At 38.2% G+C, this 72,089-nt stretch overlaps 1 long non-coding RNA gene across 1 annotated transcript; it reads right to left on the bottom strand.

Annotated features, from left to right (window-relative positions):
• Positions 1-6,255: 6,255 nt before the first annotated feature.
• Positions 6,256-42,464, bottom strand: LOC141747655 (uncharacterized). Its single transcript, XR_012588789.1, has 3 exons — positions 42,343-42,464; positions 24,499-24,576; positions 6,256-6,354 (listed from the first exon to the last, which is right to left on the bottom strand). It is a non-coding gene; the product is annotated as an uncharacterized LOC141747655 (long non-coding RNA).
• Between the last annotated feature and the right edge of the window lie 29,625 nt (positions 42,465-72,089).

A 72,089-nucleotide genomic window follows, 5' to 3' on the forward strand; every position in this document is an offset into this window, starting at 1 on the left:
CGCTCCTGTTTAAATTTTAAAACTATTTTCTCTTCCTCTCTCCCAAGCAAACGTGCTAATAGGGATGAGCTGTGACATTATAGGATCTCAGATGCTGAACTTTGCCGGTATATGCATATTTAAAGCAAAGTCCTAGTACCTAAAAGAAATGAATTGCTAATTCTGTACATGGCAGACCTTCCTTTAAACAACCGTCCTGGAGGTTGGAGGAAGGACTTGGTGTAACCTCTCTGAGCTTACAAGCTCCGTGTTGCTTAAATCCTGCACTGCTTATCATCTTCAGAAATACAGAGAATTTTATGGAAGAAATTTTTTTTTCTGACATTTAGGTTGACGATTCCCATTCTGGGTTTTCTGGGCAGGGACTTGAGTGCGAATATTTTAACAGAAGACGTGTTAGTGAGGAGGGGCGCAGCAGTCAGTGGTGCACAACCATACCATACACCACACGGTAAGGGTTAAGGTACCGGTGCAGTGCCCGTGCTTGGCAGTCGCACACGCAGCCTCATTCACGTGAGCCATCAGGGAAAAGAGTTGAGGGGCAAATGGTCTGGAGGGCAGCCGCAATACGCTGCAGCCAAGCTGGAGGCACGATGGAGCCAGCATTGGTTTGGGATGTCTTTGGTTTCTAACAAGATCCCCAAAAGTTGGTGGTCCTTTATCAGACAGTGTCATCCCTATGTCTCATCTCTCTAATGAGTAATTTTTCTTTCCACCTTTCCTCCCTGTTCTGTCTACTAGGGTGGCAAAGTCCAAGACACCAGACTGGGAGCTGTGACGAGGCTTTGTTTCTGCTGCAGCTTTCTTAGCACTGCTGTAATACAAATATAACAGTATTTCTAATGCTGCAACTTAATTTTACATATGCTGCCATTCAGTTCTTGCAAACTTAAAAATATATGAAGACCATTAAAAAACTTGAAAAATATGTATCCAATTGTAGCGTACCTATATCCAGTTTTAGGAAGGTTTTTGGAAGATATTTATTAGGCCGTTAGTTATGTTTTAGTTTTTGCTATGCCAAAGCTATCAGTTCAGTTCTTTTCAAATCAAACCTGTGTAAATATACAAGTTACTACTGGTAATCCAGCGAAACACCTTAGTGAGTATCTTCAGAAAAGAAAGTGCGTCAGCGTTCAGACAGTCATTAATCTAATGAAGCATTTGATAATTGCAGACAGTCAAAGTGTGAGTCTATAGCTATTCCCTTTAATACTAAAAATCCCCAGATACTGAACCATCATATATATAATTATATAACTGAATGCTTATGTAAATTCAATAGACTGTTTTGTAAATCTTCTGGTCTCAGAAGGTTACAGATTGATGATATTTGGTACTAAGTTCTCAGATCAGCACTTACAAGGCATTTCTTAAATCTTTCTTGCCACTTTCTGTCTAGTCAATTGGAAAAATCTGTCCTGAGAGTAATTGAAAATTGCCCCAGATTGTCATTGAGTGATTTGCAGAAATATCCTTTGATTATAGTCCCAGTCAGTTTTATATTATATTGGCCCTCATGCTGCACTGAGGAAAAATAAATAACTCGTCAGCTGTGGGCAACCAGATAATTGGTGTAGTTTATTCAAAAAAATTACATCTATTTCTGTAGGCGATCTTCTGCAAGGTTAAAAAAAATCAATACCACAAATCATGTTTCAATGGAAGTATGACAGCCTTACAAAGTCTGCGAAACTGTATCCAAATGTTTATTTTCTTCAGCAGTATAACTTTTCTGCAGGAGGTAAAAACAGCACTTTGTACATTCTTATGCTCTCCCCCTCCCATCTTATAAAAAATAAAATAAATAAATAAAATATGAACACTGTTTTAAGATAACTAACCTTGCAAATGTTGGATACGTATGTCCTGCCCTTTGTATACGTAGTTCATACGTCCTACTCGTCCTCAACAGCCCAACAAGACTTTTGTTCTGGATTTGCTGGGTAGTAACAAGGCACATCATCACTGAGATAGACCCGTTTTGGGATGCTGTAGAAGGCATTGGACAATCAGACTGACATAGTTCTCTCCGCTATTGACAAACTTCAACGCCGAGAATAATCTAATTGGTCTGAGGTTCTTAAAGGCACATACACGCCAAAGGAACTTGTTGATTTGGGGACCTATTAAAATCAGTGCCTCCTGAATCCTCTAAGTCTCCTGAGTATCAACACATTTGAAGTGCCAGCATCAAGAAAACAGTTTTTACTCCTAATTTAAGTATTAGATTTGCCCAATGGCTGATAGTTGTGAAATAATTTTCTAGATGTTCTATAACCATTCGATGTGAGGAGATATACTGAAAAATATTATTGTGGGGAAAAAACAACAACAAAAAGGATAATGAAACCCTGACAGAAAAAAAAAATAATTGTAATATCAGGTTCTCAGGCAGACAAAAGCATTAGTGAGAACAGAAGCCTAAAGTTGCCCATTATTCAGATCTGTGTTGCATGTGTAGCAGGAAATATCTTCAGAAAAAAAAAATATCTCACAGCTACAGCTCAAAACATCCTTCAGATGAAGGAGCAGCGAACCAAGGAAGCGGAGGTCTTGCAGGTCCAGTCTCAGGCAAGCCAGCTGCTTCAAAGTGACAAATGCAGCTAGATGCTAATGGCATTGTTTAGAATTAAATGGGAAAACATTAATATTTCTCTTGGGACAACTTTCAGTATTCCAGCAGGAAACTTTAAGGCAAGATCTGGCATATAAAATGCTGGTAGAAAGACAGATAGTTTACTCTTAAAAGAAATAAATCCTGCGCCACTTCAGTCTCTTTTTTTAGCATCCGGCATTCACCAGATGCTAGTACTGAAAATCTGCCCTAGCATTTCGTAGGCTCGCTTTGGCTTTCTTTTGAAATTGTCACAGGAATGTATGCAAAAAGCCCATTTTAGCCTGCACAAATTGCTGTAGCTTCTATTTTTGATATATTCTGAAAGCTGGTTTGTCCTGCCACATATAAGTACACAAATCACCAGATAAAGATGTACACCTTCGGAAAAAAATCCAGTCTAAAAATAAATTTATTATAACAGAAGAGTTACTTATAATCAAATTTAATTGTTAGTATTAATATGTTAATGTGAATTGGTATCTTGCTTTATTTAGTATCATAAGGCACTGATGGGACTGGATGACAATAAGGGGAATGTCCTGAAGATTTTCCCTTTTCAGTTTGGTGGTAAAAATCTCTTGAAATAAATTTAAATAACAATGACAAAACAAACATACTTTTGTTATTTGATACAGCCCATGGTGTCTTGGGAAGTAATAATAAACAAATTAAACTCTGAGGCAATAATTATAAATAAGCCCAGCACTTGGATATTATAAAAGAAAGCAAACGTCTGAGGTTTTTTTAAGGAAAAATTGCATATATCTGAAGGAATTACAAGTGATTGAATAAATTAGCATAAATGTGCTAAATATATTTGGGGGAAAGGGGGTGTTAAAATCCTTAGGGAACTACAAACTGGAGAAGACATTTAAGACTAGAAGAACCACCAAATCCTGAACTTCCAGCCTAGAAGAACAAACTGGTTGTTGATTATGACCAAGCAATTGCAGGTGTTGCTGCCCAATTCTCAAACTTCAAATATCTACTTCGTAAATGTGAAACTGTTTATTACTTACATTCACTTTCCACAAAGATAGACATGGTAATTACAAAACTGGAAGAACTGCTCAAACTTCTGGATATGAGGGCTTTTACCTGCAGAACGTTTTTTATATAACCCTGACAAATGCATGTCAGAATGCTGACAAGTATATTGTGAAATAATTAACTTCTTAATGTCTTCAGTCTGTTTTTCCATTCTTCTTCCCAATAGTTTAACTGTCCCAGGTCATGGAAAACCTGTGGGTGCCTTCAGGAGAAATGCCTTGCACTTCTGTCCTCAGCGGAAAAGCACTGGGGAGCTAGATAGGTGCAGTCCCATTCCTAACTTTCCCTTATATAATGCATATATTAGGACTTTCAGTGTCCCTGAGGTAATACCAGAAATGTGACCAACCATTGCACGTAACCTTCCATGGAGGGAAGAAGGAGGTAAGTCATAAGGTCTTCTATTAAATCAAATAATGCCTTTTAATAAGCTGTTTTCTGTGGCTTGCGATGGTGCAGTTAGCAAAGTTCTCTGCAGTAGCTGTCCTCTACAGACACGTCTTGTCTCACCTGTGTGAAATTTAATTAGTAGGGTGTCATCAGTAATCACAGAGTGAAGTGGCTCTTGATTCTATGTAGCTTGTGTACTCCAGAAGCAGGAAATGTATTCTGTCTGCAACCTCGGCCTTTACAAAGACATCCTCCAGTGCCTATTTCCTGACAATGATGAAACACTATCAGTTCTTTATGGGATTTTTGCTGCTGCTTTTTTTTTTTTTTCACATCTGAGAAGATGCCTTTAGAGAGAAACAAAAGCTCAATATGAGAAAAATTATGAGGATTCTCACAAGAATGGTGGATACTATAGAGAATGAATGTTGGTTTAGGCTTTGGGGCAGGGAAGTCAGACTTCCACATGGATATGGAACACTTAAGGCTGTTTTGGAAAAAGCTGTCATTCTAACTAGAGTATTGGAAGAAGCAGGAGAAAAAGAATTAGGCCTTGCTCACTAAAGATGGGGTTTTGCTGACAGTCTCTTTGAGCATAAGAAGCTCCCTCTGAGACTATGCAGAAATCCACATTTCTGGGAAACTGGCAGGAACGGAACTCGCAGACTAGACACTGCTGCAGCAGCTGAGAAGAAAGCCTGGACTAACATGAAAAAAAAGCCCCAAACTTGTGGAAGTTTTGCTTAACCTCGATGAAATCCTGGTGTTTAGGGAAGCACAGAATTATGCCTTATTGAGCAGACTAATTCAGGTATGTCTATGGGTGCACAGAATACAAAATTACCTTAAAAACTTCTAAAAATACATGAATTTACTTCTTGCCATATCAGTGAAGAAATAGCCAGAGATTTACCTGTCATCTTCTGGTTTTGAAGTATGATGTCCTTCTAAATAGGACGTGTTTCCATTCATTATTTAATTAAAGTAAAAATTGAATAAGAGATCGAGAAATTAATAAAACCAGAAAAAAAAATTGTAATAAGGATTGCACAGGAAAGAGTTCAGAAGCATGTATTTCTCCTTCTCTAATTGCATTTGTTTTGTCTGACCTATTTCTCAGCAAATGCTCTACTCTTGAACAGTTCTGCTGGAGAAGATGGCTAAACTGCGAGAGGTATTTCTTAAACAAAACCCCATTAAATACTTATTATATGACCCAGCAACCTGGATCTGAAAGAGGAGGTTCATTTCTCTTTTTGTTATGATGTGGCAGACATACCTCAATAATTTTGAATCACATTCTAAGCTGATGGGTAAGTAAACAATAGGAGAATTAGTCCTATAAAGCCTAAACAAAAGCTCAACATTTCCAGCAGCTGGAGTACAACAGCTTCTGCTGCTTTTTCCTTTGCTATCACAGTCACTGTTATAATTTGCTGGCAAGGACCGGGGTAAGTACATTGCAGCCAACATCCTCCCCGTAGGCATTAAGCAGTTTACCTGAATGATGTACATCGCTTCTGCCAGCTTAAGGCCTTGAGCCTTGAAATATTTTTCCTTAACGTTTGGTCCCTTGCACAAAAGCGCGATATGCTCGCAGCTGCACCAGAAAGCCATCTCCCCCACAGCTGGGGCCAAGAAGTAACAGCTGTGCCAAGTGGCACGTATCGTGAACAATTAGGCAAAGGGATCACGTTATTTAAAGCCTTCATCCCCTCGGATGCGCAGCCATCAGAAAATAATGAAATGCCTTCCCACCAAAGGAGAGTGTATCTTGCAGTCTGATTAAGCAGATGAGTTGGTTTAGGAACAGGTTGCGGTGGCATTCACCTCCCCAGCACTGATACCTGTTGTAAAGCTGGATGTGTGCTCCAGCTGCCTCTGAGAAGAAATCCACTCCTAAAACCTTCACTGGGACAGAGAAGAAACAAAAAGGAGAGGTTAAGCTGTTCTCATGACCTTTCCAACCCAAAGTTTAAGACAAATGGAGATAGCGTGGGAGAGTAAATATCTCTGTAGCTCCCAATCTCTACATGCACAGAAGATATTTTTTTTTAAAAAATTATTGACAACTTTTGAAACACTCTTCACCTAGGCTACCAGTTCAGCAGCATCATCAACAACTGATTTAACAGAAGGATGAACATTATCGAATGGATATTCACTGCAAATAGTCCTTACCAGAATCTCACCAAATCATCAGATGTCGACCTAGAAAGTCCTGTGCTGGAGGTCAGGGGCAGGTCTGGAGGAAGGGATCCTGATCCTCAGGTCACTTTGCTGAGGTACCCTGGCTGTGAAGGCAGAAGTAAGCCATGGGTGGGGAGCACGAGCAAGGTGACTGCAGACAAATAGGCAGGACAGTGGCAGACAGCTAAAAGATACTTGAAAATACAAGCTACCGTGTAAGCACTGACGGCTATTTTCTAGGCATAGGTATTCTGTTCAGTTTGAGGATTTGATTTGTACAACTGTATTTCAACAAATGAATAGCTGAAAGGAAACATCAGTTCAGAACAGTAAAGTTTTCATATTAATAGTTATCTTAATAATAATAATAAATAATAATAATGATGATAATGTGCCAGATACACTTGTCATGGCTAATATTGTATTCCAGCCCAACCAACCATTAAAACTGGCAACTGTTAATAATGGAAAAATAAAAAAAGGTAAAACTGTGGAGAAGTAGGAAGCTGAAAGGAATACACAGGTGCTTACTGGGAGAGCTGTTATGCATGTACATTGTCCTCTAAATCTATAGTTACGAACAACATTTGGCTGTATCTTGGATTGTATAGTACTTGACACCAATCCCACATAGTATTAAGTACATGCTTCATGTAAAGTGCAGGAGTAGAATCATAGAATCATAGAATCATTGAGGTTGGAAAAGACCCTTGGGATCATTGAGTCCAACCATCAACTCCACTCTACAGAGTTCTCCCTTACACCATATCCCTTAACACCACATCTAAAGGAGTCTTAAACACATTCAGGGATGGTGACTCCAACACCTCCCTGGGCAGCCTATTCCAGTGTCTAACCACTCTTTCTGTGAAGAATTTTTTCCTAATGTCCAGCCTAAACCTACCCGGCTGCAGCTTGAACCCATTCCCTCTTGTTCTATCGCTAATTACCTGTGAGAAGAGACAGCACCAGCCTCTCTCCAATGTCCTTTCAAGTAGTTGTAGAGAGTGATGAGGTCTCCCCTCAGCCTCCTCTTCCTCAAAGTAAACAGTCCCAGCTCCTTCAGTCGCTCCTCATAAGATTTATTCTCCAGGCCCTTCCCCAGCTTCGTTGCCCTCCTCTGCACTCGCTCCAGCATCTCGATATCTCTCTCATATTGAGGTAGTCAATCCAACTGAAAGCTACACATACCTGAAAACATTTTTTCTAACTATAGAAATGTCTAAGTGTTTTCAGGCACAAGTTGTTTTTTTAAATTAAATTAAGTGTTGGCATTTCCACTTAGTGGTATACAACTATCATAAATTATTAGGAGAAGGATGCAAGTGATTATGAATTTTGAAAACTCAAATGTACAAGGTGCCCTTCCCTAGACCCAGGGAAGTGAATGCAAGGTTCTTCACCTGGTGGAACCAAATCGCTAGCACCTTGTGTTATCTTTATGAAGAAATGCAATCCCGTAGCTGATAGAAATAGCTTTGTGTACCAGAGATTGATTATGATATTTCTTGTAAAGCAAACTTTTTTAGTTATTATTGAGTCGCAGTGTATGTTTATAAAAACCAATTTTAAATATTTTTATATGCAGCCTTCCTTATAATATAGAGTATGCTTAAGAACTGAAATCCAAAATTGATCTTTTTGCAGCTATGTTCTATCTTTTCCTTGTGAATTTTTCACATTATAAACTGTATAGCACCTGATGGTCTTACCGACAACGCACGCTGTCCTGCCTCTGGCAGTACAAAATCGAAGAACAACAGATTTTTTCCTGTTAATTTTAGTAACAATACCATTTTGCACTATGAGCTCTACATTTTTTACTCTTGAAGGTGATGTATGAAGCAGGAAAAACAGTTCGGCTTTCAGATACTCAACAGAGGTTATGCTGGCAGTAAACAAAATCCTCTTTTGAACCTCTACAGGAAGGCAGTTTGATGCAGAGTTCACTACGTCTCACCTGAGACATAGGTTGCTATCAAGAAAACTGTAGTTCCCAAATATCTTAAGGAATGTGAATGAAAGATGATATGGAAATATTTGGAACTGCAAGTCGTTGTTTCTGCGTGTTTTCATACTCCATTGTTTGCAGTATACTTGTTACAGTTCTTTAAACGTTTACTGACCTGTTAAAAATGCAGTAATTAAAATGTTTTGAGCTTCAAAGAAGCATATGGCAGATGTGTAGTCTTGTTTCTGCAGACTAAACATATATTATAATTATATATATTATTTGCCTGTATTGGTTTTTAAAACATGTCAGCTTTATCTAGTATACTATTCAACAGGTGTGTATTTCTGAATTAAGAGGAAAAACATTGAAAGAAAAAAAGCACAGTGAGTGGCTGCTAAAAATACTCATAAAAATGCTGCATAACTAAAAAAAAATAAACATTAAAGGCATAATAACAATAGTTGTAATAGGCAATAGGCATAGTAGTGTTTCCCTCGGTTTGTGAATTGATTGAATAATTATCAGATAAATGCTCAAAGTAGTACATAATGAAAATTGTATTTGTTTTTGTAAAAAGATTTGCTGTTGGAAAGATTTCTAAGAGGAAGAAACAACTGCCTCAAACTACCACGATGTAGTACAAGGTCACCCATGTGAGTATTTCTGGTGTAAGGGATAGATCTTCAAAAAGAAATGCCAGATGGGGAAGCATCTTAAACTTAAGTCTCTCCCCATTACTATAGTTCCAGAATATCTTTAAGTCTTTGTCATGGTTTGGGCAGTCTTTTTGCCTGTTTGTCATGCAGGATAGAGTTTTTGAGCAGTGACAGTTTCCATCCCAAAAATATTGTTGCAGGCATAAGAAATACTGTGGAAGATGATGTGGAATGAAAGAAAGTAAAAGACAAAACTGTTTGAAGTCCAAAAAAGCCCAAACAATATTGAATGATGACAGAGGAAATTACACAGTGGTCTTGAGGCCTGAACATCCTTTGATTAACCAAGTGTCTACGCTGAGTAGCAAATCAATTTTCTCTCCCACAAAGTTATTTTGAGGTTTCATAAGTGTGGTTTAAGTTCCTGAGTAGAAAAAAAATTGCCTTCAAAACCTTTTGAAGAAAAATAAGTGGAAGAACCCCTAATTCATCATGAATCATCTGATAGCGCAGCAATTAGGTCAGGTGGGATAGGTGAGGCCAGTTCAGACCAAATATTTGAACTGCAGGTCCCCATATATGTAACAAGTACAAACCTTCATTCAGTGTCTCCATTGGATCCAGGAAATATTTTACACTGCCAGCTTTATTACCCCTTAAAAAAAAAATAAATTTAAATGCATTTTTAAGGGCTCTTTGTTTAAAGTCTCAGTCAGCTCTAATTTTGACCTGAAGCAACTCCATTATCTTTTGCAGCATGAGTGCATGAAAAGAATTAGGTTTTTTTTACCATTCTTCAGGCTAAGCTTATCTTCAAAGTGTCCTCATATCCAGACAGAAGAAATGTTTCATCTAATCAGCTCTTCTTTGACATCTCTGTTCCTTTTTCTTTCTTTCCCCAAATTAGGCTTCCTCTGCCAACACAGACTGCTGTGATTCTGCCTGGCCTCTTACGTTACATCCACTCCACCTGACTGAGCAGAGCAAAGAGTGAGTTGCTCTTGAACTTACCACATCGTTCTAAAATACTGGTCTTATCAGCTTAATGCTGCAATAATTGTTCTTTTTTCCTGTTTGTGCCATGCAGTTCCTTTGACTGCAGGACAATCCCCTTATTTCCCCTTCCATTATGCTGAAAACGTTGATGTTCCAAGTTATCTCTACTTATTAAAGTCTGTCATCCAGAAGTTACCAGCTGCCATCCAAGTAGGTCAATCATTTATAACACATTTAACTCCAATCCTTTATTTTCCTTCATAAGTTCAAGGTCACCTTAAACCTGGAAAAGGCCTATAAAGCGGTGGAAAGATGAATGATCAAGGAAGCTGTGCATTCACTGTTGCTATAGGCTGGTTTTTTCCAAGCAGAATGCTATCAAAAGTGCTAATAATGTATAATAAAAAGACAAAGCAATTCAGCAAAATCCTGCACTGGGCAGTCAGGTCTGCCTCTGCCAGGAGTTTCACCTCTGGTCCAAGAAAATGCCATTGCAGCTGAGTACCATTTTGCCCTCATCCTACCCGGAGCCACAGTTCAGAAAGCAGTTCTCCACAGCTTTTTCTGGCTCCTCCCTAGACTCTGCGAGTGAAGCCAACAGGCTATTATTTCTAGCCTAATGAGGAAGCCAGATGTTAACCTGTTATCGCTGTACTGAGGAATTCAGCAAAAGTATGCCGCTTTTTGCCTGAGTTTCAGGGACCTAGTATTAAGTAACGCTGTATTGACCCACGAGGTATGTATATTTGTGCCATTTTCAGCTTCAGTGCTCCATCCTGCACTGGAGATTGCAGGGTTTTTTTAAAAGTTTGTACCTGGTCTGGAAAGATGAGAGCTGTGAATTGGCAAATTTTCCATGAAACTATCTTCTCAAAACTGTCAAGAGTAGGTTAATCTACAAAGGACAGAAGATCTTAACAAAGAGTGGTATCTCAGCAGCACAATAGGGAATGAAATTCATTGTGACAGCTGCAAGGTAAGGCACACTGGAAGGAACAATTGATACATTGATGGGATCTAAATTAACTGTAAGTACTCAGGGAAAACCGTCCTGGCTATCATTGTGAACAGCTCAGTGAAAATCTTTGCCCGGTGTTCAGTAATGATTAAAAACCAAACAAGACGTTACAATGTGTTAAGGAGAGAATAGAGAATACTTTTGAAAACGCAGTAAGGCCATTCTGTAAGTCAGTGTGTGAGCTCACCTTGAACCACGTGCTCAGTTTTATCTCTCCATCTTGAAAAGAACGTATCAGAAATAAAGAACAGGAGCTCTGAAAGTCTATCTTTTGAGGGAGATTGGTGGGTCAAATTCATTCTTTGATTTATACCCTGTGCTGTCCCTTTGAAATCAAATGTTTCTCCAGGTTATAAATCACTACGCAATACGACCTATTTAATTTAGGGAAGTTGTGCATGAAAGCGCTTATGATGGAGATACACAAACTAGTGAATGGCATACTGCAGACAGAGAGGCTTTCATTGTCCTTTCTGAGCAACCTTCACTCGGAAATGACCAGCCACACATAAAAGCAAATACAAGAGTATCATTTTTACATATATATAGGCATCTACTACTTGCTCCATTTGAAATATATCATCTTTCCCCAGCTTTTTCTGCTTTAAAAATAATTCAGGGGTGCAGGAGTAGAGGAGGAAGAGTATTTAAACTTCCGTAGCAGAGGTAAGGACTGAGAAAGAGTATGACAAGTTGATTCTGGAAAAATATACCTCAAAATGAAAGGCAACTCAGAACAAGGCACAGGGAACGGCAGGACAAGGATATGCACATCATTGATACAGAAGCCAAAGGTAAGGTCAGGGAGCAACAGAAAAGAAAAAACAACCTAGGAGCTGATAAACAGAGTACCTGGACTGAAAACAATTTTGAGAAACTTGAGTTTTAGGCAACATTATACACTAAAACAGAGAAAAGCTACAGATTGCACCCACCCGCCCCCGTGTTGTGGCAGCAAAAAAACAGCTGGTCACTGACCAGATCAGTCGGTGTCTTTGATTGGGTTTTTAACAGCCTCTGCAGCCTGCATTTACACTAATTTCTAGCTAGGGCACGGTAGAATATCTGGGCACTAATTAGAAGTCTTTGTGTGCTTCTCTGTTTGAAATGTCTGAACCGAGTCAGAAGCTCTTGCTTCTGACTTGCAAGGCAGAATGAGGTGGTTATTAGTAATGAAAGCTGATCACAGAGGGAGATACTCAGACTGTGAATCTAATTCATAACAGGCTGGAGAGCGTGATTTCAGCAGGGCAGAAAAGGAACATTTCATTCTCTTGTTATATGCCTTGGCAGGGGAGAAAGCCCAAATGGAGCATGTCACAGAGACTCTAAATCTCTGTGCCAGATTATGTGATTTACCAGAGAGAAGAGGTATGTTGGGCAGTAAAAAAAAAAAAAAAGGAAAAAAGAAAAAAAAAAACCCTAAAGACTCATCTCTCCTGGTTTGGTTAATAGATGCTATGACCCATTTATAATGATGGTTCACATTCCTGTCTCCACTGAACCAAGGCAGAAAGGGGCAAGACACGGTACAAGCTTTGCCTTCCCACATCACTCTTTTTCTTTCGTGAGATCTCAAAATCTGAGTGATCCCAACTCGGAGAGGCAGCTGTTCTGATTGCCTTTGCATGGGTGCATACAAGATAAGAAAGTGTTTCCCATCCGTGTTAAAGGAAAAAACACAGTAGGCACTATTTTCACATTTAGTTTGGTATCAGGTAGCTGTTAAGTAGAATTTAATAAGGCTGTACATTTTATTTTTCTCTTTGGTTTATTGCTTGGCTAAACTGTTGGATTTAAAGAGCCAATAATTCTGTTTAGGAGTTGGAATAAAGACCATGTACTTCCTCCTGCTTTCCCACTAGGTCTTGGCTCAACTATTTATTACAGTGACAGGTATATTCATCAACTGCGTGTGTGAACAAATTTCATCCTGTGGGCTATGCATGACAGTTGGTTATGGTCACCGGAGTCACACGGCCATGTGGCTCACTACTTGGATGACATACCCTCTGTAACTGCAAAGAGAGCCTGAACAATTCCCAGCCACTTCGGTTTGCTCAGGGGTCTTCAGGGAGAAAAAGGCAGTAGAAGAGAAGCCAGCTTCCAGAATTTAATGAGGGATGTAGGAAATAGTTTCCTTTTCTATTGCAGGACCATGATATTATATCTGTGTAAACGGCCTTGGTTGTCAAGTGAGGATTTGCATAGACTTTATAAATATTAATGATGTGTTCCCTTGAGAACTGCTGCAAAGGTGAAATAGCCCTTGTGGCGTTCTTAAACAGTGTCCCTTACCAAAAACGATTACACAAGTGCATCTGCTGTGTATGCAGAAGACTATAGTTAGACATCACTTGATAACTCTTGACAAATGGACAATTATGAACATTTCTCAAGGTATCTTCCTCAGTAAGGTCACAGGAGGTTGTGCAAGCTGTCTATTAACTGTGCATCTCCGCTTTTCTTATATAGTGGGAAGCACATTTTACATACACTTTTTCAGTGTTCATGAAATAGTTTTAACTTTTCAGCAGTAGTTTTGGGAAGTCAGCCAGAGAAGTTTTGCATGACAATAATAATTGCTCCAGTTACTAAAACCAGGCACAAGCCTGACAAAATATTAATAACATCAACACCTCTAGAGTGCTTCTGTTTTGTCTCTCCCATTCTCCTTTCTTTGGCACATTTATAAAGAAAGTATGACATCTTTGCAAAAAGAAAGGATTTGCTTAAGCAGTATTCTACTGTCTTCAACACAAATGTAATTAGGATAAGCAAAAAATAGTCATCAATGTTATTATAGTGAACATAGCACTCAGACTGTGACAACGGAGCTCTTGTGGGGAAGTGTCTAGACAACAAGCCAATAAACCTGGTTGGGTACAGCTCACACTATTTAAAATTCTTTATAGAACAGCTTTGTGAGTAAGATTTCAGGAGAAACAAGCAAAAGGTGAAAAATCTCTGCTATAAAAGTTTCAACACAATTTCTAGAGAGGGCAAGCATAAAAGTTTACAGTTCCCATTATGGCTTTCTCTGAACCAGACAAACCCTTGAGATTACGGTAAGGCAGGCATGCCAGGGTTATAAATATATTTATAGGAAGCACTGGTGCAGTGAGTAAATGGGCTGATGCTTCCAGCACGCTCCCAGGAGTAATTACACACAGGCTCCGTGGCTTCTCCAAGGGCAGGCATCCTGACTGGAGTGTCCCACCGACAGCAGGTAGCAATGAACTTTCAGCAGCCTCCGAGAGTGCCCTAAAGCAGATATGTCATGCAGGCTCTTTCTTGCAGCAGCAAATAACTACCCAGCCAGATACACGCTCTGTGCGAATATATCACCTACGCGTGTACCTATTGAGGTCCCCAGGTACAACCAAGCAGCAATGAAGCCAGGAGCAAGTGGGAAGAGACGAAGAACTTTATCTACTTTTGTGACTGCTATATGGGGACATCACGTGGAAAACTTAGTTAAGTAGATTTATAATGATGAGTACTCTTTTTTTTCCCCTGATATCCTTAAAATAGTATCTTTCTTGCATGTTAAGTTTCCACATGGTAGACATTTAATTCAGACTAATTATTCTAGTTTAAAACTGGACTGTTTGCATGGAAAGGCATTCTTGTAGTGAAGTGTCTAGACAACAATCTAGATACAATCTAGGCACAACAATCTAGAATATAATCATTAAGGAAATGTTCCTTGCATTTAGGCTCCCTCTGAATTGCATTCAAGTTGTCAAGTGGATCTGAAACAGCAAGAGGCCAGGTACCGTCCACGTTCCACCGGGAACCTGTGGCTGTGTCCTACAGCATCACAGGTTTGATTGGAAGGAAAGAAAAACTCACACTGTTACAGACCCAAAATAAATCTATTTATACCATGAGCCCAGACAGAAACTGCCCAACAGCATTGGTTACTCTGACAGTTAAAGGAGCATTCTGCTGCTTGTTTGCTTCAATGTGCAATTTATCACTTACAGAAACATGCCTTTGTAGCACTTTGTGAGTTTCTGTTGTCTGTTGGTTTTAGACAGCCATCACGTCATACTGGTGCCAGGCGTTTTTTGCCACCAGCACGTGTTGGTTCGATGCCTTTGATGCCCTTCTGGGCCATCACTTGTTGCCCTTGTTGTCTTAACTGAGGCTAAGGGCCGCTCTGAGGTCAGGTATGCCAGCTCAAGACTTAAGATCATTAGACAACAGCCTAAATGTTAAGCAGACTGTCAGTGGAGTGGGAAAGAGCAAACTGCCTCTTTTCTATAAGCCAGGGAATTAACCGTTCCAACACAAATAATATACTTCTTTTTTCTTACTTGCTCAGCCTTTTCTTTTCTGCTGTTACTGCTAATAGACAGATGGCGCATAAGGAGTGGTAATGACTCACTCACAGACTCCAGCACCATTTTTTTTTCTCCCCCAGCCATAGAACTAACTGTGCTGCTACAACAAAATACGATTTCGCTTATTCGCCTGAGAAAAACTGCAACTGCCTGAGCTATAATATCATGCCTTTCTAGCACGCTAATGCATCCTGACTGAGGCCTTTTATCATACTCATAATAGGAATAAAAAAGAATAGTTGTATCACATAAGGGGAAAGCACTTCGTGTAATGGTGATGTTTTTCAGCTGTTACCGTAAGCATCCAGGGTGAGTGGTGGTGTGTTTGTACAGACAAGGAGAAGTCTCGATACTGCAAAAACCTTCTGGGAGCTAATGTACTATACGAATTTCCTAGTATCGCTATGAATAACATTTTGCCTGCTCGGAGTCAAAGTGAGTGCTGTCTTGTATGAGTGTATTAAGCTCCTTAGATATTTATGCCACTCAGGTAATCTCTCAATATCAAAATTTCCAGAGAGCTCCCTTATAATAAACTGATTTGCACTTGTGGACATATTTTTTTGTGTCCATTTCTTTTCTCTCTATAGGAAGACTCAAGCAACAACTTAGTTATTAAAATAAATGGAATTATTATGGGAAAACAATTGCTTATTTGATCCATTATGCTAGGTCATGGTAAGGTCTGCATTGCTGTAGGATTTAAACAACTCATAATCTTGAGATTATTATCCCCACAAACCTTTGAAATATATTGATATCCCACACATTTTACAGATAAGGAAGAGGCAGGATGAGGTACTTAGAATTAAAAAAAAAAAATAAAAATTCAACACCGTTAAGTATTTGAAAATCAGAAAGTAATGTTGCTCAAGATAAAGATGATTGAATCTCATTTAACAAGACTGTGGTATTCACGTGTCACACGTAGCATTTTCACGAAGAGTTTACTGCTGGTAAAGAAGTCATTTTCAAAAGCATTAAGGAAATTAATGAGTTACTTCAAAGTGTTTCAGAATTATTGGAGATAGACTAAAACTCAGCAGCTGGGCAAAATATAAGGGAAACTTCTGGTACACAGTAGTTTGTTTATAAATTTTTCTAGAAACAAAATCGATGCCAATGTGAAAATTGTTCTCTAAAAGTATAGAGGGAGCTATATGGTAAAGTAGAAAAAATGGTTTACCAGTTTCATCTGTTACCTTTTCATATTTTGAACTGGGTTGTTAATGATCAGCCACGTAAATCACAGGTTACTGTTGTGACTTCAATGGTTTGGGGTGAGGTACACAGGATAAAAGGTGGCAGCTACTATGGTAAAATTTTAGCAGTTTAAAATGTAGTAGGTATGAATAACTTTTTACACGCAACCCTTCCTACCTGGAAAGAAAACTTCGAGACAGGGGACGTCAGCAAAAAAAAAGAAAAAAAAAAAATCATGTGGAGTCTTGTTTACCAAATAAGAGCTGTAAGACAGGAAAACAGGGCAGAGACAGATTACATATGGAAAACTATATGCAGTTTACAGATCCTCCAAATATCAATAAATCCTTAAGAATCTGGTTTAAAATGCACTGTGCTTGTGTATAATCCTGCCTCAGCCAAGGATTCTGAGACAACTTTGAGGCACTTCTCAGCCATTATTTTCTTTTTTCCCCAGTCTTTCTCAGTGGACAGGTTTCTTTTTTTTTTTTTTTTTTTTTTTTTTGCAGTGGTTGAAGAGATCTAGTTCTTAATTAGTATATCAGTGGGGATTTTGCAGGTGAAACTTTTGCAATTCACACATTTGTCTTCTTCAGGAGGGTTATTAGACTAGAGCACAGATCATTTGTCTCCTTTTGCAGGCTTTTGACAAACGGTTCTTTGCTCCCTATGGGAGTGTGGGAATTGTAAGATAGGCAGAAAATTGCCCCTGCCTGAGCGAGTCTGGGAGAGAAGGAATACATTTGCAAACAATCTTAAAACAACAAGGCAAACTCCAATTTGCAACGTTTAATAAAGCATGTGAAATTGTAGAGGAAAAAGAGAAAAGGAGCTTTTCTTCATAGGCCATTAAAAAGAAAAATGATGGCTTAATCTTGAAATAATTTACCATTGCTGCTGACATTGCTGCACCCTTTCTGAAAACAGAACATCTGGGTCTTTCTCACCCTGAAGCTATGAAGGGTAGACAACAATTTATTTTCTTTTGTCTGGCCTTACTGCTGGAGAAATGGGTCCTGCTGATGGGTACCTTTTTCTTAAAAAAGGCTCACTAAACCAGTGAGATGTGATGCCTATGCACATTGTGCTTCTGGGATCCATCTTCTCAGTTTACCGGATCTTGTCCTTTGATATCTCAGGCATGAGCAGCATCTGCCAGCTATTGCAACAGCTTCTATAACTTCAATCAAAGTTCTTGTTGCTGAAGCTTATGCAATTTACTGTTCTATTTCATCACAAAACTGGAGATGGGATTCATTAACAAACCTGCTTTCCAATAATTCAATGCCTGCAAATAATTCAACATTATAAATTCACTCAAGTCCCTAATTCCTAAGGAGGAATTGTCTCACTCTTCGTGGTTATGTGTATGTTTTAAATCCGTCCTAACTCTGGGTTTCACAAATGAAACCCAGGGATGATGGCTGTCCTGCAGAAGCAGGGTCAGATCACTCAGAGACGAGTAGTGTTCTCAGAATTCTGCTTTTGCCACAGTATCTACTCAATTTGAAGTCAATTCATGATTGTTTTTAGTAGCATTAGTTACTAATGCAGATTAGTCTACACTTTGTGTCACAACTTCACTGATGATCCCCAAAGAAATGTGCTTTCTTTCTGCTTCCTAACATTGCTATTCACATGGCTGGGTTGTGTTTTTCCAGTACAGCTTTGCTTCTTTCTCCATCCATTGTTGTCTTCCCTACGGGCCATTCACTGTAAAAAACTGCAGGGCAATTATCACAACAGTAGGGTCTGAAAATGAATGGTAATGTAAGATGATGTAATGGAAAACTGCTTTATAGACAGCTCCTGTATCTCCACCATCAGACAAATACCTATATTTGACATTAAAGCAGTATGTTTTGTGCTGGTTGAACATCTGGAAGGCAGTATCTTTTTCTTCATTAAATTATGCTGAAGGAACTTTTGGAGGAGCAGTAAGTCCATCGATGCTTGCGTGAGCTATTGCATGGGGGTCCTATATTTATTGCAGGCTGCCATGTTACCTTCTGCTTGGTCATTGAAATCACTTGACATGAAGTTTTTATCAGCTATCAGAAGGTTGTTGACCATGCCATTTATTTAAGCAAAGAGTTATTCTGACACTTTTAGTCACAGCTGCATAAATGTTGTGATGATAATAGTAGAAAATTTTATCTCTTAAAGTGGCAACTGATATTTTATTCCCTGGAGCAAACTGTCAGGATTCCTAAAGGTCTTATATTAAATTGCAAATCGAGCACCATTGAATTCTAATCTTAGTTGCTCATGTTAGAAAGTGTAGTTCTGAGCAAATATGCATTCAATTAAGGCTATGTTTTGGATTTTTTCATCTAAGAAAATAAGCTTTTTCAATTAGTTCAAAATTAAATCAAAGCATTTCCAATCCAGTTTTCTGAAATACAGTCATAAAAAAAATAATTCAATGTCCTATGTACTCTAGAGGCTTTTAATTAATACTGCATTTTCTGTACACAGAAGGTTGAATATTGTTTGCCTGCTAAGGAAAAAAAGCAGCTGATGACCCAATAACTCAAGTCCACCATCCTTTTCATTAGCTGCTGATCAGAAACGCTGGGACTCCTTAACATCAATCCCTAAAGCTATGATTTAACTGATACAAATTCAAAATAACCTAAGTTAACCCTTTGTGGGCTATTGCACAAGAAATACCTCTTTCATAATATATATTTAACTCACGAGGAAGGCATATTTTAAGTCCTCTCTACCTGGTCTGCAGAAGAATGATAAGTCAGTTTACTGAGGAGTCATTTGACTTGCTTAGTCCTGAATTTTCCTGTTTCCTCTCCAGGGTGTTGGCCATGACTGCAGCTACCACAGAAGAACATGACAGGACTTCATTTTGAGAGAAACTTCATGATGGGAGATTTCATTTTTGAGACACAGCAGATTTCTATAAAATCCAAAGTGGCAGGAATAGGAATCAGCAATTATCTTTTAGTACAAATCTTGGGAGCATAAGTTCAAGCCAGGAGATCACAGGAGGTCTAAAGCATACACTTAAACCATGGTGGAAATGTTAAACTTCACGCGAGTGCAGGGGGAGCTTGCAGAAGAAATAATTATTGACAAAAATTTAAGATGTGCAAGCAAAGCGGACATGTTTAGAAAGCTCTTTCCTGTATTACAAAGATTTCAGTCAAGAAGGAAGTCACAAAATGTGGACTGGAGCTCTTAATCATTACATGACACATGACCCGGTACTTGCTGTATTGCTCTCCCACCCTCTATCCCAGCTGCCAACGCTAAATCTCAAGATGTGATTTCCCCCCCCCCTCCCCCGTTCAGTAAGACATCTTTCCAGGTGTCTAAGTAGGCACTGGCTATGTCCATATTGTGGGGAGATGTCCACATAGCCGAAGCACCTAAAAATCATTCCTGTGAGATCGTGGGGTCGGAGGGAGCCTACAGTGTAGTGTGTCCCTGTATCTTCTCGGTGAGCTGCTTCCACATCTGCTAGTTCAGCTATAGCAAAAGCTATAAAAATGCATTACACTGAAATCAGGTAAGTTGTACAGTCGAATATTAAGTTGCAGAAGCAATAAAATTAGATGACGTATACATGGTAATAAATCCTTACACATGATTTTGGATGAACTATTACATACACACTGTAGCTACTTCAGCAGCCTAAAGTGGCTCTATTTGGTTTGTAAAGGCAATGTGGATATTCATTTATGTAAATAACAAATATAATAAATACACCTCTTTAAAAATGAGGAACTGATAGTTTCATATATGCATTTTTCCAGGATATTTTAACTTCTTCAATAAAACTTCATTAAGATAACATATCTAAAAGTAGGTGCAAAAAAGATTAAATTAAGATTTTTGTCCGTTGACTTGCACCAGTTTCAACACAGGCCTATTCTCAGAATGATTATTCCTCTACACAGTATCAAGAATGAGCTAAGCTCTCCTGATTGCATGCTATTTTAAGTCGCATATAATAAAGAATATGTGAAATCCCAGAATAAAGCTCAGATCTAATTAGCACACTGATTTTAGTGTTGAGTTCATTTTCCTTTCGGTTACAACTTTCTAAATGCTCCAAACCAGATGCATCTCATGATTCCTCTCCCACTTACGAGAATGCATATAGCTCTTTACCACTCTCAGTTGGCACTTTCAGTCACTCTCCTCGATGCCTTCTCATTAGAAGCGCACACACAACTCCAGTGTGGATCTGACCAGGAAAATCAAACTCATTCCTTTCTTCCTCCTGCCAAATAGCTGTTACCATTCCAGGCAGCTTTGCTTTCCACACTGCTACAAAATCAAGACCGTTTCCATATTCTTGATCAATCGGTGTCTCACAGAATAAAAGCATTCAATACGAAATACAAGGATGTGCTCTTCTAACAAAAAACTGCACAATATCTCCAACATCACAATTTTTACTAAAATGACAAGGTTTCTTTGCAGCTTGGGGTGCCTCTTGATGCATCATAATGTTACAGTAGATGGAAATGAATAAAAAATTGTACTCCCTCAATACCTAGGGTTTGATTTTGTGTTTTTATTGGGAAAATATTTAAAGTTATCAACTGCAGATGTCCTTTTCTACTTCTGCAATCACGAAGGATTGTAGGAATCCTTTAACGCACTCCTTAGTTTAGCTTCTTCCAGGCACCTCTTACACTGCCCACCCAAATAACTCAGGAGAGATGTAAAGTTATGCCTTCTTAGGAGGAAGTCCATTATTAGCTCGCTGAATGGGGGGGGGAAAAATGAATGTGCCTTGACAATTGCTTATTAAAAGTGGTCATATGATGGGATCATTGCTCCCATCCTCTGATAACTCGCCAGCTGGCATTACCTTTATCTCCAAAATAAAATCCAAACTGCAGCAGATACGTATTTCTAATCAGCACAGTAATTCAACATCCTCCCTATTTCCCCCAGGACCAATTAAGAAAAACATCAAAAAGTGTAGTGACTTTAATTAGCCAGTTATTCAGCATGTTTTTATAATTAGCCTGCTCTGTAACCACCACCCTCATCGCAACTATAATGATGGACTAAATTAAGCTATAGATATTGACCATCTTTAATTAGCAATTCCAAGGCAAACTGGATTTAACCAAAATCTAGTGGGTCAATGGATGTGACTGCAGATCAGTAGAGCCTTACAGCAATCTGAGCTTGCCTTCACTGAAACCATAGCTAGGAATTTGAAATGGTCTCCGTGAATTAAAACACTACAATGCACTCTCAGGAAGACAGTATAAAAATCAAGATTGATTTAAGAAATCCTATTAGTAAATGTAGAAATGCAAGATGAAAAAAAGAATTCCTTTGTGGAAAGAAGTATATGACTCGTGTGTTAAACAGTAGATTATTTTATTTGTTGATATCTGTACTGTTAGCACTTAAAAGCACGATGAGCGAGTCCAGTCACACAAACATGTTCACATCCAGCATGAGGTTCAGGACTGACCACTCCCCTGGTGCCAAATTCATGCTAAGGAGCATTAACATTTGGGAATTTTAGGAGATACATCAAAGCTTCAAGCTGAATCTTACCAAATCCCACGTAATGCCAGCGAAGTCGGAAGTCAGTGCTGAGACATCATAACTACCCCTACTAACATTGATGAGACCTTTTATCCTGAGTCCTTTAAGGCAAAGAGGTGTCAGTTTGCACCGGTTTCAGCTGGGAGAGGGTTAATTTTCTTTACAGTAGTTTATATGGGCCTATGTTTTGGATCTGTGATGAAAACAGTGCTGAGAACACAGGGATATTTTCGTGATTGCTGAGCAGCACTTGCACAGAGTCAAGGCCTTTTCTGCTTCTCACACTGCCCCACCAGTGAGGAGACGGGGGGTACAGAAGTTGGGAGGGGACACAGCCAAGACAGCCGACCCCAACCAACAGATATTCCATAAGGCATCATGATCAGCCATAAAAGCTGGGGGAGGAAGGAAGAAGGTGGGGGCGATGTTCAGAGTGATGGGATTTTTCTTCCCAAGTAACTTTAGAATATGGTTTCACTGTGAAGATCTGCACAGTAGACAGTAGGCATATAAATCAAGAAAATAAAATACTATTTTATAAAGCAGAATTTCTACTTCTCCAAGAGACTAGAGATACTACAGACCTAGATTTTATGGATTACATTTTCCAGAGGAAAACCACAGTAATACGCACACACCTAGCAGTCCCACTGACATGTTAAAGCGCTTTACACTTCTATTCAAGCACAAAAATAAAAGGAAAAAAAATATTTGTTTACAACATATTTCACTGTAGCTAACTCCAGGACAAAGTTACACACAAAATGCATTGCTAGGAAGGACAGTCAGGTGTTCCCACTTGAATTTGCCTTTTGGAGTTACCAATTATTTTGTTGGGTTTTTTTAAGTGAAAGTGGTACAAATAATGGTTTATTATTAGCAGGTGAGTGTATATTGCATCTTGAAGATCTTACACCCTTGACCATGTAGCTATAAAGAAATTTTTCTCTTACAAAGTTGTAGCTCCTCTCATTCCAGATGACCTTCATTAATTTTGAATAGGAATCTTGTATCAAAACTCACATGTGTTCATGTTTGTATTTGCAAATTGTACAGCCAACACTGAGGTACACTAATCAGCCAGTAGTAATTTACATGCAATTACAATACTGACAAATATTGAACAAAGTCACAAAGGATCACCTGTAAATGCACATTTCCTCTCAGACACTGATAAGCATTTAAAAAGAAATTAAATAGCAGATCTTATCTTTCAGCAAATATGAAAATGCAAACTGATGCAAGTTGTTTGCTCCTGACCGAGGAACGTGACAGCCAATTCACTAACCTATATTCAGAAAACAATACTTAATTTTATGGGCTTTTCGCAAGGAATGCATTTGAAATTTCTGTTGCATCAGTATAAAAATGGGAATGAACACCTGTTTCTCAAAGCACTTCAATCAGTTCTTATTTCCAAAGCTAACATCTCTGTCTATCAAAACATGAAGCCTAGAATATATTAGCAAAATATTAATTATGGTTTAAATCCTCAAACATATTTCAATACCTAGCTGTCACCAAAGTGGTAATAAGTGTCATCCCCTAACAAAAATCATTGTGTAGCAATGCTTGAGGCATACATGTAGTAAGACTATTCTATTATTTATTAAGGAAAATTACTAAAATTAATGACATAAATCATGTTGTGTGGAAACCAGTAGAACACAATATACTAACAGATCAATTCTCTAGTGCTAATTGGGAGAGTAACACGATATCAAAGCCAACTAAAAACCCCTGCATCACTATTAAAACCATCTGAGGCTTGTGTATTAAATAATATAGATGGATCATAAAGACTTTTTTTTTTCTAAACATACCATGAGTTTTCATGAATCCTGAAGAGACTTCCCAATAACCAACCAGAAGGCTTTATTTCAGTAATATGAAGTGTTTTCACACAACTAATATGAAAAGCTTTTAACAATCTACATTCATCTAACCTGGATATAAACTCTAAATTGTTAGTGATGGTTTACTGACATATGACCATTGAGCTCTGAGAAAGAAATTATGGTAGTGATGTGAACTTCAGTTTTTCCTTTCTGGCAGAGAGCTGTTAAAAATGCTTTATTACATGTGTTTGAACAGTGTAGTGTCCCAATCTCCCACAACCACTGCACATTATCCTCTCTGTTCCCCCATTGCCTTAAAACAGCAGTTAGAAGTTGATGAGAAATATCTAGGAATAATAGTTAAAGATCGATTAGAAACCCATGCAGCTAGGAAGACTAAATATTTATTAAAATAACAACCATTCAAATAATAGTTCAAACTTCATTACTCTAATACGTTCTTGAGCTTCTATTTTCTGCCTCTCTTCACTGTAATTGCAAACTGCAATAGTGACTGTGAATGTTTCACACTAAAGTACATAAAAAACAAAGCTTTTCCATGACAGTGACAGTGGTTGAGATTTTGCAAACAGATTTGAACCGTGTTATTTTTTAGTTGCCTGCACACTTCTAAAGTTCTTTTCTAGTGTAAAAAGACAAAAATATCCCATTTAGCTAAATTTAGCCGGGACTTACAGCATGTGTCCAATCCTTTCCCCTTGCAGTCAGATGGACAAGTGGCCATAGGGGTGATGTTCCTCTTCAGTGGCAGACCTGGAGAAGAAGAGAAATTGGGAAGCTGGGTGTGAGGTAAGACATGTTTTTGCAGGAAGAACAGGGCTTCTTTTTGGAATTCAGTGCAAAAAGCGACAGTTTCTGTAAGTAGATGTGGCCACTATAGGTCAAAGTGGAAGTGTCATGTGGTAGTAGAGCGGCAGTTATGGATTCTGTCCACATCTGCCTTGGTGACATGCAAAAAGTGTGCAACCAGTGTTGCTCAAACACATAACCCAAAGGCCTATTCTGACTCATTTCAAATGGTAATTTAAACCAAAACCTGATGGAATTAGAAGCCAACAGATCCAAGTTTTGACATCTATAAACACGAAGGGTGAAAAAATAATTGATGAGCATAGCACCAAAAGGGCAAAAAAGGGAGCAGCTTTGCTTTGAATGTGACACACAAAATGTTCAGAAACCACACAGCTCATGATATTTAAAATTCAGCAAGATAACATTCTTCACCAGGGGGAAAAGAGTACAACTGCTAGGTTTACGCTGACACGGTTACCTTGTAGTCAGACTGCTTAGCGCTCGCTTAAATGGTTCACTGGGCAACACACAAAGGGTTTATGCAGCTGTCAGACTGCGTTGACTGGGAGAAGCCTTCAGCATGCACCGAGGTGGCATCTCAAACTCATGGCCCCTGAGCTAGAGTGAAGCTCTTTGGGACTGTGTCAGCAAGATACATGGAGGCCACAAATCCTTCTCCACATACATCCAATTTGGGCTTGGCATGTTGACATGGCATTTTTTTCCTTGATGCTTTTCTCTCTGTACATTATTAAGGGGTGTTAAGATCAGCCACCTCCTCCAGCCATTCTGGCCCAGGACTCCTCTTGGAACCCAGTATAGACCAGTACTGCCCAGTATAGTCCACCCACAGGACTCAGATCACACATCAGCACTGACAGCCACATTCCCTCCTTCTCTGGGGCACCGACAGGGGGTCACTAGCACAAGCACACCCCCCCAGACTCTCAGGGTTCACAAGCACACACACGCTCATGGGTCTCCCAAGTCGATGCGCCTCACTAAAAAGACTGAGAAGACTATATTCAAGCATTAATTCTTCATTTTCCATGAAAATGACAGCGTTCTTTAGAGCAATAGTTTTGAACTATTTGAGAAGTACATTCACTACAATACCTACAGAAACTCAGTCTGTCAATCTGAACAGTGATCCTTTCTGTCTCACTGACCATCTTTCTATAAAACATACCATTAAAAGAATCTTTACTGCAAATAGTTTAAACCATAAATGAGATTAAGTTTTTAATGCTTATTTTACTGAAGAAATGCCTTGTTGAAACACATCTTGAAATTTTAAAAGAAAAAAATAATCAAGGCATTTTATGTTAAATGGTGGGGAAAGAGACACTTGACTCTCTCGCTCTGTTTCTGCTTAGCCTTTCGTTCTTCCCCTTTGTGGGGAAAAAAAGAAAGAGTTGGAAGAGCTGAATGCACAGAAAATTATTATGTCATCAAAACAAACTTTATTTTGTTTAATAAAAAATAAGTAAAACCACTGTTTAAGGTAATCATTGGAAGAAGTAGGCAATAATTCTGAATGCTTTTAAGATGTGAAAATGCATAGCTGTTCAAAACGTTATCCTAATGTTAGGTTGCTATAGCACTCCTCTATAAAGGTTTCTTATAACCCTTCTTATAAACAACAGGAGCACCTCATAAGCCACGTAGCAGGGCAGGCCTGGGGTGGTATTTATTTCCATAGCAGTCACTGATGGAAAAGCCACAAGAGATACTTCAGCTGATACCCACATCTCAAAACCGAGAATAAATACGAATCCTATTGTCAATGGATATCCTTTTCACGCTTTATGCATAACCCACATGCGGAAATGCCAACTACCTGCTGTTCAGCAGCCTTCCAGAAAGTTTCTAAGGGAAGCTCTCATCTTGATGAAAGAAGGTAATTTTGCAGTGATGATCTGGCCTAATCTTTGTATCATTGATCCCCTAAGGCCAGCTCATCCACCCAGATACACAAAAGACAGTACTATCGGCAGAGTATTCATTTTTTCTGGAATGTGTGGAAGTTGAATGGAAATTGCTACTTTATTCTTTCACCTAATAAGAATGCTTTCAGTGCTTGTAAAGGGCATTAGCACAGGGCAACAAGTGATACTGGTACATCAGGTGATCAGAAACGTGACATGCATAGACATCCTCATCTCTCATCTCCCCTGATTTTCATTCCTCAATTCTTCATTGCAATGTTTCCTTTGCCCTCCCTCCCTCTCCCCCTGAAAAAAAAAAAAGCAAAGGATACTGAATTTTAGTCTATTAGCAGCATAATGTTATAAGCAGACTAAATTAAGAGGCATTTGTGGGCAACTTCAATTTGGGTCTTTTATGACAAACAAACAATACTTCAAAAAGTACATTAGGAAAAGTGAAACTATTTATGTAAGTATAAAGATGTCAAATGGATTCGGCTTAAAGAACTTTCATATTTCAAATCTTTTTTCTTTTCATGCCCAGCAATTTATCTCTGATCTTTAAAACCCACTGTATTTCTCTTGCCGGATCTATACCTTAGGGAAAATATGCTAATCAACGTGCTTATGCTTCCCCATGTTCTGAACTTATTTCCCTCTGTCAGTTCCATGCATGATTATAATTCAACAACAAGAGAAACAATTTAAAACTTCAATTATGAAAGCATTTCTTTGTTAATTCCCTCCCGGCTAAATGACTTCCTCTCACACTAGGAAGTTAAACATCTGACAGCATGACTGAGCTTCAGGAACTTCAATTTCCATCCACAAAAACCTACTTTTCTGACTGCTTTTCACAGTGTAGTTGGAATTTTTACTGATTTGCTCCCTCTGTTACTTATAGATTCAAGGATCCCCGAGATAATCAACCTGTAGCCAATATTCACATCTAGGCCAGACCTCTGACTCTTTGTTTTAATTGACTTTAGGTTGCATGCATTTCATTAACTCAGCAGGTGAAGAATATAAACCTTTTGTTGGGGTTGTTCCTTTGGTCACCATCTAGCTCACTTGGCTGGTGAGACCAAGACAGATCAGAGCAGTACAGCACAAGGCTACTGGAAGGATTAGACAATAACAGTAGGTTGCATTTTGTGAAACAAAATATTCTAAAACAGCTCAGAAACTGTCTCTATCAATATTGCAAGGAGAAAATCAGAAGGTAGAACACAAGGCAGAATGAAAAATTATGTAATTGTTACCTTCATATAGGTAAAATTATGTGCCATGATGACAGTATTATAATTTAAATACAGGATAAAAAGTGCAGCAAGTTGACTGGGTTACTTTTTTTCTTTCTTTTTTCTCTAAGATCATACCCAAAATATCCATAAAAGAGAACAACGCAATTCAAAGGCAAGTACTAAAAAAATAGGAAATAAAAATTATCCTCATTTATTTACTCACCTTTATTTCACTGTTGTAAGTGGATACTAGAGCACAACTTGCAACAAACAAAATTTACATGCTTTCTGCTAAGAATATTTAACTTTGATTTAAGGTAATTTGTTTTAAATCCTAATGAGATTGACATTTAAAGCAGGTTCCTGCCATATCTGTTGTTTCTGGCTTCCCCAAGACAAAATAAATTGTGGCAGGTGACTCATAAAATGAGTTGACCTGCCAGGGCAGAACAGATACTCTGAAACGTTCCATGTGAAATGATGTTATTTTTGAGATTTATTGGATATAGTAGCAAGTTTTTCACTACTGCTTGATTTGGGCCAAGGACAAGACATGGAAAAGACAAGGATTGAGGCTCCTGTGTGGAGACAAAGAGGAAGTCAGACAAAACACCGGGAGGCCTGCATGGATAAACAAGGAGCTCCTGGACACACTCAAACAGAAAAAAGCAGGCCACAGAGAGTGGAACCAAGGACAGGCAGACTGGGAGGAATACAGAGAAATTGTCCCAGCAACCAGGGATCAGGTTATGAAAGCAAAAGCCCATAAATAAGAAGCACGCAAGCCTCTTTTTTTTTAATGCCACTGTCATCTATAATAATTAACTTTATGCACTATAAGGCACTTGGCAAGCAATGTCGTTCTCAAATCAGCAAAGAGCACATATTCAAATAATAACTGTTTTTCTCTATCTAAAGATGCTGTGTTCCAGTTTAATCTGATTTCAGTTTAAATTCATGTCCAGCTTATGTATACTTTTTGGATTTGTTTTTTCTCTCTCTTACATGAATTGAGTCAGAGTCATCCGTCTGCACAAAATCACACCTTTAAAAAGGAGAGGACAGAAAAAGAAGCTCAATGGATGACTTTTTCAGTGAAAAATAATCAGGGAAAAACATCACTTAAAACATGTAAATCTTACATGTTTTTCTATCGGTATTAAAATTGATTAAATTAATTAAAAACAGTGATTTCTCTTGACTGAAGCATGTTGGGAAAGTCTTGGTTACCAAAGCACCTTGACCCACCTCAGGAAGATCAACTGCTAAGATAAATGCATTAAACAGAGGTGTGCTGAAAGCAAACAAAATTGCAAAATAAAGAAATCCTTTGTCAGAGTTTACAAGCTCAGAACGACATTAAGCTTTGTATACAATTTGGCCCAAGGCTTAAACACCTGTATGATTACATACTGGGGTTAGAGTTCCCAGTGAAGCAATGTTGTGTATCTGGCAGCATTTATATTGATTTTATCACCAGATAGCTGCAATGTGACAACTGATGGATTGTAGGGAACGCACTTCGTTAACTCTGTATGCCTGTCTCTTACAAGTAGACTTTTTAATCTGCTCACTTTCTAACACTCCATTCAATAATTTCTCTCAAAAACCTGTGTGTCTGGCTGGTCCTTTAACAGTCTTTCCAAATGGGGAAATCAATGGTACTAAATACTCATGGACAGGGATGTAAATAAGCAGCTATAAATTTATGTATATATATTTTAAAGTATTTTTGATCCAATGACAGAATATAGGAGCCTGCATTTTTTTGTGTTGATGATTAATCTTCAAAAAAAAATGTATTACTGTCTCCACTATTTCAGTAATATATTTAATTGTAGTTTGCTTGAAGAGAAGAAGAAAAGCAAGCAATTGAGGGTAAAAAACGATTTACGTTTAAGGAACTTGAAATTACATTCTGCACTTTGTCAGATCAGTTGTAACCAAACTTTAAACCAAAGAAATGAGCACCAGAGATGACAAATTAATAATCCAACTAATTGGCAACATTATGTTTTGCCAGGCATTGCCATGACACTGGGAAAAATTTCAAATTAGAGGCACCTGGTGATGAAACAGACCTGAGCCATTTTCTATTTCTAGTTTATGTGTTTTTGCTATTTGAAACACATGCATTTAATTGCTTCAAACAGTGGGACTCCAGCATTATCCTGATGACTACTGAACTGTTAAATTGATCAGAGCACTGAGAATATGTATATGTTTTTAAATCAACCTACTGGCAAATTTCCTTTGCCTTAATGTTTTCCCATTACCCTTAATTAAAACCCTTTTCTTATCCATTGCCTTCCAATTTACATCACTAAACCCCTCTCTTTCTCATCTTGGTAGTGCCTCTAAAATTTACAAAAATTAATTGCTCCTCAAGCTTTTAAACACTTTGGGCAAAAGTCACTGCACATAATTTCACTGGGAACAGATGGAGCTGCACCAGGAATGAATTTGGCTGCTTACGAATTACTGAGTGACCTGAGGACTAAACTATTTAGCACAAATGCAGGCTGGGTGAAGAAGGGATTGAGAGCAGCCCTGAGGAGAAGGACTTGGGGGTGTTGGTTGATAAGAAGCTCAGCATGACCCAGCAATGTGTGCATGCAGCCCAGACAGCCACCTGCATCCTGGGCTGCATCAAAAGGCCAGCAAGGTTAAGCAAGGTGATTCTGCCCCTCTACTCTGCTCTGGTGAGACCCCACCTGGAGTACTGTGTCCAGCTCTGGAGTCCCCAACATAAGAAGGACATGGAACTGTTGGAGTGGGTCCAGAGGGGGGCCATGAAGATGCTCAGAGGGCTGGAGCATGTCTGCTATGAGGACAGGCCGAGAGAGTTGGGGTTGTTCAGCCTGGAGAAGAGAAGGCTCCGGGGAGACCTCATAGTAGCCTTCCAGTACCTGAAAAGGGTCTACAGGAAAGATGGGGAGGGACTCTTGATCAGGGAGTGTAGCGATAGGACAAGAGGTAACAGTTTTAAACTGAAAGAGGGTTGATTTAGGTTAGACATTAGGAAGAAATTCTTTCCTGTGAGGGTGGTGAGACACTGGAACAGGTTGCTCAGAGAAATTGTGGATGCCCCATCCCTGGAGGTGTTCAAGGCCAGGCTGGATGGGCTTTGAGAAACCTGGTCTAGCAGAAGGAGTCCCTGCTCATGGCAGGGGGGTTGGAACTAGATGATCTTTAAGGTCCCTTCTAACCCGAACTATTCTATGACTCTATGTATTCTTGTTTTGCAAATATGATTTCTCCAGCAATATCAAGAAAGATAAAGAAGCAAACCCAAAGTGTTAAAGATGCTATAATCTCTGTGAGGCATAGCCTCAATTCACACGTCCACAACTCCCAGTGACAGTGATGAGAAGTCTGCCATGGATCAGGGATAGTCATAAACCTGTGTGTATTGGTTAGTTGAAGTATCTATTTATCTAAATATTTGATGTTTTTTCCCTACAGACATTTTTACAACCTGGTACGTGTGTTGGAATAGAATTATTACTGCCTTATTTTAGTTTTATGCCTTTGTAATGACATTAAAAGCAACACTTACTCAACGTAAAACTAGAGAAAAAGTGATGGTGAATCAGGCCCAATTCACTTTTCTGTAATTGTGCTCTTAAAAAGTGGGGAAGTATTCAAGTATGAAAGAAGCAAACAATTGCAAAAACTAGTAGCTTTCCCTAAAAGATCACAATTTCTCTTCTTTCGTTTTGGGTTTTGGTCTATTTTTTCCCTCTACAACATCTTGAAAAAGATTGGCTTGGAAACATAAAAACAATCTTCTTGAAAGCTTTACTTTGACAATAAAATATATATATAATACAATTGCTGGAAAAGCAAAATGACAGAGAAGAAATATGCCTGATTAATTTTAAAACATTAAAAACAATCAATTGAAAACCTTTTAGAGCAACACCTTCTGATGAAACATAGCATTTTACAACATCAAAATAGCCTGTAGATATATTTTTGAACTAAGAAACATGGAAATGTTCTTGGTAAACTGCAGACAAATTGCTCTGAGGTTCTGGAAACACAGAACTACACTCGTTATAGAAAGGACTGTGTATTACTCGATCTGGTCCAGCAGAAGGAGAAAAAGTGTGACATCTGGCTTTGTGGGCACTTAAGCACATTTCCCTCCAAAAAGCTGTCAGGCAAAACCAACTTCCTTTTCATAATTAAATTACATTATATATACTGTTGAAGAGTCATCTCTATTGGTTCTAAAACATAATGAATTGTTTTGAGGGCCCAAAATGCTGTCATTTTACAAAATTACACGTTTTCCACTTTGTACTTCACTGTTATTTGCAAAATTAATCACAGGGAAGATCCTAGCTTTACTCTGTCACACAAAAAAATTCCTGTCATTTAAGCAAATGGCTTGCTAGAATTGATTTATAGATATTATATAATGTAACATAATGACACGTAACAAAATTTCATGACACAGTGAGGTTAATTTGAATTATGATTTGTTCTCAACTGGTAGGCAATGGGAAACACTTGTGTTCAGGAACTGCTGCAGTATTTTACACCAGCATTTCAATGAACTGTAGCATTCTGAAAATGCAGCAATTAGCTACCTGAATATAGAAAGCCTGAGTGATCTAATGGATTTTAAAGGTGTGTGTTCTTTAAACACAATTACTACAATACATACTGAAAATCTACTTCAAAGCAGTTAAAAAGGTAGCAGCTCTTCAGACAGAGTTTCCTCTCATTTTTTTCCTGTCTTCTGTATATAAAAAAATAGTAATTGGTAAGCAATTAGCAAGCATTTTTATACTTGGATCTGTATATTTGTCATTTACATCATTCCAGCAATACCTGTGACTTAGCAGATTCTGTGATAAAGTATTTGGTGATACTACACACCCACAAGCAATTGGGGCGTATTTTATTCTTTAAACAAGGGATTTTGGTAGATCACAGAATGATGCATGAAATCTGATTCAGAAAAGTAATGTAATAAGCCTTTAGAGAAAGAAAGAAGAAAAAAAACCCCAACAAACAAGACAAGTCCTTTTGAAAATGGCAGATTTCCAGAGGTCACTCCAAAAATAAAGAATCAAAACACTACTTTTCACTATTTTCAGGAGAGAAACACTGCAGAAAGAAATGTTTCCGCAGCAAAACTTTCAACAGAGGATCTGGAAATCAAAGTGGATTTGAATTAAAAAAATGCTACAATTAATTCTGAATTGAGCATTTGTTTGGGAAATTTCCCAATGCTGTAAAATCCTCCTCAAGCTGATGTACAGTAGATTGTGAGTCTTTGTATTACCACATTTCCATTATCCTTAAAAAAATACAACTTTTAATCAGGTCATAATATCAGAACATTTTTAAGAGGGGATATTCAAATTCATACAGGAATAATTTCCACAGGCCTGATATGACACAACAGCCTGCATGTCTTTTACGTCATTGAAAGTCCTTATTAACTCACTTCAAAACTCCACAGAAGGAGGTTCAGATTGGGCTGGTGGCAAAAGCAACAGGGATGAGGAGAGGAGGGTTTGCCAAGAGGGAAGGGATGCTGGAATAGATATCCCCATGGGTTCATTTCTCCTCCTTACAACCTATTCTTCTACTGATTTGCAAGTCTTTTTCACGTAACTTACAACTGTAAATGTGAAAGCAAAGTAATACTGATTTCAGTTAGGTGCCAAGAGATCAACAAAATACAGGTCCTTAAAACCTAAGGAACAGTGTGAAGCAGTCAAAATAATAGGGAGAGGTCAGGTGCAAAGAGATCCAGGTTCTTTCTGTTTCAATGTTAATACCCTAGAATCCGTAAGAGATATATAAATATTTCATTGGAGACTGAACCACTTAAAGTTGGAGAATAATGACAGGGTCTCTACCACAAGCACCTGCATGGGTTTTTTTCAAGACATTGCAATTCATGTAATGTTTTAGATCTAGATCTAAGAAATACCTACATGCTGGAACTCAGTAAACTTCCACAATCATAAAACTGGTGCTGCAAATGGAAGCAGACCCTGAGAAACTGTTAATGAATGTAATAAAAATGGCAAGAACTTTGAGATCTGGGAAAAAAAAAAAAGAGCTCTTGTCTTCTTCAATGTTTCATTTTCCCTATAACTGTTTACAAAATAATCCAAACTTTACATTTCATTGTCACTATCATTTAAAGGCTTTGCAAGATGAGATGGAGTCTCTGTCTACACTAAATAAGACATCTCTGAAAACACAGCAACGCAGCACAGGGGGAGGTGAAAGCCAAAACAAAACGTGAGGTCTGAAAGACAGCCTCAGCCACTGGCAAGTTTTGTGGCTTGTTTGGCTTTTTCTCTCTTTAGGTACTAACCTTACTAAATGTGAATTATATGAGGACTTCATGCCCTTAACAAACAAATGAGTATGAGAGGAAGAAATGGAAACCAGGCCTGGGGGAAAGTCTGATCTCTAGTTCCTAATAGATACACAGAATGCAGTGCCAGTATAATCAGACTGAGTCTCTTGGAGAAGAGAGATGTGTGGCACACCAATTACTGACAGCAGGGAAAATTGAAAGAAATTACATTCAGGGGAGTGTGAAATGTGAAATTCAAGGAAATAAATTAGATGTTGTATGACCTCTAGTGTAATATGTGGAGAACTAATACATTTAACCTAGTTGTAATCATGTCATAGCCAGACTGCATTAGGAACTTTTTCACTCTCTGTCTCTGCTTTCAACTTTTCAAAATGGAAAATAAGACAGCAACACGGGCAGGTCCAGAGCTGGTTCTGGAAAGTGAAGCTGCATAAAGGAGCCAAGCTCAGAATTTGCTAATCATGCACTACTCAAATTAGATATTAGGGTCACTGGAGATTTCCTTGAAGATGACAAAAGACAATACATCTACTGCAAAATAGCATACATTATATCAGCCAGCAGACTACAGCATCTACAGAGTAAAAATTATCTGTGTGGAAATATCTTTACTAGTATCAGAAAAGGGGAAGAAGTGGTTTAAATTGCTTGAAGATATGATCGGAGAGCCTTAAGTATAATAAGACTTCTTTAAAGAAAGCATGGATTTTGGCTATCATCTGTCTTAAAGGCGGCTCTAAAAATGGTAAAAACTCTGAATAGAGAGAAGGAAAAGACTTTGGGAAGCATCTGATGGTATGATCACACAAACTCGGAATGTCTCCCTGATAACTTGATTTAAGTATTTCAAGACAGTTTATGTCTATTACTTCTTGTCCTAACCATCACAGGCTTGGAAAATAGTGTCTTTTGCAAAGAGGAAGCCTTTTATTTCTTCTGGTCTTCAGGGTGCACAACTGTCATTCTTTCATTTTTTCCTCCTGATTCCTGCAAAACAGTCTGCTTGTGCCCCGTTCAATCCATGTTCACAATATGGTTAAGACTATGCAAAAATGACTTTCAATAGATATGAAACACATCTGGAGATGGATTTCTAACATTAATATTAATTTCTGAAGGTACCTGTTGGAAGTGGCATGTACCTTGCGAGGGGAATGTGGGGAGGAGTTCATAAAAGATGCCCTATTTTGTGATGCTGTGACAATGCACAAGGATGTGTCTTTTGTCTGCGGAAATCCCCATCAGGAACAGAAACAAAGGCTTTGCCCCTGCACGGAAGTTGTGAAGGTGAGTGGCACAGCCCAGTTGCCTCAGAACTTATTTGTGTGTCACTAATTAGCTTAGTTAATAGACTGTATACAATCACTTCAAAGGCTTTACTATGTTAATGGTGGTTGCTAATTGTTATGTATATGTCTGGCTCAAAAATCAAATTTTGAGGACCTGTACCTTTCAGAAAGGCTGGCACAAGTGCACCTTAGTGCTTACTAATTAGAGGCTCAACACTGATAAACTAGACTTCACTAAAAGACTTTCTTGGCCCTGAATGATTCTGAGCAGCCTGGCTCGAGTGGCCTGTTGTATTTAACTAAACTTTGCTTGATCACGCTTAAAACAGGTAAAAAAAAGCAATGTTTCTTGTTCTCATAATTCTTGCATCACAAAGATATCTTTTCTGACATTGGAAATATAATTTTCCTAAGCACATTGTGCATAATTTTGAAATAAATTGTATCTAAAATACATCACAAACGCACACAGTATTCAAAGGATTTCCAATTACTTTTGCCTGAATGTCTGCTTGTATTATTTGGATGAAGCATGATTATCAAGTTAATACATCTTTGCGAACTGTTTCTTCACAGATAAGAATGTAACTTTGGTCTTGAATTTGGAAATTATGCAGATTGTGTATGTCTGTCCCTTTCCTTGTACCACACTGCTTTTTTTAATTAAAAAAATCAACTTTCACCATCAAAAAACAGACCAATTCACTCATGCAACCCATTCATTCTTCCATTTCTCAAAGCCCAGTCTTCACAACAAACTATTCTCCTCTCAAAGGTATACAGGCTTTCATGTCCTCTCTGGAGATTTACACAGCGGCACTGGGTTTGGCAATGAGGTGGGTGAATGGTCTTCCCAACTCCCAGCAGCAGCTGCTGCACTGGTGCAGGTTACCATCTACTGCTGACCCCAAGGATGTGGGATGACCAAACTGTCCCCCTACCCCAGACGTGTCATCAGCTGTGTTTTGTCCTGCCCATCATTATGGGTCCTTTTGTGTGTCTTGGGCAGAGGTACAGGAATCCCGAATTCTGAAAAGATGGGAAAATCCATGACTTAACTAAGCATGTCTCTCTGAAATAATCTGTTCTCAGATCTATTTATTTTTATACCATATTTTTATGTCATATAGCAAGTCAACTTTGTTTCCTCTGTGTACTCTTTTGTACAAACTTATCCTGGTTTGCTGGCAAAACACAATTTAACACATGACAAATCCAGAAACTAATGTATCTGTGCTTCTGTGTAACTACCAACCTCATTTGGAGCAATTTAGCCTGTCTATAATCTTGAATACTGATGTACAAACTTCACCCACTCACTGATAATTTTTTTCTTTAGCTTTCAAAAGTTCTGTGGATAAAAATCAAAATATTTTTCTTGTGAAGACCATAACAACACTGTTTTCACTAAGATAAAGGCAGCATCACAATAAAGTAAATCCACCAGGGAAAATAAAAAGATCAGCATAGAGAAAAGAAAGAAAAGAGGGCAAGTAAAAAGTACAAGATCGCGTTGAAAGAGGGCTGGAATATAAAATATGGCCAGGACATGGGAGACTATAATTTCACTGCAGCCTACAAATGGAAGAAAAACATCAAGCTTCAGGGGTAAGAAGAGGCCCTTAAAAAAAACAAACACAGAAGGAGCTAGAAGCAAACTTAGCTCATGGCAAGATACTGTCCACTACATCATTCTAACAATGGCAGTTTCTATTTCTAACTTCTGTTGTCTAATTTGGAAAATCTGCCTTTTAACGTGTTTAAACAGAACTTTAGTGATGCTAGTGAGTAACTGATTTTCTTCATCCCATGCAAAAGAAAGATGATGCTCAGAAGCAGCTTCCATGATCCCCAAAGCTGTTGGAAACGCCCCATGATGCACGAGGTATGTTGTAGGGACTCTAGGAGACAACACTGGAAGAGAAATAGCCTTCTGAGGGAATGATAATTAATCTGACAGGCCACTTGGTATCCAGTGGTGAAAGCAAACTTCACTAATTAATCAGTGTGACATCCAGAGGTCATTCACCAGCTCTTCATACATCTTTGCTTCTCTGAACATGAAGGTGAGAAAATGCATGATGAAGTTGAGTATGATGACTTCCTCCTTAGCACTGACCTCCGCGGAAACATGCTGTTAAAAGGCTGTCAGTTGTAGTTTCAGTAATTTGGACTGAAGAATCGACAGTAGGTGGTGCTGTCTGTTGGATCATTCCTGCCTATGCACTTTATTTCCAGCCAGAGAAAGTGTCTGTTCTCAGCACATTGGCCTTTCATCAGAAAGCACAACATTCTTCGGACAGAGTCACAGAGCTAAATGTCTCAGTAAAATAATGAAACAGCACAGAGAAAGTATCACAGCCTGAGACACATTTGCATTAAAATTTGGAAATCCTCACACATACTGTGTGGTGCTCCTTTCTGGTTCTAGGTTTGTCAGCAGTCTACCTGTAACAGCAGCTGACCACGTGGATTTCTCCCTGTCTTGCAGGAGGCTAGTCCATCCCAGCTACAGGACTTTGCCTTTGTCCTCGCTGAATCTGCTGAGATCCCTCTCAGCCCATTCCATCAGCCTGTCCAGGTACATAACAACTAAGTGAACCGCTTTTGCGGGTTTCGTGTTGTTGCTCTGGACTCCTTAGATAACATTGACCCAAAGATGCTTCTGATGAGCTGCAGACTAGAATTTTCCAAAGCTTATCAGCAGAGTAAATACAGTTGTTTAGTTCATGAGTCAGCAATTTGCTTATAGAAATGTGTGAAACTATTAGAAATTCATCTCTCTGAACCCATTGTTTGTCTCTGACTATCACACATAGAGGGGATGAATATGTTTAGCTGTTTAATGCTATGTTAGAAGGCAATATTGAGGAGAGCATACTTTTACAACATTTTATAACATTTTTCAGTATCAGATATAGAGCAGCACTATCTCCAGATGCCACTATGCCTATTTGGCTTATAAGAACATATTTTCATAGCTAAATGTTAAGTCTCCAAGACATATGAAAGAGCTGTAGCTGCACTTCAGAACCACTGCCCTTTACCTTGTCCACAGTAACGATGACTGGCTGTAACCATATTGAAAGCCCTAAAAAAAGTTATGAACAGCTATTTTTGTGAACTGTGGTGAGAACAGACATGACAGCAGTGAAAGGATGCGACATTAAGATTACAAAGGATCCACACCAAAATGTTCAAATTGCAGAAAGATGAAAAACATGTAAAACATTTTTCACATTCACTGTGCATGTACATCAGCCCTTGTTTTCCTTAACTGAGGAAACTGAATATGAAGTCAGAGGATGTGAAGTTGTCACTTAAAGACAGGAGCTGTTAAGCAAATTAGAAGGTCTGAGAAGGGCTTTACATGGCCACATACTCTTTTCTTCAGAAAGACTGAAATTTGTTGCCTGATCTTGTTAGCTGTCACACATGTCCTGTCAAAGGGACTGGTATGAAGAAAAAATATAGATTATAGACTGTTATAGATACTTAACTCTTTTTGTTTGTTAATTTACCAGGTGCTGCTGAAAATATAAGCCAGTTTTGCTAATTAGAATTTTCTTGCCTTTTAGAAGTCAGGTAACAGGGACCATTCCCTGTAATGCGGATGGGAAAAAAAGTAAATTAATATAATTTGGATCTGTCTAATTTCCTTTACATTAAGCTTCAGGACGCTAAACAGCTTAACTTGTAAGGGTATGAGGAAGCTAAGGAAAGCACTTGACCCAGTGAGTAGAGGAGAGAGAGAACACGTTATGGGGAGCCCTGAGGGTTTAGGATTTTTCAATTAAGAGAGAATGTCAAAGATAATTTGAAAGAAATAAGGCATTCCGAGCTTGCAGAAAGGATGTGGAATACCCTCAAGTGAAAGAGCTCCGAAGCAGAGAGTTGTTCCTTAAGGACTACCTCCTCAGATCTGCTATAATGTAAAACAGCTATAGGGGAACTAATAGGATATTGTATTAGGCAGCTACTCTCCTTACACCAATCTTTTGCCAAACTCCATCTTTTGTCTTCCATCAACATATGGGCAACCTAGAGATCCTTATCTACCACTTTTCCCCAAGGAGGCTGAATATTGATGAACAGTTATTGTGGGGATTTTTATCATACGAGTAATAATAACCATAACTGCCACATTAACAAAAAGGCACTTTGTCTGCTTACTACTGTGCTTACCTATAACTACAACAAATCTGGTATAACAACAAAAACTTGACTTCCATATGGTCATTCATGGAACCATTTCTGGAAAGGATTCCCTGCCCGCCCGCCCCCCCCGCCCCGTACTGTCCCTGATAAAATTTATATGCAGTAGGGCTGAATACAGCTAAAATTTCAGAGTGAGCTGGGACTACACTATTAAACATATGTCCAATTTTCTGAAGTTATATTATCTAACCAATTTTCTGTAAGCTAGACAGATATGTTATCCAGTCTGTATAAAACAATTACAAACTTTACAGTTGTCTTTAGTTATGACTGCCTTCTGAATATTTCAGGAGTTCTTATTTGCTATTTTAGCCAACTAGTTTGACTTGTGGTAGGACTTTTAACTGATGCATAAAACACACAAACTGAAACACAGGAAATCTCACTTAAACATAAAAGTTCTTTACTGTGAGGGTGATCAAATCCTGGAACAGGTTGCCCAGAGGTCTGTCTAATCTCATCCTTGGGGATACCCAATTGGACACAGTCCTGGGCAACTTGCTCTAGCTGGCCCTGTCTGAGCAGAAGAATTGGACTAGGTGATCTTAGGAGGTGGCTTCCAACATCAGTTATTCTATTATTTTGTTAGAAATGTCAGATCTTAGATGTCAGTACTGGGTGTTTCTTCCAAGAAATCCCAAGGTCCACATTCATCGCACATAGCTTCAGGCAGTCCAGATAAAAACCTAGATGCTTCTGCAGTTAATACCAACACAGAGAGAAGTGTGTCCAGAAGAAAGCTGAAATCTGCTCTAGCATAAGCACTCCAAAACAAGGGTAGGTACACGAAAAGCAGCAACATTATTTTTAAATTTTGAAATAGCTATTGCTTTTTAAGGGATATCTAGAAAAGTTACTTATCACAGGACTAGAGTTTTTGATCTCATATTCCTAGTTTGAAGGAAGACAAATAAATCTCATCTCTTTCTATCTCCATCTGCTCTGAATACTTTCTTGTTAAGCCTCTAGAGCTGTGTCGTTAATTGGTACATGAATGCAAGCTACATATCAAGGTGGCATCACGAGCAATATATATCACTTCCAAATGCTTCCCTGCATTTCAAATTGTGCCACTTAATTGACAATTCATATAAAAAATTCTGGTCACATTAAACACAGAATTCCTGACTAATTCAAGTCCATGTGCAAGTTTTATTAAGCATAAGTCATATAAGGTTTATCATTGGCTTATAAAAACTTGTATCTTGACAGAAGGTTAAAATAACATCTTTTTGAAAGATTTTTCAAAAAGTTGTCAAGGAGAAAGGTATAGGATTGACAGAGGGGATATACATCAACTTTTTTAGGCTATTGTGATACCACCAGGTTTTATATGAGACAGGTGTGAGGGATAAAATTAGTCAATTACTGAAAAATAATGAGCAATGCAAAGATGACTTGTCTTTGTTATAGCCCACAGCTGCTGTTGCACATCATGGAAAATAAATATCTCAATTATCAACTTGGCACAGAGAATAATGTTTGTGAGTCATAATTAAAGCAAGTTGTTTGAACTGATTTTGCTATGCTTTATGACCAGTAACCTGCAGGTGAACATGAAGCCTCACTTTTAAGACCTGCTTCATAATTTAGACCAGATTAACATTTAACATACTTCTCATGCTCCTTTGTGCATTTAGCAAAGACCTGGCAGCCTTGTTCCCATGAGCAGGAAAAATGCAGAAAAAAAGAAACCTTTGGTTTGAAGAGGATATTTTTAAAGGCCCCTCATTCTGTCATATTTATTCATGCTACTTTCTTACTGCATTAAAGACTTTAAAAAGTCTTCTGAGCTACTTCAATTTATTTGTCTAATTACCTGCCTTTTCTGGAACTAGTAATATAAAACATACTCCAAACACTGGAATGAAATCATTAATCAAATTGCAAATTTAACTGTCACAGGGAGCAACAAAAATTGGCAGGAACAGATGGTGGACGGCATGAAAGTGTTTCTGGCAAAACTTGACTTGACTTGTGATGTTTTGCAAACAAGTCACTACTTCATGCGATTACTGTTACTGTTTCTCATCTCTCAGGTATCTGGGTAGGAACAAATAGGAATAGATTTACTCAACTGCCAGCACTGCCCAGGCATAGGAGCTTGTTGTTCAGCCTGGAGAAGAGAAGGCTCGGAGGAGACCTTAGAGCCCCTTCCAGTACCTAAAGGGGCTACAGGAAGGATGGGGAGGGACAGAGTGGAGTAATTGGACATAGGGTAACAGCCTCAAACTGAAAGAAGGTAGATTTAGATTGGATATCAGGAAGAAATTCTTTCCTGCAAGGGTGGTGAGACAATGGAACAGGTTGCCGAGGGAAGTTGTCAATGCTCCATCCCTGGAGGTGTTCAAGGCCAGGCTGGATGGGGCTTTGAGCAGCCTGGTCTGGTGGGAGGTGTCCCTGCCCAGGGCAGGGGGTTGGAACTGGGTGATCTTTAAGGTCCCTTCCAACCTAAATCATTCTGTGATTCTGTGAGACAAGGTGACAGATGCTCTCCCAACATCTCACTCCAAGGAGAGGAATACAAGAGATAAAGAGATTTGTGAGTTTAGAAAAAACTAAACTACTTCAATGAAATAATAATAAAACACATAGAAATACACACAAAACCCTATCAAGCTCCCAGGGAGATGGCACTGGGGAAGTTCCAGGCTGGACGCAGTGATAAATGGGAGCGGGAACACACTGACCGGGATCAAACAGCAGATGAGCTGACGGGGTCCTCCTCAGCCATCAGCCGCTGAAGACAGGGAGCCGTCGGAGCGGCAGTCCGTCGGAGAGGAGCCAACCCGACCCTTCGCTCCCTCAGCTCTTCTCCTGAGCATGGCGGATGGGCTGGAACACCTGATTGGCCAGTTTGGGTCACCTGACCTGCCCACGCCTCCCCACAGGCGCAACCCCTCCACGGGGTCAGAGCCGGGTCAGCTGACCCTGGTTGCCATGGCAACAAGTGTGAGCACGGGCCCCTCCCCGCACAGGAAGTGGGCCCTGTTTCACCGCGAAGCAGGGCGGTTTTAGGGCAGTGAGACAAGCTAAACTTTCCATTTTCTTAGAAAATTCAGGCTAAAAATTACCAGTTTGATCCCACATTTTGTATATAATCAATCACTGAAAATATTATTAAATTCTATTGTGTTCTCACTTCTGAGACATTCCCACTCCTTCACCCCTGTGCTGTATAACATCTCCTTCTTCCGAAACTAAAACCTGTGAACTGGAAGTCTGCATATAGTTTAGCTGTCTCATGGCAAGTTATCTGTTAAGATGAAAGCATAAATCATAAAATACCATGGAAATTAAACCTTAATATTTAGTCCCTTTCCAGTCTACTTGCAGATATCTTAGCAATCTACTCAAATAAAACATGCATTGTAATTTAAAAGGGAATATATTTCAAGGGAATTAATATACTGCTCTGAAATCAATATATTGAGTAATATATGCCTAATACAGTGCTGGTGTGTTAATCCTTTGGGAATGGCGCATTAGCAGCCTTGTTTAGGTTGAGTAGTCTTTGCATGAACATTATTCATTCAAAGCATGTAATTCACAATTCATGTCAGACACGTGATATCATCACTTAATGAGTATGAACTTGCTTAAAACAGAAGAGCTGGGTGTATCGTAGTTCATTTTCCATCTACTAAGCAAATGAAAATTATACGATAGTACGTTCGACTCCTCTAATGACTTTTGACCTAGTTTAGGCTTAACTGAATTTAACCAAATTTTCAGAAGAAAGAAGTCAATCAGAGTTCTGGATACACTCTACTGCAACTTGGGGAGCCGGCTGGTGGAAGATCCAAGCTCTGCATTTTGTTTTGATCAGAATATTTATTCCTGAAAAGTTAGCAAATAATGAGATATTTCCCAAAACCAGCTCTGTCTCTCCAGCAAGACTGAATTACTGAGGACTTGGGTTGCTGGTAAGAAGCTAGGGGAGAGAAAAGGGTGAAAGAGAAAGAAACTTTTCACCTTGGAAAGCATCCCTCCAAACTATACACATTTATTGTCCAAAAGATTGAATAGCAGGCTGACCCTTGGCAGTTCCATGGCGCTTTTATGCATCAGTGTTATGAAAGATTCAAGTTACGGTGCCTGTCACTATTCCTCAATGTCTTTGATGCTGGCTTGCTTTACAGTTAAATAAAAAGCAGCAAACGGAGACTCAAAGACTTGTAGTCTGTATAAAGTCCTGTTTTCAAGCTGAAGCAGCACTAACAGATGCATGGCTTGATTCCCACTTTAAACCAAGGGGAGCAGGAGTACTTTTTTGAAAAGATATCAAGGGCTTGTTTGCCCTGAACAGCATGACAATTTTGGTGTTCAGAGAGTAACCTGAATCACATTACTTGAATGAGGTGCAAAGTGGTGCTGTGTAATGGAAAGATGGTGGAATGCTTGCATACAGACAAGCACAAATCAAAGACAGCATCATACAGGTACTGGTGGCGATAAAAGGATATGTCGCGGTTTGGGCCGGGCTGGCCACTGAAGCAAACAACAGAAGCTGTCCCTGGCCTCTGTCTCCAAGGAGAGGAGGGAGACAGAGACTTATGAGTTTAGAAAAAAACCTAAACTACTTTAGTGAAAACATTAATACATTAATAAAATAATAATTTAAAAAAATATATACGATATATACAAAACTGTATCGAGCTTCCAGGATGACAATCACGTCACTGGCAGGCACTGGGGAAGTCCCAGGCTGGACTTAACAACTGCGAGATGTGTCTGATTTGGGCTAAATCCAGTCATGCAGATTAATTATTATGCTTGCTCTGGGATGTGTCTTAAATGTCACTCAAGTCCATTATGTTAGGTTGGAAATAAAAAGTTAGATTTCGAATCGAGGCCATAATTTTATATTTTTTCCCCAGTTTTTAACTAAAGCCAGGTTGCCATATGTTGAATTTCATACCCATAGACAATATTGGGGATAGAAAACCCTAGACTGTGTAAATAGACAAAACAAAATGGCTCCCATTACAGACAGTGGATGAACATTTATTTGAATTAAACATTTAAATGTGGCTAATTAACTCATTAACCTTTACATTAACAATTATATTTCACACTGTGCACTACGCTGCTGCTCTTCTGTGGTTCATGAGATTCTTAATTAAACCTAAGTCTAGTGGTCTTTCAAGGATTTCCCATTAATTCCTCTATTATCATCCACAAACTGGGGGAAAATATTCCTGAAGACTTTGTCTTCTGACAGCCTTGTGGTTACGCTTATCCCTGCAAAAGCAGTGGTTTGCCTTTAGTCTTTCTGTTAGAACCACAGAGTCCTGCGGTATTTAATTAGAGAGTCTATTTAAAGAATTTATGAAGCAAAAGGCATAGGAAGAGTTTTGTGACAGTGATTAAGGTTTCCACTAGCTCAAGGTGCCTGCCTTTTCACAGAGCAGTGTTCTCCTTTGCCACCTCGGAATGACTCTTCTGGGTCCTGTTCGGAGTTCTGCAGTGTTCAATCCCTATTAATATTCCTGTCTTAATTCCTAACTTCTGTGCGTGTCTCTGCCTTTCCTTTCTGAGTTGACTTCTAGATGAGGATCAGGATCCTACTTCAATATCTTGAAATCTTGCATTGAAAGCCTCCTTTGGTTAAAAAAAGACAAGCAACTGCAATTATTTGAGCTGCAAAATGTCCATTGCTCTATGTATTAAAACTGTCGAATGGTTTGCCCTCACGGTACCTGTTAGTAAATCATATAACAGCTCTTGCTGAACTAGTACAAACACCAGATAGCTCCAGTGCCCTAGTGCAGGGCCGATCAGCTTCTCCTGTGGGACATAACCCTCAGCAACGTCTGCACCACATTAAAGCACAAGGTTTTCCACAGGAATGTAAACCAGGTTTATAATACTGCCACATCACACCATTCCTCAGATGTGAACATTGTCAGCCAGAGTCTCTAAGGGACAAAACCTCTTAAATCATCTTTTTCTGGAATCATAAAAAACAAAGAAAATGTTAATTACTGAAGCTCAAGATGTATTATAGCTTTTTAAGTGTAACTATTCAATGACAGAAACAATTTAAGAAGTTACTGCAAAAATGATGACATTAGATTTATGTCTTCTCAGTTTTTGCTCTTTTTCTTTTGGCTTTCATCCAGTTCATCAGGTACAGTTTACTGCCAGACTATCACTCTGTTTCATTAAAATAGCTTCTGTGTCTCTTTTTATAATTCATTTTTTCTGTGCACAGGTTGTACTATAACATTTCAAGAGTTGCTGTTTGTTGATCTGATTGAAAATATCGGACACTGCTCCATAAAACATCACGAGCTTCCTGTTTCTGCCATTTAACGCTCCTCACACTTCTAATAGTTATCTAGGGATGCTTATTCTGCCAGTTTACGAATCTTCACGCTCATTTCAAAGTACACGGTAAACAGTTCCTGAATTTGGGAGACAGGAATATTGACACTTTTATCTTACTTTTCATAGAACAGTTTGGGTTGGAAGGGACCTTTAAAGGTCATCTAGTCCAACCTCCGCTGCAATGAGCACCTTCAACTCAATCAGGTTGCTCAGAGCCCCGTCCCACCTGGCCTTGAATGTTTCCAGGGAAGACGTATCTACCACCTCTTTGGGCAACCTGGGCCAGTGTTTCAGCACCCTCATTGTAAAAAATTTCTTCCTTATTTCTAGTCTAAATCTTCCCTCTTTTTGTTTAAAGCCATTACCCCTTCTCTGATCACAACAGGCCCTACTAAAAAGTCTGTCCCCATCTTTCCTGTAGGTCCCCTGTAAGTACTGCAAGGTCACAATAAGGTCTCCCTGGAGCTTTCCCTTCTCCAGGCTGAAAACCCTAAGTCTCTCAGCCTGTCTTCATAGCAGAGGTGCTCTAGCCCCCTGATCATTTTTGTGACCCTCCTGTGGACCCGCTCCAACAGGTCCATGTCTTTCCTGTGCTGAGGACTCCAGAGCTGCACGCAGTACTGCAGGTGGGGTCTCACCAGAGCAGAGTAGAGGGGCAGAATCACCTTCCTCGACACTTCTTTTATTGCACCTCAGGATATGGTTGGCTTTCTGGGCTGTGAGCGCCCAGAAAGCACCCTTTTCATCACTTCCAGGTGAAAAAAAAAAGGTATTTAGAGTTCTGTTTTGTGATTCTAACCCAGAATCACAAGCAGAGAGAATATAATTTGCTGGTACAGAAACTGCGTATAATATCAAAATAAAACAATGCACAGAATTGTTCATAGAAAAACATAGACATGGGCTCAATTTAATACTTCATAGGAAAAATGACAAGCCTCTTTAATGCCATGTTCAGATATTGGCTTGGAGCAGGCTCCAAAGGAAACGAAATACTCCCTAGGGACACTACTGAATATTCGAAATGTTAAGCACCAGCCCATGTTTCCTAGACCCCAGCTGCCGATGTTCCCTTGACCTAGCTTGGCTTACCCGACCAGAGTTACCGTACAGAAATACTGAAAAACAGAGTTTGTGCTGACAGGACAGTGCAAGCCAGTGTTTCCAAAGGGAATTTTTGTTTTCTGTGAAAAGGCCTTTCTGTTCTCCATCACAATGATCTTGCGTTGTTTGAATTTCGCACCAAGCTACTCACAGTGTAAATGAAATTTCACGTCTGTGCTTTTGTTCTCTCTCTCTCTCTCTCACCTTATTATTTTTTCTCCACGTGGCATCACACAGAGCGTAGTGGAATGACAGAGCCCGGTTACAGTCTTCGCAAAGCTTCCATAAGTGACCCACTTGTAGTTTTGCTAAACGATATATTCCCATGCTTGCCTACCTCATCCTACCGACATTTGGAGCCAAAAAATGTTGTCCATCTTGTACACTTGCTAAAGTGTTACTGAGTAGTACATCACATCTGTGTGACAGACTAATGAACTAATGGCAAGTAGAAACACGTTTATTCGCACGGTATTGTCCCTTTTAAGGGACACTTTGTTCACTTTGCATTACATTGATGAATGTACTCTGCATATAGATCTGTTGCCAGTTTTTCTTTATGAGGATTTAATTTTATTTTTGAGAGATTGGAGAAAGGTTGTCTGGCTTTCTTTCAACTATGGATCCTTTTTTTTTTTTTAAATCCTATTTCTTTTTAGTCACAGAACACAGTTACTGAAAGGCTAATAAGGATGCAGTTGCATTTTAGGAGTGCTAGAAAGATTGACCTCTCTCTCGTAGAGACAAAGGACCTTAATGTACATTCAAGTTGTGACAAACTATTACCAAGAAGGAGTATGGTTGAACTGACTGAGAGCCCACCACAAGCTGATCCTACACAGATCATTATCCCAAAAAGAGACAGAAAACCTTCCTGCACATGACCCCAAATCTTCTGTCCTTCCTGAGGAAACACCTCCTGCCTTTTTTGGGCTGAGATCTAATGAAAGGTTCAGCCTAAGCTGCCAGACTATTGTGGTATTTCATCACTGCGATCCCAATCACCATGTCCTATGGAGGTCAGAAAGTTAAGGAAATTATGAAGAAGCAGGTCTGTAAGGTTTCCAAAAAAAAAAGAAAAGACTTTGCTGTGATTTATTTATGTAAAGTTGTAATCCAAACTTTTATTTCATTTACTCAGGGAAAAATATCTCCATATTTTAGGTATTGTAAGTTTTTCTACCTACTGAACATCTCTAAATGCAGCCAAACTTACCCTGCTGCTGTTTGAATCTCAAATGCAAGAAATGACACAGGATAAATACCTCTGGTTTATCCTCTACTTCAAGGCAGAGGTGCAAGGTAGCAACAGCAGCAGCTGCGGAAGTCAGGGAGTCAGTGACTGTAGACAAGGAGAGGTTTCTCACTACTGTCTCGGGCACTAACTTGGGCTCTGTTATTGGGTAATTTTACTAGTTAGGAAATTCTCCTCTCTACTAACCGTATTTGTTTCATATTCAGATCACTCGTCACTAAACAAATGAATGGAAATGTTTTGTCTGATCAGATTATTTTGGTTTTAATTAGAGAGAAGAATTATTTAAAAAAAAACAAAAAACCAACAACAACAAAAAAAAACCACCAGGAAAGTCAGAGACGCAGTTAGCATGACAAACTGATTCTCTAAATCCAAAGTCAGGCTGGTTTTATATTTCAAACAAACAAATACAGCTTTTTTGGTTTTCATTTAGCTTTCTTTCTAATGAAAAGTCAATGTTCATTATACAGAGCAGAAAATAACAACACTATGCCTAGATGAATCTCAAAAGCTCAGTATCATTAAAAATCCCATTTTGGGAGGATGTAAGGACCCAAGAGTGAAAAGAAATGCAAATCTTCTGTCTTTATTGAGTTGTCTAGCAACTGGATAAAAAAGAATATTTTCGAGTAAGTTCTGCAAATCCTCTAGTTTTTTTGTGTCAGTTTGTTTAAGCGCCATTAGCCAGCTACACAGAAACTCTGCAAATAGGATCCGTACAACTTCACAGCTTCCAACGTGCCTCCCTGGGTTTTGCCATCAGCGTTTTATAGCTTTCCATGTTGGTGATTTTCCTCTTGGAGCCTTGAGCTGCTGCTATGTCTCATCTCAACAGTCCAGCTGGTCTCTGCAGTTTCACCTTTCTTATTTTTCTGCAGACGTTTTTCATAGCAATATGATCCAAGGTCATATAGTCGTGTCATATCAGAGCTGGGACCCGAATCATTGCTAAACAGAGCTAAACATGTTGTGGGGTCTGGCAAGGGAGAGGGAGGATTGGTGGGTTTGGGGCTTTTTTGTTTGTTTGTTTGTTTATTCGGGGTTTGGGGGTTTTTGGTTTGGTTTTTTTAAAGTTTAGTTTTAGACACCAGGATTACAGATAAGGAGGCTCATATAATCACGCTGGCTTTTCTCCTATGTTTTCCAAGGATTTCTTTCCTTTTATTCTTTTGCCCTTCAAATTCCCCAGCAGATAACTTTCCTTCCTTCATTCCCACACCTTATACAATAAAGGTAGTTTTCCTTCCTTCTGAGACTGTGCGTAGAAAGTTTCCTGAGATTCTAACAGACGTGTGCTGTAGTACCTGAAGAAAGGAAAACCGTACTGAAACAAAAGAAACAACGTGTTGTACAGCGAAATCTGAACTAAACCTGTGCCTAGACAACAGTCGTTCCCCTTTTGGAGACTGTTCTGCACAGTCTCTCTGGCAGGATGGCATGTCAAAACCTCAGTCTCTGTTCCCCCCCTTTACCTTCAGCCCCCAACTTTCAATTCAGGTGACTGTTCCCTCCTTCTTTCACTCTTCTCCCTTAGGGAAAAAAAACACACAGCTGCAAGCATTGAGGATATGGATTCTCTCACTAAACAGTCCTTGCAGGCTTTCCAGTTCTTTTCAAGATTGTAATGACTTGGGTAAACAGCTGAAGATCTGTTTTGTTGTGTTTTTTTTCCCCCTGCACTCCCTTTTCAAATAAGCATCACTTAGTTTTAGGGCTTTCAGCTCCCTTGTTCTAACCTAATGGTTGTGCTTTCACACGCCAAGGTATTAGCTGGAGGTATCAATCTGAATTTCACTTACTGTGTTAAAAAAACAGGGCACATTTTTTTATAACTCCTTCTAGACTGCATGTCTGCTTTACATCAGATATGATTTAATAGACTTTTTAAAGCTGGCCTGTCATCTGCCTTCCCTGAACATGAAAAGAAGCGTATTTACAAGCTACACACATTAGAAAGCCTTTCGTTGTCTCAGAAATCTCTTCCTGAAGCACCTACTCAAATAGACATGCTTTTTGGAAATCTTAAAGCCGCTTCCCTTTGTACAGCTATCTTAAAGTTTCTTTGCTGTTTTCTCCTTTGCTGCTTATCAGGTCTGAGAACAGTGTATTACACAGGCACCCTACAGTATGTGAGGATTTCTGAAATACATTGGTTTGCTCCAGAATCCATAATTTATTAATCACTGTGCCTGATGCTGTTCCTGCCACCTATCCTCAGTCACAGCCTGAGCCTCTTCAGAAGCAGATTTTCCTTTTTTTCTTTTTTTTTTTAATATATATTTTGTGTCCTACAGCAGGAGTGAAGTCAATCAGCTTCAATCAATGCTGACACTATGAAACACAAAAGCAGTACATCAAAACAGGAAGATTTGAGGGCAAGGTTTCTTTATGAATACACGAATAATAAACTCCAGCTGTGTCCTGCCAGGGGCTACATCAGCTACACAATCTGTTTTATCGGTTTGTTTGTTGGTTCAGGGCTTTTCTCTGTCTGCGTGTATCTGAATTCAGTCTTACATAGCTAAATCGAAGAGTTTGCCTATAGAAAGAGTTCCGTCTTCAAGATGGAAGATCCATAAACATAAATGAGTTTCTTTCAATAGCTAAGTGAGTAGCAGATATCTATTTATTAGGAACAAACTTCACAAACAATCCTCTACAAACCTCCTTTGAGGAAAACAGAATCTTTGCAAAAGATACAACGATCTGCCGTTTCTGGACAGAAACTGGTTTGGATATCCATCAGCTCTTTCCTTTTTAGCAATTTCTCTAGAATATGCCTAAATCATGGTTTGCAAACTGTGGCATATTGTGTACCCGTGTTTCAAGGGCTACAGGCATTGATGTGATTTGCTGACAGTGCTGTATTCCCTTTCTAGGAAGGTCCGTGTGCTATTCTGAGTGTCCGCAGCCTGAAAGTGGATGAATGATTGCGCATGCCATTCTCTGCTGACCCCTGATGATGGTGGCTTTGAGATATAATGTATAGAATAGCCACTGAAATATTCAGGATGAGGATAACAGGAGTTAGTCCGTGGATAAAAATTGTTAGTTTGGGCTGAAGACAGATTATTCACACAGCATAATACAAATAAAAGAGACTGAACGAAGGAGGAAAAATCTCAATAAAGTCTTAACTCCCAAGTAACTATGTGAATACAGTAAATTTTGAAAGCAGCTTCATGAAGTTCTGTTCTGTCTGTGTTTCTCTAAAGGTCTTTTACTTAAATAGGTGGAAAAATCTAGCACCTGAAATATGTATTGCGCATCCCAGGGATGTTACTGCACCTCCTTAATGATTAGTTATTTCTGTTTTTCCAAGGTTCTATTTCTAGTTGTCCTTCTTCAGACCAGAGCTTTTCCCTGTGCTGGCAAGTGTTGCATTAGCTGTCACAGACTTTCCCTCCAATGACGTGGTACTCACTGGAAAAAAAATGAGGTGAGAAAAGTAAAAATCACTCATCCATCCTTATTTTGACCCATTAAAACCACTTCTCCATTGAGAGCTATTTTCATACCTTAAAGGTTTACAGGACACAGAAAGATGAGGATTACATTAAATTTCTTGTAAATTTACATGTACATTTTTTATAACATATTCCATTTTAGGGGATACTTTAAAGGTATTTCAGGGAAATGCCTGATTGCGAAAGTTTTACAATAGCCTTGTTTAGTTTAAACCTGTGAAAATGTGTCTCTGATATGATTTCCAGTGCTTTCAAGTTAGCTTTTTGGAGACATTAGCCAATTTGAGGACTGTTCTATCAATTAAGAGGCATGAACAAATGCATGGAGAACATAATGGTTTACTACAATGCGTTGACTCTCTCCACTTATTTTTGTCACTTAAGTAAGCAATAGAGTTGGTTGAACGTTTTTTTAATCCTTTAATTTTAATAAAAAGTTGTTAACAGAAGTGTTGGAGAAAAATCTTTATTTCCTTTGGAAATACCCTTTTGGGATATTTTAGAGAATGTTTTCAGGAGGAAATGCCAAAAAATATGCATTTCATACTGAACATTTTTATTCCATGCCCAATGAATATTACCTTACCACTTTTTACGGATAAGTGGAGAGGCAGGCAGAAATACACTATCTTTGTGTCACATGTTTATACGTTGCTTTGTTCACACAATGTATGGTATTTTTTATGGCTACATCATCATACATTTATATGTTATAAAAGCAATTTATTCAGGGTCGCTAGGAAACACTACCTCGGTCAGGAAGAGGACTCAAGCCAATTGCCAGGCTTCCCAGTCCGAATCTGTAATTACTGGCCATTTCTTTCTTGCACATTATATTAGCTGTGAAATATTCACTGTGATTAACAGTAATGACCAATCTTTCCTCTTCTAGCATGCAATAGGGTTTTTTGTTATATCCATTAGAAATTATTAAAGAGATTGTGTGAAAATGAAGAAAAAAATCTAAATAAAGAGTTAAGGTTCATTGAAATTAATTCTTGATCAGTTTCCTCTCCATAAACTCTCTAAAATAATTATCCACACAGTCCTATAAAAGTCCATTTTATTACAAAAAGAAAAAAGATCACTGTAGAAAATACAGTCAGCTAGGTGAGAATCCACACTGATTCTGAATAACTGAACTCCACAGTTGCAAAGTACAGGAAAAAGGTAAAAGCACCTCAGGAAGTTAAACCAGATATGGATTTACTGAGTAAATTTATAACATTGTATTCAAACATGACATTTATAAATGGGGTTGTGCAAAGGTGCTTATATTTGGGGCCCTGTGAGAATAAACAGTAGGGAAAATAGTTGACCTAATGCCGATTTCTTTCCTTGAAATATCTCAGACCCGAATTTGCAGACTTGTAGAAAATTATGTAAGAAACTTAATCTTACACATAAAGGTCTAGGACAGCAGAAAATGTGTGCAGTGTGTTATACGCAGAATAATGCTCCGGGATCCTGTGCAGAAAGGACAGACTTAAAAGTATAGCATTTGGAACTTTACCTGTGTGTTTATTCTTTGGCACAAACAATATCTTTCCAAATACAGGCTGCATGACAAGATTTACTAAGTGGGAAGTTCTTCTAGTGAGAGTAATTTTGATATCTAATTAATTACAAAACAAGAGTTATTTATGGAATCAAGGAATTAAATTATTGTGGTCACGAGGTGTGCAGAGGCTTCATAGTTCAGATATCCTGATCAGTTAGATTTCAGCCGGAATCTTGAATCACGGACATGAGGTAAGAGTTGATATACAGGAAAACATCGGATTTGGGAACTTGAAGAAAAGCCCAGGATTTCTGGATGTTGGGAAGCCTTGATACCCGTGACCTGAATTGAATTATTTTGTTGGCTTACTCACTGCCTGTTGCTGAAAGTGGTCTTGGGAGGTTTTGTTTTGGTTTGGTTTGGTTTTGTTTGGGTTATTCTTGGAAGGTTTTGGGGGAAAAAGAAGTATGATTCTGAACAAGGTTTCAGAGCCTCAAGCCTAAAATACTTTTCGTTTCATGTCTTGAGTCATGACAATAGGTTTTCAAACTTTATTAGGGAATAGAAATTTTGATTTCTGACCAGCCATAGTGACTAGATGCTCCTCTAGACAATGTAAAAGGGCTTTTGATGAAGGCTGATGTTGGAAGTCTTGAGAGCTGGACACACTGTACGCACTTCTGCAAAGCATCTGGATGACAGTGAATCTTATGATCTTTCAGTATAAGCAATAAAATTGTGAGCAATAACATTCCATAAAATATAATTGATTTTAAACGCTAGTAACTATGTAATAGTAGCGATAGTATTTTAAAGTATACTACAGATACTCTTGTCTGCAGGCAGTGAGAAAGGCCTAATTAAAATGGACTGGAACAGTGTTTGACCAGCATGTGATTTGACGTATTATAAATTCATTCCCATATTAATTGAGAATAGTCTTTTTTTTGTGGTCTCTGGATTAATAATAAGAAAGAGGGAAAAAAGACATGAAGGTAATTTATTTGCTCTTTCTACAGCACTGACATTTTTCACCTTAATGAGCACTTAAAATGTAAATTATACAGTCAGCTTAAAAAATAGAACAAAAGATATGTGTGAAGCTTTTTCATATTTTTCACATCAAAATTAGCTGCAATTATGAAAAAAAAAAAATTTAATTGTTCCACACCAGACTTTGCATGTAAGTACCGAGCATCATGAGATACCTTAAAACACTGAGGGTTCTTGTTGATATTTTCCTTGATTTAGACCTGAAAGTTATGAACAAGTTTTTTTACTTTAGCTGAAGACAGAAAACTGAATCAAGGATGCTTTTAAGTATTTCTTTTTTGTGTTTTGGTTTTGAGCATGCTTTTTTTTTTTTTTGCAATATGAATGTGTTATTGAACCTAGGCCTGTCACCTTCTACTACAATCTTGCAGAAGAGACCAGACCTCAGGGAAGTTGCTTAACCTCCCTGCTCAAGCTGCCTAACTCCTTTTATTGACATCTAGTGTATAATTACTCCATGGTTTATAAACTGCTTTGAGGATTTGAAGGGAAAGGCACTTTAGGAATTAGGCGGTATTGATAGTTGTTATTATTACGCACTTATTTCATAAACCTCAGAAGGTTGAGATTTGTTTATAACTTCAGCACTTTTCACCAATCTGTAGTTTAAATACCTCAGAGCTCCATCCGATGGCTTTTTCTCCTGACTGCTAATTGATGCTGTTCTATTATCTGGCTTATGAAGAGAACATGATGCCACCAAAGAAACAGTACCTTAAAAAAAAATACTTCCCATTAGAAACACTTCAATTACTACCTAACATTCTTAGCAGCCACCTCCAAAGAAAGATGACCAAGCTCTGTTAATATTATACATATTATAGATTCATGTTCCTGATAATATGAGGGTTATCAATGCACTTCTGTTTTGGAAGATCGTGATTGCCTTGAAATTACTTGGCAACCTGCATAAAAAGGTTTCATGAGGCTACAAACATGAAAAATATGAATATCTGAGAAAGACAATCTATTAAGGAAAAACAAGTAAGTGAAAGATTGCCTAAAGACTTCAACTCCAGGAACCAGTTTGTTCTTTGTTCTCAGGATTTATAATCTCTGAGAAAGCAGAGTCTATGAATAATTATTAGGAAAAAAAGTATTGTCAAGTTAAAAAAATAAATAGTTGGATTTCTTTAATAAATAATTTTATTACTATATTTAAAAATTAATAATATTATGGATACAACACCGTAATTGTTATCTTATTCTCATCTTCTAAATTAATCTCCTGGGAAATTTCATATTTTTACACCAGAAATATTTAGCACTGTACCTGTTATAAAGTTCAATTAGAGTGTTCTGGAGTATATTGTAACACACTGAAAACTTTTCCAGAAAACTCTTTCTCAAAGAATACACATAATACTGAGGGGACGCTCCTAGAAATGAAGCCTGATCTCGTGATCAAAACTAACCAAAGGTACTTCAGTATTCTGAATACATTTCTTAGTTTTTCTGCAGAAATTCCCTAGAACTCTAATAAATGGCACTTCTTCTCCATGTGCGTTTGTTTCCTACCAGTGAAATTCATGTAATAAAATTTCCTTCCATCATTTTCCCTGTCTGTTTAGCTTGGAGGCAATGGATGTCTCTTATTATGTGGTTATAAACTTAACTGATCCCCACCAGCAGCTAGAACATAAATCAAACGGAAATAACAGCAAGCATAACCACATTGATGTGACTAATAAAAATGGTTGCTGTAAGAAAACTGCACAATTTTCAAGCCAGTTAGATCGTATCAACAGATTATTTTTTTCTGCTTTTTCCATGTTAGACATTATCCATCTCATCTAACACATCTCCATCTTTAATGGCACAGTACTTCTAGGACTAGTGCACTCTATCACAAAAATAAATCACTGATTTAAATGTAGCTAAAAAATGCACTTCAGGCTATATTGAAAGTCTATCTTCAGTATTGCTCTGAGATTCTCACTTCTAAACTTCAGCTGGCGATACACTAGATGAGTGGGAAACTGGTTCCTTTTCTAATCCATGACTTATAAATACAAGGAGAGTGAGGTACTGAAGACAACAATAAAATAGTCCTTAAATGTGGGTCATAAAAAATTGTGATTCTCAACAAATGAAAATTTATTTTTGCTATAAATCTTAAAAGTTATTTTAGTTTCCAAATGTTTATAACTAACCCATATTTTTTCATTAAAATATATGTATATTGTTTAATTGCTGTTTCATACTAAACACTTGTTGAAATATTTTCAATCAAAATTTCATTATTTTTTACAACATTGTTTTATTTCCTGAATAAACTTTTTGAGAAATTCTGTATTTATGTGATTGCCTGGACTAGGGTAATACTAACCTTTTGTATTTATCAAGACATAGTTGTATTTTTAGCCAACTTAAAAATAAATATTTTCCTTATCCTGCTCTCCCCTCCCACACAAAATTAAGTTATTTGTCTCTTACATAAAGTTATTAAGTTATTTGTCTCTTACATAAAGTGCTGCTCAATTAATTAAAAATATAGATGAGAAATTCTGTAGAAAAATTTGGACCTTTCCTTATTAAGTGTCATTCTTAACCTCTTCCTTTCATGCCTTTGCTCATGCCGGAGCCGTGGTTTTCTTCTGATGACTTGATGTTTCGTGCAGCCATTTTAGGTGTAATTAATTTTTTTGCGGAACGAACACCTAATCAGCACTTTCAGGGGCATCTGCAGCTCTGGGGTCAGCTAATTACCTGTCAACATTTTGATGATGTCTGTGTTGTGTCATGTACGATGTCTGTGTTGTGTCATGTACTTTATTCCTAGCCTATCCCAAGCAAAGAACTGAAAGGAAAATCAATCACGTGTTGTTTTCCTAGCAGCTTTTATTAAATGTACCAAAACCTGGGGATTTTTCACTTATTGGTTTAAAGCTCTATTGCAATTTCATTTTTTTAAAATTATGTATACTAACATATACATGAGTGAACGTAAGTGTTTGCACATGTGACTGTACAGACACAGCCCTGCAGCCTTATGGTTCCAGATACCCTGGAGGCTGCTTTGAACTCTTTAAGGTGCGTATCACTAGAAAATATTGAATTGCTATAGAAAAAGCATTTCCTTTCTTCAAAATGCAGGAGTGCCTACATCAAGTATTTGCTGAAAGGAGAAAACGGATAGAAAATCTCAGGACATGATCAATGTCCTAATTTCCAGCATGAACGAACTCTCCAGAGTTCTTGAAATGGATGCATATTTGTCTTCTGACTAAATCAATATTTTTTCCTACAGAAAACTATTGATAGTCTTGAGATTTTTTATAATATAATTGCACAGCTTTCAATTACTCTCTCTTTTGTTGATTTCATGCTGAAAACAGAATCTGTTTTTTATCATTGTTGACTTAAACTGTAAAACTCTAGCATTTTAAAAATTGTTTTTTGAGATTGCAGGAATATTAAAGGTCCCAGAATATTTGCAATGCATTGTCAAATATCGGTTGCTGGGACTTCTGTGTTAGTGCATATCACACAACATCCTCCGTTGTTTACGAATCATTTCTCATTATTGCTTTTGTGCCTCCATCCATTCTACTGTATTGATGAAACCTGGGAATTGAAACATGGTGTTTATTTTGTGGGATATTGATATGTTTGGACAGTTAATTCATGGGTGAATAATTTCACTACTGCTGCTATTTGATCAGTACACAAGTGCTGATCAAATTTCTCTCATGCTGTCTTCTCAGGTTGACTAGGAAGAAGTAACAAAACATAGTTTGATCTAATTTCTCGCAGTAGACCCTAACTATATTTATGTTTCAAAAAATCGTAAATCAAAATAAGCTCAGTTGCAAACACCTTGAATTTAAGAGTTTAAAATGAAAACAAATGTAAAGGTTGAATGCAGGTTGTTCCTCACTTTCTCAGTCTTCATACAAAAATATATCTCTTCTCAGGCTCTTAGTATTACGTGTAGGTGGGGAATTGTTTGCATTTAAACTCGTCATGTTTGTGTTCATGTTGTGTCACAAACTAGCAAAGGTGAAGTCTCTGAAAGTTGAGGACTGTCTGTGATTGATCACAGTACATGCAACTTCATCATCACAAGCTACACAACAGGGAAGAGGAGAGGAGAGGAGAGGAGAGGAGAGGAGAGGAGAGGAGAGGAGAGGAGAGGAGAGTTTAATTTAATTGAAAGGGATCTACAACAATCACCTAGTCCAACTGCCTGACCACTTCAGGGCTGACCAAAAACTAAAGCATGTTATTAACGTCATTGTCCAACTGCCTCTTAAACACTGACAGGCATGGGGCATCAACCACCTCTTTAGGAAGCCTGGGTTTGACCACCCTCTCAGTAAAGAAATGTTTCCTAATGAGGGTGGTCAGACACTGGAACAAGTTGCCCAGGGAGGTTGTTGCTGCCCCATCCCTGGAGGTGTTCAAGGCCAGGCTGGATGGGGCTTGGAGCAACCTGGTCTAGTGGGAGGTGTCCCTGCCCAGGGCAGGGGGGTGGAACTAGATGAGCTTTAAGGTCCCTTCCAACCCAAACCATTCTATTATTCTATGATTCTAATGTCAAGTCTGAACCTGAATTGCCTCCAGAATTTCTAGTGGGACAAGTTCAAAGAGGATTATCACTTCAGCACCCCACTCTGAATTCAACAACACACCTAGAGAGGAACAACCAACCAACCCAAAAACTGTCGTAAATGATTATTGTCAAAGGTCAAGCCAGAAATTGAGGGATGCCAAAACTGAGCCTGATTGTGGAGCCTGGGTTTTTACACTCTCTTTCTGGGTGCCACAGGACCTTACAGAGTAGTTTTTACCTGCATCTATGCATGTCTGCCCTTCCCACCTGAGCACCCTACGGGAGGATGGTGGGAATCGGGCCTGGGGATGCTCAGCAGTATCGAAATGCAGGGGCTGTTTGCCTGTCTCAGGGTAGCACTGGAGATCTCTGGGCAATTTCAGGGTAGAATTTTGAGGCGCTTTTAGAAATAGCTGGGGGAAGGTGTGTGAAAGCAAAACTAGCTAAGTTTGGTCTTCTCAGAGGTAGTGCTTGAGATTGTGATTGAGATTGCCAGTACAGACTTTAAGGCTGGGAACTGCCTCCCAACCACAGGGATCAGCCCCTGCAGGGCATCACTGGAAAAGAGGGGCTGAGAAAGCTCTTAAAGAAGCTGTGAAACCGAGCAAATCTACCATAGTAGGGACACACAGCTTAAGAGAGCTGACCTGCTGTGTATGATACCGCCTTTGAATTCGCACATCTACACCGAGCAAGTGAATCACTTTTAAAAGCTGTGACCTGAATCACAAAATTATCTTGAATCAGCACCCTTGAATAAAATTTCTGATATTTCTTTTGCTTTTGTTACTGCTTGGTCACCTCTACGAAATACTTTATCCAAGGAGATGCTGCTTTGGCATTTTATTTTAGATTGCTTTTGCCCCTTGTCTATATAGCATCTCACAGTCGACAAGACAGAATATAAAACAGAAGAATTGCTGGTGCTATTGCTGGTTATATCTCCACTGACTGCAATGTCACAGCTGTGCCATTTCCAAATTAACTATTGTATATACATATATATACATATGCATATATATACCTATATATTTATAATTACTTCAGTTTGAATGGAATATGTCAGAGTAGGTTTTCTCTTAGAAAGACTGCATCAGAGCTTGATTATGTATATATATATATTTGATGTATGTATAGATATATATGAATATTTATGAATATATGTACATATAATCAAATATATAATGCATAAAATCCTGAATTAGATAATCTAATATCTACAGGCATCCTTTTCCCTTTACTTGTATAAAGAATCTCAGTAGACTAATAGAACAAATCAGATGTCTTAAGTTAGGTAGCATGAAAACCTGTCAAAGGCTAGTTTCTTCTTTGCTATTAAACACCGTTAAATAGTTATATATTTCCTGTTATTTTTTGATGTAAATGACCAGTGTAGTTGCCCTTGCATAGACATTTGTAACAGACATTAAGGTTTAAATGAATGAAGAATGAAGAATGAATGGTAAAGTCTGGATGTGGAAAAATTAAAATGCCTTTCCCTGCTCGGTCTCCCAGTGAGTGCTGTGACCTGGCTGTTATGATGCCGAGACATTAATTGCTGCAAAGCGTGGTCTATAAAGAAAAGTTCAGAACCATTGTTCTTAGCTTGCCACACAATTATAGCAGGATATTTTTGATCATTTAGTCCATGCTATTTAAGTTTTCAAGCCTTTCAAGTTTGTGGGTAGTTATGGTTTCTCTGAGAATAAGGCTACAGATCCTTGTAGACACCGGAGAGTCATATTAAATCAGTATCATTTTAAAAGTCTGTTCTAGGTGAGAAATAAATTGAGTTCGAAATGTTTCCTTGTCAGGACACCGCTTCAGAAATCACCTAATATTGCAATCTCAGCTCTGTTCCAGCTCCTAAAACTTGTTATAGCAGTGGAGTTCACCTAGTTCTGTCATTTAAATGTTGTCATTAGGCTGTGATAGATGAGGAAAGATTCTTAATACGCCATTGCTCTTTTTTTGTTGTTGTTTATTTAAGCTCCATCCAGATCAAAATATTTCTCACTTCACCTCATTTCTCATTACACTTGAAGGGGTTTTGTGTATAATTATTGACTAGTGAAGATAAGGGGGGGGGTTATTTATTTATTTTTGTTCTGCAATTTGTTACACTGTTTGTCGCTCAGTCAAAAGAAACGAAGGCTAAAAAATCTAATGAATTGTGCGTATATCATCCGTGGGTTCCTGTTTCTGATAAAGGAGGTTTTGTTTATGTATTATTTTGCTATCATACACTTCTTTGACTAATCAAGAAAAATAAATAGAAGCCTTAATCGAGGTTTTCTCAGAGATAATAAACTGAAGAGCTTTAAGGTATGAACAGGGATTTGTTATTAGGAACAAGAGAGAAAACTCATATTGTGTTTAGTTTGGGATCGTTCAACAACTGCCCCTGGAGGAAAAGTAATTAAGAAAACCTGCAGGTTTGCACTGGATGCCTTTTCTAAAGACCAGAATTAACCTTTATTTCTTACTTTTTAGTTAAAATTCTAAATATTATTACCATGGTCTACTTACTAAAACAGTATTGTGCTGCATGTAAGGTTTGATGCAATATAATACAAAAAAGGTTTTCATTAAATGAAAAGCAGGAGTCACTATTTCAATAATACTTACTCTAATCACTTCCTACTTGCTTTCGATAATACTTACTTTAACCACTTTACTTACTTTTAACCACTTTCTTTAAATGGCACAGAAAACTCATCAGTTCAAAACAAGAATTTCTTTTGAGAGACCAATCTTTCTTCAAGTAGATGGAGACAAGTGGCAGTGTTCCTTAGCAATAAATTTATTTGCCCGGGGAACAATTCTTTTTCACAACGTCACCCCACCTAGGAAATTTATCCTGCAGGGAAGACAAGACCATATGTTTCATTAGGATTGCAATCCTTCTCCAGTCAGCCCTCCTGCCTCCTAAGAAAATACCAATGTTCCTTTTCACCAGGGATAAGCATTTCACTTCTCTAGTGCTTACTTTTCCTCCTTCATATGAGTTTTTCATTTCAACCTTTTCCTCAATTAATTGCAAAGTTTGGGAGCTTTGAGCACGGAGAGGGAAGAATCTTTTTGTTTTTTTTTTTTCCCCCCAGTTAGACTCATGTTGATTGTAATGGAGAAACAGCAGCAGTTTTAAAAATGAAGAATAAAAACAGGAAGGAATCATATGTTATGGACAAGAAAGAGTCCATGAGGTTAGTGCAAAATATGTGCAACTTTTAGCAAAATTTGTGCAATTTTCTGGGCTACTGATAATGACCAGTTCATAGCTGTGTCCTCAGAAACTCTTCCTTGCTCTCTGAGTCACTCTTTGTTTTTAGGAGAATCAAAAAATATCCCCAAGCAAGCAGAGATTTTAAGGGAGAGGCTGATGTATTTCTAAACCTTTCCTGTCCCACACTACGCAAAGAAAGTGCTGACGCTTCCAGCACCTCAAAGAGACATTCCTAAGCACAAAGTACAAGAAATTAAGCCTAGAGGGAAAGGGGACGGAGATAACTGTGCTAAGGGTACTATGTGAAAGAAAAGGACCACAGCTTAAAAAAGAAAAGTTATAGAACAATTTCTTCTAATGTCTACAGAGTCTTTTATTTTTTACTACTCTTACCAACTTTCATCTGACTGGGGAGTTTTTCGAGTCTTTGGAGAGCACACCAAATAAATCTCTTGGAAATTTATGTATTTCTGAAATGGCTGCATATACCTACTATTTCTCACAAGTGATCTGTCAAGTGTCTTAGCTGAGACTTCCCTCACTATTGCATCAAATAAACTTTCTGTGTACTGAGAGTCTTTCAAGTTTCGGAGCTTAGAAAATGCTGCGATGCATCCCTCCTCATTAGTGCTGCTATGTTCCGAGTTTCACAGTTCACATTCATTCCTTCCACAAAACTCTCCAGCTGGGTCTTGAATTACCTTCATCGCCATCTTTTTTGAGTAAGTGGACAAATTTATTCCATTGATGAATTGATCCTCAAAACAAATTTGATATACTTACATCACTGGTTATATATAAGCAGAGAATGTTTTTATACCTGTTATCCAGAAGCTTATTCCCTTGCAGAAGCTTTGATTTTCTGACAAGTTGTATTGTAGTTTTTCAGGCATTCTCTTCACTTTCATTCTGACAGAAGTAAAACTCATAATGAAGAACAAATCTTGTGAAGAGGAAACAGGACGGTTCTCTGGGCTTTTCTGAAGAAACTTGTTCACGGGGATTTGCAGCTACTGGAATAAACACAAATTTCAAATTAATTTTACATCTATCAGTAGGTCAAAGTCATTGAATCATAGAATGGTTTGGGTTGGAAGGACCTTAAAGATCATCTAGTTCCAACGCCCTGCCCTGGGCAGGGACATCTCCCACCAGACCAGGCTGCTCTGCCTCACCACCCTCACAGTAAAGAATTTCCTTCTAATATCAAAGTCATTGTTCACAAGTCAAAATTAGTTAAGCTTCACCTATCCCTTGAAAGAGAATGCTTTTTCTAGGAAGATGCTAGCTATAGTTTGACATCTGCATCAATGCTGAGGGAGAACATTATTGAAAACACTGCTGGGCAAGTGTGCGATAGAGTAAGACTGCAGATTCTCCATGCTCAAGTCATTGAGAATGTTGCTGTGCACTTTTTGTTAAAGGACATTTTAAAGATTTGTTTCTATTGCTCCTTGCAATGTAGCAATTAGCTTCAACGTATCAATAACATACACAAAAAACCCAGGGGAACAACTGCTGTGTCTGGGTTTTCTAAATCCAAGCAAAAGCCTTTCTAATCAAGTTGGAATTTTAGAAATTAAAAGGGAATATTTCAGCTCTCAAAAAGTGTGGGCCAGGTTTTCAAGAAAATTCAGCTCTCGTTTATGGCAGTAATTAATTAATTTCTAAAAATTTTTTTACATGTAATAAGATACTTCTGCATTCATTGAGATCTGCGTATGTTCTTCTGAAACTTTACAGGTTCTGCATCTACTTTATTGTCATCGATTTGATGGAGATTTCTTTCTTGAATGTGCACTGAAATAAGACAGAGTGTACAAACTGGAAGGTTGTTAATGAAGAAACAGATTTATTTTCCGTGAAATCTGTTGTTCTAAGTTAGAAATTTTTTCTATCAGAAATCTGTAGGTCTATGAAATGGAATTGTTTTCAATAGACACTGCTCATTTCTAACATATTCTTAAAAAATCTTCATATTACTGAATTTAATTTCAAGACATTCACATTTGACTTTTCTGTATTTTTCATATTTTTGGAATTTTTCATGTCATGGCATATTGTGCAACACTGCAACCACCAGAGCACCTCAAGTTCTGCTTAATGATCTGCAAGCTTCAAGAGTATGGTCTACATGTGGATGGGAGTCACATCCTGAAGGCCTAGATTTGGATAACAGAATTTCCAGTTGTATGCTTCAGCAGGGTAGGTGGAATTGGTTTAAATTGTTTTATTTTACAAAAGACAGAGGTAAATGATTAGAGCAAAGGGAAATTTGCTGTAACTGATGAAAAAATTCAAGTATCAAATCAAATGCTTTTACTCCCTTGAGAGTATAAGAACAAGAGGTACCTGATTTTCCAGTATCTTCCTATCAGAGTAGACTGGACATTGTCTTAGAAGAAAAAAAGTCTTTCCAAATTGTTATGGTTATAGATATGTTCTCCTCCAAATTTTAGCACTATGCAATAGATATTTTTTTTTCATTATTTCCAAATGAAGGTTTGCAACGTACATAAAAGCTTGTGTTTAAAGATAGCTTTAGAAATCAAATTATTGTTTTCTTAATAACTGTTCAGACATGATCATTTGTCAAAGTACATCAGTTTATATCAGTTCACGTCAACTTTAATGGGGGACAAGATGACAGGAACTGAATGTTTCAATACAAAATAGTATCGTGTTAATTTCTATTGTTATTTGATATAATTTATAGGTAAATACCTTCTCATTTTAATAACTCTTATTTACATTCCTTGTGCTTTTATACTGTACAAATCAGGGTGGGAGGTTTTTGCTTTGTTTTGTTGCATTTTTTTAGGCTGGTAATAGAGTACTGCATTTAGGCACTTTGGAAGCAGTGATAATTTCCTGAGATCTGAGAAATACTAGAGCTTTTCTGACTTTTTACACATAACAAGACAATATTGCACATAAACATGTAGCTCTTACTTTTCAGAGCCTGGTTGTCAGAGGTATGTCAGCTTTATTGTCTTAAGAAGTAAAATTCAATTTACAAAGAAGCACAGAAATTCGAGTCCCAAATGTTCAGCTTCATTCAGATTTGTTATAATTTTTACTGAAATAGGAGACAAACTCATCTTTCAGTTTATCTCTTGACTCAGAAGATTTTTGGAGGTAAAAAGGGGAGGCAGGGCAGTTGGCAGTAACCTGGGAGTTCATCATTGATAAAGCAGGTTCCAGATAAAGGTATGGCTGTAGAGTTGACATGTTAAAACAGTGTGGCCAGCAACAATATATATGCATTTTGTAACATCGTGATAGCATAGGCCTAAAAAACATACAGCCATCGGTGCTAACCCTATAGCATCAGCTCCGTGGCATTACTTACTTAACAGCTAGCTGATTTACAGTATAAATGCAAAGGACTAACGGTTTTGTATATGTAGTGATAAGCAGTCATAATGACCCAGAAAGTGTGCTGTAAATAAATGAGTTTAATACAGTTTTGTGTTCAGTTGCAGCAGTTCCATGTAAATTTCCTTCTTTTTCTTATTTTTCTTTTTTTCTTATTACAAAACCCAAAACCACTAAATCAAATTAAATGCACGGCTCCTTTATACCCCTCTGAGGGAACTTTTGTGTGTGTGTCCTCTGTCCAGGAGGCATGAATAAAAGGATGGAAAACAAAATACGTTGCAGTCTTGTCGTCTTTTTTTTTTTAAATGTGACTTGTGGTTGAGAAAGAAACTCATACCCTTCAGTGAGATTTTGTCCTTTTTTTTTAACTGGCTTTTAAAGGCTTACATGCTACATTCTCTTGCATATACAAAGTCAATTAACAGGCTTTAATAATTCAGTCAAGTGACATATTAAGTGTCATATTTATTTTTTATATCTCAGCCAGATGGTATTACAAAAAAAAGTACTCAAAACGGGCTAGCATTACACCTGCTGATTTTCCACACACGTCAAAAGGATAAATTGATTTTTTTGTTCAGACAGGATATGAGAAAAAAGCCAACCTTAACCATTTTAATGTAGAGCTAGAAGAACTTTGGACAACATTTGATCTGATTTATTTGACCTCCTTTGAGCAGATGAACTAGGGTCCCTGGCTGACACCAGTACTTTCATCCCTTTTCCAAAGCTATCCATGCATTTGAACCTGAATATCCGTATCTGTATCTATCGATTGATAAATAGATACATGCATAAGTAGATATCTGGTAAGGAATTAGAGGTTGTTGCAATGGCAGTGTAGCAGGCTTACAAATATGGCCAGTTTTATACTTCAAAACTTCACTCGTTATTACTATTGTCATTTTTATTGTTATTATCATTCATTGTTATCATTATCATTCATATCTTGTCTTGGTTTGCCTTGCTTGTCATCCCTTTTGTGCATTCCTGAGGATGCCCTACCTATTTGCAATCCCTGCGTGTCAATAATGTGACAACTTGTATTATATCTCTGTTGGGGCTCCTGTCCACCTAAGAGTCTTGGTCAAGGTAGACCTTATTGAGAGGGAACACGCCACCCATGTGTCATGTTTCACGTAACATGAAAGCAGCGGTCCAGTGATGTGTCCCAGCAGGTCTAGGAACATCTCTGCCTGCCTCTTAATGGCTGCTACTCTGCACAGATGTTCTATCTACTAGGAGCACACTGTAGCAAAGCAAAACACATACACATGAGTTAAGGCATATGCAATTTCTGAAGAAAAAGTACGCTAGATTTCATGTTGGCTAATATCTACATAAAAGTAGATATCTTTTCTTGCTTGTGTAGTAAAGATTGTAAAGCAAGAGTAATAAAGATTGAGCCAGAGATTAGAGTAGTAGTTCATAATAATCACAGTGTAAAAATTATTTTTAAAAATGGGAAATATCTTAACGTGAGATTGGCACGTAGCTTCTACTTGTTTCCTTGAATTTTTTTCTTAAGAGTTGCTTTTTCCTTAGGAGCTGACATGAGATCAGCAAATTGTATATGCTGGAGAAACAGCATATACAATACAGGACCAACTCCTCTCTCTCTCATTATATCAGAATCAAAAGCAAGAATAAAACTTGAGCACTTGTGGAGACATTGTCTGATAACCTGTGAACTTTTGGACTTCAAAAATTCCAGAGGGAGACAAGGCCTGAAATTCAGCATTGACTTTTCTGCCAGTTTAAGCCTGATTCACACTATCTAGCTCTTCTTTTTCAGTGCTTTCTATCAGCAGAGGTCAGTCTCTCTACCCCCATTTTGCTGATGAAAAATAATGAGGCACAGAGAGACAGAAGTGACTTGTCTAAACCCATCCAGCAGGTGCAGGTGGGTTTGGAGCCTGAGTTCAGAAGGTCCAGCACTGCCAATTCGATGTATCCAAGTTACAGAATAGGCTGCTTCAATTCCTACAAGTTTCTTAACGCTTATAATCTTTCTAACGAGAAAAGAGACACTTTGAATACAGTCAAGTATTTCTTGCTAGTCTAAAGTCTTAAAAGTCTAATCAGATTATTACTACTAGTACAGTTACAATGATGCTAAAACAGTTGTATGCATTTAAAATGGTATGTGTGTATCACAGAATCACAGAATGGTTTGGGTTGGAAGGGACCTTAAAGATCATCCAGTTCCAACCCCCTGCAGGGATACCTCCCACTAGACCAGGCTGCTCAAAGCTCCATCCAGCCTGGCCTTGAACACCTCCAGGGATGGGGCATCCACAACTTCCTTGGGCAACCAGTGCCTCACTACCCTATTTTTTTGTACGTACTATTTTTTTGTATGTATACAAAAACTACTACTACTATTTTTTTGTATGTATACAGACTTCACCTTCTTCTGATGTTATGCTCCTTCTTCCACTGTTCATCTGGGTCCCATTCTCAATGGCTTCAGACTGGGGCAGGGCTGAAGGGCATTACAGTCAGTTGTTACCACCCCAAGTCCCTTGCCAGGAGAAGTCTGTTGCTGACATTGCCTTCACTTTACTGAATCAAACTACTCTTCATCACTAGTGGGAGTCTTCTAAGGTAATTTTGAATCAGCACTCAGTAACAAAAATGTAGGTTTTGAAGGAACATGTAGCACTGTTGCTGAAACTTCAGCCAGAAAAGGTGTCAGAATGAAATCTCTGAAGCAGGAGATGATGTAAAAGCTGATAGACATGTCATGCTTCACCATGTCACGCCACGCTATGCCATGCCAGGCAGCAGCCGTCTGGGCCTGAAGCTTTAAGTCTTTTTTCTGTCTTTTTTCTCTGAACCAGAGTTACTGCCCCCTTACTGCTCAGTAGACTACTGACTTTTTGGGGTATGGAGAAGGAGAATGTTGAAAGAATTTTTTCTGAAAGGTGTTTGGATCCAGCATGAGAAGTACCTTCAAATATATAAATGTCCCTGAGCAGAATAAAATGTTTTCTTTCCCAGCTCTCTCTCCTTTTTCATCTTGATTTTTAAATCTACACATGAGTTGTATTTGCCTTCCATTCAATTTTCTCTAGGCCTTACTCCCCATTTGGTATCCTAAATACAAATTCTGCAATATCCTGAGTGTGAAGAGGAATAAAATGGTATAAAATATATATATGCTCAGAACTTTCACTATTTTGACAGACACTACCTTTCCTTCCCCAGTGATAGAAAGGATGCTTTCAAATTTATTTTTCCAGTTGTGAAAGCTATTGTATATCAGACACACTAAACTGCTTCCTACTCTGATTTCCTTAATAGAAAAGGAAACTTTAAAAGAGACCCAGTCGTCCATGGATGGCTGGTAAAGACAGCAGAGGTTAGAAAAGAATCAAAAGCAGTTATAACAGAATAAATCTAAAATAATGAAACAAGTAGAATAAGCGAACAGTAAGGGAAGCGAACAGAGCAGGTGAAAAATTGCTCCATCTCTTCTCCCTGAAGAAAGCTGACAGTAGAATAGAAATAATCTTCCATAATGAAAAGATGCATTCATATTTTTAATGAAATATAAAAAAGAAAAATATGTAATAAAAAATAGACATCTAGAAAACACAACCTACAAGGAAAGATTGAAAGAGTTGAGATAGCTTAGGCAAGGGAAGACTAAAGGGAGATGTGGGAACAGTCATCAAATATGTAATAAGCTGTAAAAAACAGGGAAAAAACCCTGTTCTTAGGTGAGTATGACAAGAGTAATGGGCTTAATCTGCAGCCAGGGATAATTAAATTAGGAAAAGGACAATGAAACATTGGTAGAGACAGTTTGAAGACAACATGCTTAGTAGTATTTACTTTCCTTAAAGTGCTGAATTTCAGCCTATATAACCTCTTGAAGTCTTTATTAGCCTTATTTTCCATGATTCTGTCCACAAGGATAGTAAAGATGAGGTTTCTAATGCAAAATAACCATTTGGCTGTTAGCCTGTTTCACATGAATCAGATTTGAAGGACATTATTTTCTTGAAGAAATTCTGTTTTTCCAGTCCCGGTTTTGCCTAAGACTACACTTTTGTTACTATAATCCTTGAAACCAGTATCTAGTTTTGTGGATTCTGTTACGAAGTAAACTCGGATGATGCATAGCTAGTAATGGCCAAAGTGAAAAGGTTTAAGTAGCTGAAGTAGGACACCTGATGCCCTTTCAGTGACTGTTGAATTTCTCTCTTTATATATCTGTGCATTTCAGAATAATCAGTATTGCTGGGGTGGTGTTAAACCAGGAAATAGAAGAAAAACCTTGTGACCTCAGATTTAGCAAAAGGCTTATTATGTTTAGGATAGTCTGGTGGGCAGGTTAACAGCTGTTCAAGAAATGTAAAATGTAGTCTTATTCAACCACATGTAGATGTAGTAGTGAAAGAAAATAATCTTGACATTCCTACCTATGGTGAGGATGAGATATGATGATACTGTTACATGTGAATTAATACTGTGATGTTTATCTAGTATAGGTTTAGCTTTTAGTCTTGTATGAAATTATTATGTTTAGTATAAATGAAACTAGTTGCCCAAATGCATAGTATTAAGACTACTTCAGAATAAGTAGAATTTTTTATTCACTGTTCAATAACCCATTTAATCCTTGACAGGATACACTGACAGTTGGCACATGAAAATATGAGACCTTATTTGAGGATATTAGTTTTTAAATACTTGTTAATTCTGAAAATTATATTGAGCTCAGCTAAGTAAGTGAAAACAAGGAACAAATGCTTTCTGTAAACAAACAAGTGTTGGGAAAATCTATAAGGGAAGTTAGTAACTTATAAATATTCTGTGGATTATTTTACTTCCCTTATCATCAGTATCACAGTAGGAACTGCGTTAACAGCAAATACCAAAGAATTTTTTTTCTTCCCACCAACCAGACATTTATAATGTCTTTCTGTTGTGTATATTCTCAGCCTTAATTAAAACAAAACAAAAAAGAAAACCCTATAGTTTACAAGAGTGTCTAAGAGATCCATTGGGATTATATTCATTGTACCATCACCTCTGAAGTTTGCTGGCTGAGCCCTGGAGGACAGCTCTAAAACAACAGCAGCTTCAAGAAAATTTGTTCACATCCAGCTAGGAGCTAATGAGTGTCGATTCAGTAAACTTCCTTGCAGCAGTCTGATCCACTTGGGAAGGATCTTCCTTCCCCTCTGTATAGATGTAATTTCATGGCATTTGTGCATCCCTATCAAATTGACATCACATGGAATATTTGGCTAGTGCCATAGAAGTCTGCCTGATTTTTGCAGCTCAACTGTAACTTTATTTCCTGGGGTTTTAGTTGGTTTTACCTTACATTTATTTTATATTTGGCTTGCAGTAAGTATAGCATCTCCCAGAGGTATACTGAAGCATCTGCAGTATTTTGCTGCCTAATACTTAAATTGCCAATTGTTCGAGAGCTGAAGCCTACAGTGAATTGTAGTTTTATAGAGGTCTGGGATCCACATTATCAATACTCCATTTTCACACCCTAAAGGGAGCTGTTTCGCTTTAATATTAATTTAATATTTAACCAGACGATCCTTTCCTCTTATTTAAAAAGGAACATTTCCCCTGATATCAAAGTTCATTCATGGCGTTAAACCAGACTGAGCAATAGTGTGGTTTACCCAGAGCCAGACTGAAACCCTTCCGTTACGTTTAGACTTGTAAATTAAATATGCCCATGGGCGTCCTCTTGGCTTAAAGCCAATGGCCACAGAATTATCTGTGTCCGTGCTAAAGCTGTGTCTACCTCTCCAAAACAGCATGGCCATAGCTAAGCAGCCAGTGGAAACACTGGTCCCAGTGCTGTTTGCTCCAAGCCTGCCAATGGTTGGGGACAGTCCTCAGGGACTTCAGCCAGATCTGTTCCAGGGACTGTTCTAATAATTGAATCCTACAGACAATCACCTTCAGTGCTGCTCAACATTTCCTGGCTCCTTTTTGGGGATTAAATAGTAATGAATACTATTTAATACATTTATCGGTGTTCTAAATTTTCCTTAAAAATTCTGTCCTTTAACCCCATTGCTGAACTCATGTATTCCTGAGCCTCCTTCACGGGTAACGGGATCAGCAGCAACAGTAGCAAGGTTTTTTCTCTCCATTGGGATTCACTCTCAGGGAACTGATTTGGTGACAGAATTTTGGACCAACATTCATTATACCTGAACAAACCCTGGAAAATTAACAGAGGAAGGTACATGGCACTATCCCAGCTTCCTCTCTACCTGTCCCATCCTTAAAAAACACACACAAATATCGATAACATTTTCAAATACGCTTTTTAAAAAATAAAATACTATTTTTTGCTTCAGGCGATGTTTTTTTTTTGAGATACGTAATATGTGTAGTTACAATTTTTCAAAGTGGTTCATATAGAACCTTTCTTTTCATTTATTGCTCTCATTGCAAACACAAACTTCTGTGGTGTAAATTGATATTTACATCAGTGAAAATCAAATTGGATTCTAAGTTCATATCAGTCAATGAAGATTCATTTAACTTGAAAAGTTCTGGCATGATATTA

The sequence above is a fragment of the Larus michahellis genome, chromosome 8, assembly GCF_964199755.1.
Source record: "Larus michahellis chromosome 8, bLarMic1.1, whole genome shotgun sequence".
Classification (NCBI taxonomy): Eukaryota; Metazoa; Chordata; class Aves; order Charadriiformes; family Laridae; genus Larus; species Larus michahellis.